We start from the raw sequence: 72,089 nt of genomic DNA, 5'->3' as shown, positions 1-72,089 counted from the left end.
AGTACATGGCCAGACCAAATGTTGACTTAATGAGAAATGGAAAACAGAAAATAGAAGGGTGGGATTGTGACTTAGCAAGACCTCCATCATGTGGTTATTCATTATGGACCCTTGAGTGCTAATGTTGCCCTATCCTGACACAGTGTTGAAACATCAAATGAGCCTGTACATCTGAGCTTTTTTTTACCTGGTTACTCCTTTACCCATCATGGACTCACTTGACCGCAACGCTTCCAGTGAACCTCTGAGAAGAGCTAATGGATTCATATGTGCTTACTTGTATGCTTGCCATGTATATGATATATAATATTATATATGTTTGCACAGCATATTTACTGTTTAGTTCAAGAAATAAAGTGAGGGTAACCTTAAATTATGAGTCATCGTCCTTGCCAATCTCTGAAGTTGGATCAATTTTTTGTGATCTGGCTGTTATGAGTTTCTCTTATTCCCTGCATTCTGAAATTACAAAGTACTTTATCTTAAAGCTTCTCTCTACCATATTCTCCCCACAAGAATTTGTTGGATTCTGTCAAAATAGAAGCTAATGTTCTTCAATTCTGGAAGACAGTTTTATAGTCTTGTATTATTTCTTTCATAATTTCTGCCCTTGCAATTTCTATGTTCTTTCATTTTAACCTCCTCCTAGTCTTTCTGGATTAACTATCTAACCTTTACTCATGTCCAGAATTTTTTATTTTAATCTAGAGTTTGGAAGAGTCTTTGACCTTATTTTCCAAATCTCCTATTGATATTTTAGTTTGGATAACATGTTTTTCATTACCCAATGAATTGCTCTTCCCAGATATTCTTAAATTCTTTTTTCATTTTCTGTATGCAAAATCATCTTCTACATTTGAAGTAATCAGTTAGAGGATTTTCTAAGACATTTTTTTCTGTTGCCTGCTCTGTTTCTGTTTCCTATGAATGACTGTGTTTATCTGTTCTTAGTTTTTCATGTTATAAACATTGCTTAATTACCTGGTTATTCTTGATTATCAACCAAATTGAAGAGTAAGGCATGAAAAAGCTGATTAGAAACTATGCATACATGGATGTGACTTGTTGGCTGGTGAGCTTTCAGCAACATGATTGTGTAGAGACAGTTCTTTAGGAATCCACAAATGTCAGTATCTGTGGGCTATTTATCTAGAGCCGATCAGTTCCTCTAGAATTGAATACTCCTATCTTCTGCCTGGTGAGTATTCTATAATATCCATTTCAGCCTGCACTCTGGGAGGTGAATAAAACAAAGAGGCATAGGGTTCTCAAAATCCCCCATGTACTTTCTTACTAACTCTTCTTATTATCAGTGCAATGCCTCATTCCTGATCTCTGCTGTGTCTGGTGTTTCTGAGTCTAGAGACTTAATTGGTTCAAGTTTTTCTAGATGATATTTTTCTGGTTTCATCTGAAAACAGAAAGAGGACATATTATCTGGTAGTTCTATGTGCATGGGGTAAAGAAGTGATATCTGGGTTGTCCAACAACTTTTTATACAGATTATCACACAATTCTGCTTTCAGCTCTTTACCTCACTCTTATTTTATGATATAATTCCTGCAACTTTCTGGATTTCTGCAGGAACAAATTAACCTAATTTCTTTGGAATTTCTATGAAAGATCTTTAAGGTAATAGTAATCCCTCCTTTGCTATAATACATTCTATACATTTGGTATACTTTCAATCTCCTACCCATTGGTTTAACTCTGGTCTACTATTGATTCATGGTCTATTCTCTTTGCTTTTTGTTCTTGGGTGTTTATATATTTTGAAGGAGAGGTTGGGGACTGGAGAAGAGGTGAATGAATATACTTTACGCCATGTTAAACAAAAAAAATCATCTTCATATTATTTAACTTTATTTGTCACCACAAATTGTATGTGCGTAGGTAAAAAAGATCACAAAGGAAAAATACTAGTGCTGATGAACAGTTTTTTTAATGGAGTGATAGCTTAGCTTATATCTGATAAATGAGTAGAAACTAAATCCATTGAAAGTAAGGCAGTGAGCATGGTAGAAAGTACACAGGCCAGCGAGTAGCATAAGCACATAATCTACAAAGCAGGAGAGAGAATGGCACATTTGAAAACCTGAATAAAGTCTGCATGGAAGACAGAGAGGAGAGTCCACCTTAAGATCAGGTTAGAGAACCAAACAGGAGTTAGATCATGAATGACACTGGACACTTGTTTAGAAATGTGGTCTTAATTCTGATGACCTTTAAAAGGTTTAAGCAAGGAAGTTACATGATACGATTCATTTTACAAAAATCATTCCAGATGCCGTATGGGGAATGAACTGGTAGGAGACAAAAATCAATGTGGGGAAATAATATAATACAATGGTCTATAGGAAAATAGTAATGAGGGCCAGTGTAGTGGGAGGCAACATGAGGACAACTGGATAAATTTAAGAGCTTTTCAACAGTAAAATTGGGTTACTAAAACTGGGAAATTTCTTATGGCATGCAATGCGAGGTAGGCAGTCAAGGTGATACCTGGTTTTCAGATTTGCATAACTAGATGGATATTGGTGCTACCTATTGAGATAAGAAATACATGGGGAAGGCCAGGTTTGGGAAAAAGATTACAAATTGTTTGAGATAGTTTTAGTTTGGCAAATAAGGTATCTAAAATATGGTCTGGAACTCTGAAAAGAGTCCTAGATTGGAGAAAAAAATTTATAGACTATGTAGATGTTAATAAAAGGTATGGGCCTGATAACCTCAGAAGAGAGGAGAGAGTGAAGACAGAAAATTATTATATTCTTTAAAAAGGAAAAAGTCATTAGTACAAAACTTGTAATTCAATAAAAGTTGACGTTATACAAGGATAATGTCTATAAACTTCTAGCCTCTACTATAGAGCCTGGCACATAGCAAAAATACATGTGACTGAATTGAACACAACAATAAAAACAACAGTAAATTGTAAAGCTCTTTAAATTCATCATTCTCAGTTGATTTGCAAAAGTTACCTTCATCAACCTTCTTTTCCTATCCAAATCTTATCCAGTATTAATGATCATCAAATAGAAGAATTTTTATAAAATCTGCTAGCCCTAACCAGGTAGCTGAGTTGACTGGAGCATCATCCTGATATACCAAGGTTGCAGGTTCAATCCCCGGTTAGGGCACATACAAGAATCAACCAATGAATGCATAAGTAAGTGAAACAACAAATAAATCTCTATCTCTCTTTCTCTTCCTCTCCTCTCTCTAAAAATCAATCAATAATTTTTTTAAAAAAAATCCTGGTATGTCATTTCTAAAAAGTGCTATTATTCATATTTGAGGTATCTACATATTCCAGACTGAATATTGAATATATATGTATATTTGCCAAAGGTTACACAAATACACACACACACACTATTTTAAAAAATATTTAGAGATAAGAGTTTCAGAACTTTCTGCAGGAGATTATATAACACTAACTGCCTTTATGATTAGTAAATTTCTTATACTAAACTAATGTTTTTAATGCAATCTTGCTTAAATCCATGGTGAATGTTTAAAATTGCTTGCCAGCACTTTCCTCAGTTCATTATTTCCACTTTTCAATGATCTGAAGACAGTTATTAATTTTTCCCTAGTGAACTTACATGGAGATTACATAGCTTCAAATGGACTTATTGTGTGCAACTTATTTTCCATCTTATTATTTAATAAGTCCACTGCTGACCATTTCAGTTTTATATATCCTTCTTAGTTTGTTTGGAAATATTTTTGACAGTTAATTAAGTAATTATCCAGTACCAATGTTATCTTATCATTTCTTTTCAAGTTTTCTAGGAATATTTAATAATTAGCATAATTAATTCATAAATTTTAAAGTTAAGATTTTCTTTGCTAAAATAAGTTTTGATTTTTTTTTTGCTTCTCTATTCCTAAACTAAAATATTAGATAGAAGAGGGCTATAGTTTTTATGTTGTAAAAAATACATTGAATAAAAACTATACCTTCAAATAGCAATCTATAATGGAGGTTAATTAAAACTGTATTATTTTTCCCTTAGCTATCAGCAACTAGTTTGGGCATAGATTATTGGATTTATAATTAGATGTAATTTGACTTAATTAGTTTGCTATAGCTCTTAATTATGGTCTACCTTTTCCCATTATGGCCACTGTAACAGGAGCTTAGGATAAACGCTGATGATCCCCCTTGCCAGTGGGACTAGCTCTATCCCTTGGGTTATTTGTATGATAATGAGAATGAGATTTCAGGAGCTTCACAGACGGTCTAGGCATAAAACACTGTTTTGGCCCAGCTTCCTTTACTGCCTTTCAAATAAGGCAGCTTATTCTACCAAAAAAAAAAGTTTCATGTGAATTATTATTGTTTAAGTGTGGTTTTCTACTGGGCAGAGTCAATGGGAGACTTAGGTAAACAATTAAAAAAAAATAAGAAATCCAAGTCTTCATTTGAAGCTTCCTGAGATCTAAATATTGGTTTGATTTACCCAAATTTGCTTTGCTAAATAAAATAAATCACATGTATAGTTTGAATCTGTTAGCTTGGGAATTTCATGGTGCTGGTGCAGCCTCATCCCCCAAATTTATTCTTAACAGGGTTATACTATGAAAGAATGTTACAGTACATACTGAAGCTAAAAGAAAACAATCTTGGATAATGTTTCCTGTGAATACAGTCAAAGCGATGCCAATTTTCTAAGAAAACGTTTTCAAATGAGTTAGAGAAGATTGGTTCTTAGCTGTTGAATAATCACTCGTGTTAAATATGAGGGCATAGATCCTCCTACATGCCACAACAATAGTATTGAAATTTAATAATACCCATACAGGAAATTTGGTAATTTGGTATGACTTCTCTTATTTTCAAACCAAGTAATTTTTAGTCTGTTTCATAATAGGCAATTACAGGTTACTCAAGGGACATGGGTCATGCAAATCACTTCATATTTCACTAAGTGACTGTTTCTTGTGTGTTTTGAGCTATTACCTTCATTACAGTAAGGAACATGAATCTAACTCATCTGTACTGTAATTGCTATAAATCAGGCATTCGTTTGCCATCATTATTGCCTAATATAAAGAGTTTTAATAATATTTAGAGGACATTGCAATAAAAGCAATCACTTATTGTATCTGCTTACAGGGTCACTGAAGGTTTTCAACAAAAGTCAATGTCATTTCCTAATCTTTTAATATTCATAAGGTAACATCACTTGCAAATGGTACATTGTGATTTATAAACATTTCCTGGCCAGGAACATAAAACTGTCATTATAGTTCCTTCCCAAGAAAAGCAGACAGACACTGTGGGGCAAATAGCAACACTGGGTATCAGAGTCCTATGTTCTTAACTGGATCTTGTTTTCATTGTCCATTGCTTTTGATCATACTACTTAAACTCATTCTTGACTATAAATTATGAAGGGTTTTTATCAGAGGCTTTCTGTAAAAGAAGAGTTGCATTATTATTATTTTTTTATTTGATGTAAAATTTATATATATATATTTAAATGAGAGGAGGGGAGGTAGAAAGACTCCCGCTTGCACCCTGACCAGGATGCACCTGGCAACCCCCATCTGGGGCCGATGCTTGAATCAACCAAGCTATCATCAGTGCCTGAGGCCAATGCTCAGACCAACAAAGCCACTGGCTGGAAGAGGGGAAAAGAGAGAGAAGGGGCAAGGGAGAGGGAGGGAAGAAAATGGTTGCTTCTCATGTGTGTCCTGACCAAGAATCAAACCAAATACTTCCTCATGGCAGGCTGACACTCTATCCACTGAGCCAACTGGCCAGGCTGGCATTAGTATTTTAAAGGAGATTATATTTTTCTTATGTCAGTAATAGCAGAACCAGCTTGGTGTGGTAGACAGCTCCAGAGAAGAAGGCACAAGACCTGGGTTCAAATTCTATTTATAACACTTACTACATATATGACTTTTGACAAGCAAGTTAATCTATATGAGCATCTATTTTAATTTATGTAAAATGGGAATAATAATACTTGGTTTACCTATTCAAAGGATCTCTGCAAGGATTATGTGAAAGCCACTTATAAGGTATAGGTCAATTCAACTATCAGTTAAAAACACAACCCCTTTTTGAGAAAGATAGAAATAATTTTCCTCCAGAAATCCCTTTGTAAAATTATAAGGGATTGAAGAAATATATTACTTCATACTTATCTAGAAATATCCTAGAATCTCAGTTCTCCAGAACTTCTATCTACCTCACATATCATTGTTAAATTTTATGTATCACATCTCCAGACTTGGCTTGGGTACCTCCAATGATGAGCAACTAATTGCTCCTGACAGAAATATAGTAAACTTGATAGCTTTCCCTCATTTGTTCTAAAATTGCTTTCACTTCAGGACAGGTAAAACAAATCCAGTTTCTCTCTTCTTCACCAGTCTTTATGATATTTGAAAATAAGTGCATGTCTTCCCCAAGCCTTGTCTTTTTTATGTGAAATATTTCCAATTCTTTCAACAATTCTTTATTAAGCATGATTTCAAGTTACTGGTACATCTGGGTCAATAAATTCTAGCCACTCCACTCTCTGAAAAGGTATTGCATATCTACTATGTTGTGAGAGAGGTGCATGGTGCCAGAAACACAAAGCTGCATAAGGTGAAACGAGTACACTCAAGAACTCCTACCCTAGCCAAGTCAAACTTTATGTTTAAAACTATCTATAGAATAACACAGTCAACTGAAATGTATTGAACACACTGCGTACAAAGCTCTTTGCCATGGCTGGAAGTTCGCAGTAAGTCAGGCAGGAATGATTTCTTTCTTCATCGAGTTTTCATTTTTATTGGGAATAAAGACAGATAAAGAGTCATTTCTAAATAGTTTATTGGGTGAAGGAGGAAAGAGTATTTAAAAAGAAGAGCATTATGTCTAAAGTCACAGACCATTTCTATCTTGTCCCCTTGTGAGTCCCTAGTACCTAGCAAAGTGCTTAGGACATAGTATGCATTTTGCAAATACTTTGAATAATAAAAGGACCAGCAAGCAGGTGAGATTATCTAGAAGAGCATGTGACATAAGGAGGAAGTGAGACTAGAAAAGTAAAATGGGTCTTGCAGTAGATACTATTAAAGATGCCCATATCCCTTTATTAGCTCCTTCAGATTTTTCTCAAATACTACTGAGGCCACATTGCCTGCACCTGAAGCAAACCAGAGGTGCTGGGAAATTACCCCTCCCTTACCACTCCATGAAGCCCTCAACCAGACCTGTAAGAATGGGTATATAAATATCCCCACTCCCAGTGGTGAGATTCAAATAATTTAACAAATGTTTCTCTGCCCTAATGACCATTTTAGGTATAAAAAACCAATATCCCAGTAAGGTAGTTTATTATTTCATGCATTTTAATACTTAAATAAGAACAATAAAAGAGGTACACAAAACTAGATTATGTTATAAAAAAGTTTTAAAATATTAAATAATACCTAACAAAAAGCAATAAAACTGTTATTTAAGATATTTCCAAAATATTTCTGGATTGGCATCCTCACTTGCAATTTTTTTCATCTATGGATAGGAATTAATATTACTATGGGCACTTAGAAACACTGTTGCACAGACAAACATTAAAAAAGAGTAAGGAATGTCAATTTGTGATTTCCACATTGGGCAGCTGTCCAGGTGTGCACCATAGAGAGAACCCTGATTACAGGTGCCATTTTAACAACCGGTTTGCCGAACTCAACCAAAAATTATGCATTGGTTCTGCTGAACTGAAGTGAACTGGCTGAATGCCACCACTGCCCACTCCCTTGCTCCCCTGGCAGGACAGTTCTGTGGCACATGGTCTACAATGATCCCCATATTTTTCTCAGTGAACTAAGTTTCAGTTGCCTTCAGTGGTGACTACCTTGATAACATATCCCTTAATGGCTGATCTTTTGTGCATCTCGTGTCCCCGCTTCTCTACCAGTGCTTCCTTCTCAACCCAATGACCAGCCCAAATCCTGGTTTTTGTGTCTAGCTTTGGAGAGCTCATGCTAACACAGGGCCACATAATAGAACTTCTTATAAACCACATTTACGTGTCTAAAGTCTATCAAAATACAATGTGTGAGTGCTTATTACCTGTATAATTAAAGTATTGGGAGGACTTTCTATAGCATTTTCAGAACTTTTATTTAGCCTTGGCTGGGCTTTGGGTGGAGCCTTACTCCGTGTCCAACACTCATGACAGGAAAGGGGATAAGAGCTCGCTTCTAGTATCCTCCCTGAATAACAGTTACATCACAACTGAAGCCACCGTTTTTTTTTTGTTTTTTTGGGTTTTTTTTTTTTTCATTTTTCCGAAGCTGGAAACGGGGAGGCAGTCAGACAGACTCCCGCATGCGCCTGACCGGAATCCACCCGGCATGCCCACCAGGGGGCGATGCTCTGCCCCTCTGGGGCATCGCTCTGTTGCATCCAGAGCCATTCTAGTGCCTGTGGCAGAGGCCACAGAGCCATCCTCAGTGCCCAGGCAATCTTTGCTCCAATGAAACCTCGGCTGCGGGAGGGGAAGAGAGAGACAGAGAGGAAGGAGGGGGGGGGTGGAGAAGCAGATGGGTGCTTCTCCTGTGTGCCCTGGCCAGGAATCGAACCCGGGACTCCTGCATGCCAGGCCAACGCTCTACGGCTGAGCCAACTGGCCAGGACCACCACTGGTCTTTTTTTTAAACCTGTATAGAGGTTTGGAATAAAACAAGGATATTGCTGACATCCTGACTTCCTGCAGAGGTCTTTCAACTTGATGGCCAGAATATACTGAGCACTCTAGCAATACTTAGAGCTTATTCTGGGACTCCTGAACAGTCCCATACACATGAACTGAGACTGATACCCAGGCCATGAGCACATGCAGGTTACGCTGGACACTGATTTCAGAAGGATACGTCTGGACGCTACTATAGTAACTATTTTAGACACACTGGCAGACCTGACCTGTCTGCTCGGGAACTTCTTTCCTAACAGGCGGGTCACAATCCTAATATACTGATTCTCAGAGAGATACCATTCCGGAACTTTCACCCTAGATGGGAAACTGACCTTTGTGCACTGTGGATCACCCAGTCCCTCTGACCAGTCCCGGTACTCCAGGTATGCTAGGGAGACCATTTGTAGGGCCCAGAGTACTATCTTCTATCTTGCCATATGCTGTGCTTCTATCTTATAAAACATTGGTTCTCCAAAGATCAAGAGACTATTATTTCCAATTTATAACTCCAGGTAATGAATGTACTGGCATCTAATGATTATACCACCATCACATACTCTTAATTTGTAATTAATAGCAATGACCTGAGACTTTTTGATTGTGACTGATGATGAGAATCTTATGTTTTTCTTAGTATTTCTTTTTTATTCATTCTAAATTTAATCTCAGCATGAAAAGAAAATGTAATATAAAAAGTTCCTTTCTTTTTAACTTAATGTCACACATAAATATATAAGAATTCTAATTGCTTCTGAGATTGTCACACAGATTTTTTTCAAAAAAATCGCTTTTTACTTCCTAATATTTGCATTTAGTTATGGTCACCTATAAGTTGTTCTCTCAAGAGTATAATCATTGTATTTAAGAAGAACATATTTCATCAATTTAAAGTTAAATATTTAGGCCCTGGCCATTTGGCTCAGTGGTAAAGCGTAGGCCTGGCGTGAGGAAGTCCCGGGTTCGATTACCGGCCAGGGCACACAGGAGAGGCGCTCATCTGCTTCTCCACCCCTCCCCCTCTCCTTCCTCTCTGTCTCTCTCTTCCCCTCCCGCAACGAGGCTCCATTGGAGCAAAAGATGGCCCGGGCGCTGGGGATGGCTCCTTGGCCTCTGCCCCAGGCGCTAGAGTGGCTTTGGTCATGACAGAGCGACGCCCCGGATGGGTAGAGCATCACCCCCTGGTGGGCGTGCCGGGTGGATCCTGTCTGCCTCCCCGTTTCCAGGTTCAGAAAAAAAAAATTAATATTTAGATATATATGAATAAATATCCAAGTATGATAGGTGCTAGGAAGAACTTTACAACACTGGAGAGAGTCATGAAATAAAATTTTCACTAAAAATTTGACAAATATTTACAATTTGATAACGTATATCTCAATCTAGGGTTGATGAAACAATTTTTACAGCTATACACTAATTAACTAATCTCACACTTGTAAATTTACACTAAAAATGATAAAGGGATATGCAATGATTTGACTACAAGGAAGTTCATAGCATTCTTATTTATATTGTCAAAAAATTGGAAAAACCCTACATATTTAGTTACATAGAATGATAAAATTAATATCTAAGGTCTCTGTCAACACTCATTTTAGCTATTAAGAATGAAATTATAGATACTTATTAATATTAGAAAAAAATTTTTTACTTCTTAAAAAATAGGTTATAAGATAGTATATAAAGTGAGTTTAAATTTTTAATAAAATACACTTAGCTGTATATATAAGATATAGCTATAAGGACAGACATTGAAAGAGTAATGTGGCTAATCTTTGTGTGGTGGATATTATGAGTGGTTCTGTTTTTTAAATTTAATTTATTGTATTTACTGTATTTACATATATTCTATTATCAACCCAAATGCATTCCCCCTTCCTCGTATTCCCCTCAACATCTCCCTTGCCCTCCTCCTGACAGCACCCTCCCCCCCTTCCCTTCAGGTTTATCCCATCCTATCATCCCCTTTCTCTCTGTCCTCTTTTCCTCTGTTCCCTTTGATCCTTCCCCTGTCTCAATTCCTTTCCTCAGTTCACATTTATGAGTGGTTTTTGAAGTTTTTCTTCACTTTTATTTTTTTTTTAAATAATGAAGGCCACACTTACTAATCTACAGATTTAAAAGTGTCTTTAATACTGCATGAAGGGGTAAAATTTTATCTTGGAGGTAACAGGAAAATATCCCAGGTTTTTAAAGAAGGGAAACAAAATTATCAGCTAAATAGTTGGGAAGATAACAATTGGTACCAAAGTTTGTTTTATACAAGAAATTGTATTTTCTTTTTAATTAAAAAAAGGGGACATGGATCAACTATTTGAAACTGGCAGATGAGGTCCTGAAGACACAGACTGAAAAGGATAACTAAACAAAATAGAAGCAGAGCCATTCTGTATAGTGTTAGGAATGTAAAGGTCAGCAAGATTATAAAAGAGAGATGGATAGGAAAAATAGGAGGATGGAGGGAAGGAGAGAGGGAGGGAAGGAGGGAAAGAGAGATAGAGACATATTAGAGAATATGGCAGAAGATTAGAATTGCATATAATCATTCCCAGTGGTGGAAAAGCTGAAGTAATTTTAAGTATATATATCTAATATTTATGAAACATCTGATATTGCCTTCTTAGTTGGTTGCAGTTCCATGATGTAAACCAGCTCCATTACCTAATACCTTCAGTAAAGTCCAACAGTTCATACAGTTCAGTATAGAAGTGTTCAAAGGATAAAGTGTTGAAGCAATAAAGGGAGGTAGATCTGATTCAGGCAGATCTGAATCATTGCTCTGTTTTTCAATTTCTATGGGAGCTTGGGCAAATTTTTTAATGAGCTGCACTTTTCTAAGTTAACATTTAATAATTGCTTTTAAAAATGCTAAGCATGTCATGTGCTGGGTAGTAGCCTAGCATGTTTTACAGGAATTTATTCCTTTAATCTTCAGAATAACCACAGGAAGGTATGAACTATTTTATTTATAACCTATGTATCTCAGGTAAGAAAACTAAGGTGCACACTAAAGTTAAATAATTTATTTGAGATCACTCAGCTTGAAAGAACTAGAATTTAAAGTATTCTAATTCTAGAGCATGTACTTACATCCACCTATGTTATACTGCTCTTCAGAAGTTGGTTTCAGGGTTGGAAAAACTTAAAAAGATAACATGTGTTAACACCAAACATAGTGACTAACAGATGCTCAGCAAATTTTAGTAATATTTTATCTTTTTCCTGAATTTGCTCTATCGCTATAAAACTTGCTCATAAAGAGGTAAAAAAAATTTTTGTCAAATGTCTTCAAGCTTTAAGATAAAATTTCTTTTTAAATATTCCTGACTAAGAAATAAAAGAATTCTGTGAAACAAGGCAAAAGAGATTAGATACATCTTATTCTCTTCAAATAAACTCTACATTCTCTTCTATTCCATTCTAAGATTTTATTTAAGATGAAGGGCAAGGTCATCTCTCTGTAGCCTCTTGAGTTTTAATTTATACATTTATCAAAGTAGAGTAACATACCTTATTTCATTTTCTCCCCATAGCAAGATCAATAAGAAAGACATTCTTTGGCCATCATCAAAAAGACAATAGATAACAAATGCTGGTATAAATGTAGAGAAAAGGGAAACCCTTGTGTACTACTGGTAAGATTGTAAATTGGTATAGACACTGTGGAAAACAGTACAAAAGATCTTCAAAAAGTTCAAAATACAGCTACAGTATGATTTAGTGATTCCAATTCTGAGAATATAGCCAAAGGAAATGGAAACACTAATTCAAAAATATACCTGCACTCCTATGTTCATAGTAGAATTATTTACAACAGCCAACACATGAGAACAACTTATGTGTCCATCAATGGGTAAAAGGATAAAGAAGTATATATGTGCATATATATACACACACAGTAAAATATTAGTCATAAAAAAAAACCCAAGGAAATTCTAACATTTGTGAGGACATGGATGAACCTTGAAGGCATTATGCTAAGTGAAATAAGTCATACTGAGGAAGAGAAATACTGTGTAATTTCACTTACATGTGGAATCTAAAAAAAAGTTATAGAAAAAAAAGATTAAATTTGTGGTTTACCAGAGGTGGGATATGGAGGGAGGGAGGATTGAATTGGAAGGAAGTTATCAAAATATATAAACTTATAGTTAGAAGAAATAACTACTTGGGATGTAATGTACAATGTGATTACTATAGTTATCATTGCTGTATGACATAGTAAAGTTGTTAAAAGTATAAACTCTAAGAGTTCATTACAAGGAGAAAAAATTTTTTCCTTTATTATTTTCCTTTTTCTTTTTATTACATCTACATGAGAAGATATATGACCCTATTGTAGCAATCATTTCACAATATATGTAAATCAAACCATCATGTGCTGTATGTCTTAAACTTGCACAGGAATGTATGTTAATTATTTCTCAATAAAACTAAAAATAAAAAGACATTATTCACTTTATTTCTATGAATAAGAAAGTAGACTCAGAGAAGTAAATATCTTGATCAAGAACCTGTGCACAGGGCATGGCAATATGGCAATGGAGTAGGCAGACGTACCAACTTCCACCTCCCAGAACCAAAGTGGATTACAACCTAATTTTAAAAACCATCATCTGGAAAAACCAACTTTGGACTAAACTAAGAGGACTCTTTAACCAAGGAACACTGAAGAAGCCACACTGAGACTGGTAGAAAAAGTGGAAACATGGAGAGGGCTGCCCAGCTCCTGAGAGCGAACGGCAGCCGGGAGGGACTCATGTAGTGGGAAGTGAGTTTAGTGGAGAGGGGAGGGTCCTGGGCCCCAGGAACAAAGCCCCAGCCTGCTGCCCCAGAGACTAGAAGAGGCATATGGACAATATTTAGCTGTGAAACAAGCTGAGATATTGTTTGTGAGAAAGAGAGAGATTTCTCAGACCCAGGATTCTTCTTAAAGGGACGGTGCAAAAAACCTCTTTCACAACCACTCACCTGGAGCTCCAGGGGACGGGGAGAGACCAGAGGACCAAAGTAGCAGGAAGAGAGTGTAATCTAGGAGGCACAGGGAGAAACACTTTGAGGGACAGCCACCCTAACCCCTGGGCTGAGTCATTCCCTAATCTAAAGTGAATATTTTTCCTGTAACCAGCAACACCAGAAAAGGGAAGCAGGTAACCAACCAAACAGAAGCTCTCCTACTGCACTCAGAGTAGAGTTTCTTAGAAGCAGGAAGCCATCAGGGACACAGTATTGACTGCTAAGGTCTGAATTGCATTGCCCCACACACATACTGCTGAGTGCTCGCTGGAGGGGGGGAGGCAGCAGGATGCAGAAGTACGGTCCCAACACCGAGGGTGGAAGCTGGGGGCTGGCCACAGCTGCAGCTGGGGTGTGAGTTTAGTCCTGCCCACAGGGGCAGAAGCTGGGCCCTGCCATGACTGAGGCCCTGAGTGAGAGCAGTCCCTCCCAGAGAAGTGGAGGCTGAGGGTGGCCGCCACAGCAGAAGGGGCGCATGAAAGTGGTCTGACCTGAGGCTGTGGGGTGGGTGAGCGAGAGCAGTCTGCCTGTAGTCCCATCTGCAGGGGCAAGGAGGAAGCTGGGGAACCGGCTGAGAGCTGCCACTGAGTGCAGGAATACAGCCCCACCCCCCACTTCCGGGGCTGAGGCTACGGCCTGACACAATGGGCCAAGGCTTGTAGTGCAGGAGAGCAGTCCTGCTCATGGGGGCAAGGTAGAATCTGCAGGATCTGCTGCAGTGGGTTGGCACCAGCAACACCCATGCCGGACCACCTGAGGCAGCGGTAGAGAGGGTGGAGGGCCTAAAGACAGTCCACACCTAGGGAACACAGAGGCCACAGCCATTGGACTCCTGTGACCACACCCTTCTTATACACAGACAAAATGGGAAGGCAGAGAAATGCAGCCCAAATGAGTCAAGAGAAAACCCCAGAAAAAGACTTGAATGAGTCGAAAATAACCAAATTACCAAATGCAGAGTTTAAATTAATGATTGTTAAGATGCTCAAAGATCCTAGAGCAAAAATGGATGGATATTACAAGCAACTAAATAAAGAGATAGCAAGTATAAAAAAAGGACATTGAAATAAAAAATAATCAGTCAAAAATGACAAATACAATATTAGAAATGAAGACCACACTTGAAGGAATTAGAAGCAGGATGGATGAGCTGAGGATCAAATTAGCAAGTTAGAGGACAAGATAAATGGAAGCACAGAAGCAGAGCAGCAAAAAGAAAAGAGGTTCAAAAACTCTGAGGAAACTCTAAGGAGCTCTTTGACAATAGGAATAAAAATAATATCCACATCATAAGGGTTCCTGAAGGAGAAGAGAAAGAACAAGGGATAGAGAATATGACTGGAGAAATCATAGCTGAAAACTTCCATAAATTGATGAAAAAAAAGTCACACAAGTTCAAGAAGCACAGAGAGTTCCATTGTTCCATTAAGGATGAACCCAAAATGGCCAACACCAAGACACATCATAATTAAAATACAAAAATTAATAGATAAAAAAAAAGAATACTAAAAGCTGTAAGACAAAAGCAGTCTATTACCTACAGATGGGCCCCCATAAGGATGGCATCTGACTTCTCAACAGAAACATTAGAGGCTAGAAGGGAATGGCAAGAAATATTCAAAGTAATGCAAAACAAGAGCCTACAACCAAGACTTCTTTATCCAGCAAGGCTATCGTTTAAAATTGAAGAAGAAATAAAGACCTTCCCATACCAAAAAAAACAAAAACAAAAAAAACCTCAAGGAATTTATTACAACCAAAGCAGTGCTACAAGAAATGTTAAGGGGCCTGCTATAAACAGAACAAATGGGGAGGAAAATCTACTAAAAGAGGAATGTAGATTAAAAGAATAAAATGGCAATAAACAAGTACATATCAATAAAAACCTTAATATAAGTGGATTAAATGCTTTAATCAAAAGACATAGGGTAGGTGCATGGATAAGAAAACAGAACCTATACATATGCTGTCTGAAAGAGACATACCTCAAAAGATACACACAGACTGAAAGTAAAGGAATGGAAAAATATATTTCATGCAAATGGAAATGAAAAATAAAGCTGGGGTAGCAATACTTAGACAAAATAGACTTTAAAACAAAGGCTATAGTAAGGGATATAAAAGGTCACTACATAATGATAGAGGGAGTAATCCAATAGGAAGATATAACCATTATAAATATCTATGCACTTAATATAGGAGCACCTAAATATATAAAGCAGATTTTGATGGGCATAAAGGGTGAGATCAACAGCAATACTATAATAGTAGGGAATTTTAATACCCCACTAACATCACTAGATAGATCCTCAAGAAAGAAAATTAACAAAGAAACAGCAGACTTAAAAAGCACACTAGATCAACTGGTTTTAATAGATATCTTCAGAACCTTTCACCCTAAAACAACAGAATATATATTCTTTTTAAGTGCTCATGGTACATGCTCTGGGATAGACCACATGATCCCAGACTTGTTTGTGTCACAAGTTTCAACACAAAACAAGTTTCAACAAATTTAAAAAGATTGAAATCATATAAAGCATCTTCTCAGATCACAATGGCATGAAACTAGAAATCAACTACAATAAAAAAACTGAAAAATATTCAAACACTTGAAAACTAAATAGCATGTTATTAAATAACAAATGGTTAACAATGAGATTAGGAAAGAAATAAAAAATTTCCTTGAAACAAATGAAATTGAACATACAACAACTCAAAATTTATGGAACAGAACAAAAGCAGTACTGAGAGGGAAGTTCATAGCACTACAGGCATACATTAAGAAGTTAAAAAAAGCTCAAATAAACAATTAACCCTGCATCTAAAAGAACTAGAAAAAGAACAGCAAGTAAAACCCAGAGGGAGTAAAAGGAAGGAAATAATAAAGATCAGAGTGAAAAAAAGTGACATAGAGGCTAAAGAAACAATACAGAGGATCAATGAAACCAAGAGCTGGTTTGTTGAAAAGGTAAACAAAATTAATGAACCTTTAACCACACTCACCAAGAAAAAAAAGAGAGAAGACTCAAAAGATAAAATTAGAAATGAGAGAGGAGTTGTAACAACTGACACAGCAGAAATACAAAGGATTGTAAGAAAATAATATGAAGATCTATATGCCGTAAAAGTAGACAACCTAGGCGAAATGGACAAATTCCTCAAAACATATAATCTTTCAAAAATCAATTTGGAAGAATCACAAAACCTAAACAGACCGATTTCATCAAATGAGATTGAAATAGTTATAAAAATAACTCCCAATAAACAAAAGTCCTGGGCCAAATGGCTTCACCAGCGGATTTTACCAATATTCAAAGAAGAACTAACTCTTATCCTTCTAAAGCTATTTCAAAAAATTCAACTGCAGGGAAGACTTCCAAACTCCTTTTATGAAGCAAGCATAATACTGATCCCAAAACTAGGCAAAGATACTACAAAATAAAGAAAACTATAGACAAATATCCCTGATGAACTTAGATGCTAAATTCTCAACAAAATATTAGCAAACCAGATCCAGCAATACATGAAAAAAATCATACGTCATGATCAGGTGGATTTATTTTAGGGAGACAAGGCTGGAACAATATCCACAAATCAATCAATGTGATTCAACACATAAACAAAAGAAAGAATAAAAACCACATGATTATATAAATAGATGCAGAAAAAGCTTTTGATAAAATCAATACCCATTCATGATCAAAACTCTCAGCAAAGTGGGGATACAGAGATCATACCTCAACATGATAAAGGCCATCTATGACAAACCCACAACCAACATAATAATCAATGGGCAAAAATGAAAACAATCCCCTTAATATCAGGAACATTGGTAGTAAACTTTCTGATATCCCTCTTAGCAATATTTTTGCTGATTTATCTCCACGGGCAAGTAAAATAAAGGACAGGACGAACAAATGAGACTATATCAAACTAAAAAGCTTTTGCACAGCAAAAGACACTATTACAAAAATAAAAAGATAACTCATACAATGGGAGAATATATTCGCCAATATGTCTGATAAAGGGTTAATAACCAAAATTTATAAAGAACTTGTAAAACTCAACACCAGGAAGATAAACAAATCCAATCAAAAAATGGGCAGAAGAAATGAATAGACACTTCTCCAAAGAGGACATACAGATGGCCAACAGGCATATGAAAAATGTTAAACATCACTAATCATTAGAGAAATGCAAATTAAAACCACAAAGAGATACCACCTCACACCTGTCAGAATGGCGCTTATTAACAAAACAACGCATAAGCGCTTGAGAGGGTGAAGAGAAAAGGGAACCCTCCTGCATTGCTGGTGGGAATGCAGACTGGTGCAGCCACTGTGGAAAACAGTATGCAGATTCCTTAAAAAATTAAAAATGGAACTGCCTTTTGACCCAGCTATCCCACTTCTAGGAATATATCCTAAGAATAACAAATCACTGATTCAAAAAAAGAAATGTACCCCCATGTTTATGGCAGCATTGTTCACAATAGCTAAGATCTGGAAACAGCCCAAGTATCCGTCAGTGGTCAAGTGGATTAAAACGCAGTGATACATACACACAATGGAATACTACGTGGCCATGAGGAATAAGGAAATCTTACCTTTTGCTACAACATGGATGAAACTGGAAACTATTATGCTAAGTGAAATAAGCCAGGCAGAGAAAGACAAATACCATATGACCTCACTCATTTGAGGAATCCAATGAACAATATGATCTGAGCAAGGAAACAGAGGCAGAGGCAGGATCAAAGGGATCAGAAGAAAAGTGGTCAGAGGAAAAATAGAAGAGAAGATGGGATCAGAGAAGGGAAAAAAGATTAATGAAATTATATATACATAACACAGCATTATAAAGAACAGGACAGCAAATCCTGGAGGGAAGGGGGGAAGGCATTGTGGTGAGGGGACATGGGAGGGCTGATGTGAAATAAGGGAGTGGGTGGAGATACTTGAATCTATGTAAACACAAATTAAAATCATAAAAAAAAAGAACCTGTGCACAGCAAGGAAAGACGTTTTATTAAAAGTTGGGATACCTGGTTCTAGTTCAGAGCTTAATTCTAAAGATTAGCATGGTATTTTACAATTTTCATTATCAGCTAACTGTGTATATTGTATAAATGGAGGGAGAGAAAATACAATATGTGATCAAATATTTTTTGCTACAGCTATGCAATATATGTGTACAAAAACTTCAGGTAGATTTTCTAAATATAATGCATAATGCATTATATTTGATGTTGATATAATGCATCAACATCAAATATGTTTGGCTTATTTTGTTACACAGATGTCACAGGTTTCATTCATTATAGCCAATAATTAAAAAAGATTAAATTTAGAATTTCCCACCTATAATTTCTGTAGATAAAAGAACTGAATCTTAAAGCAGAAAGAAAACCAAAGCTGTGGAAATAAAAAAATAGAAGGCCTAGACAACCCATTAATAGAATGACAGTATTTTTTCTTCTTAACTGTAATACTTCTGTTGAGCTGAAATCTGAAAATATTTTAAAATGTTACTTAAATATAGGTAAAACCATGAACAAATCTTTGTAGCAAATAGGCTTTATTTTACATGTCTGCAGAATTAGTTAATAGCTGACCAAAAGTTTCTGTTAGGACCTATTTTATTTGGTACTTAAACTTTTTTGCCTTAAGCTGATTTGACTACTATTATCCTTCCTGTCTTATCAACTGAAATGGCCAAGCAGCTACCTTCAAGCTTACTGTACTGCGCATTTGCTTCACGTGTTTATGTCTCGGCTTTTTGGACAGTTCCCTGTTGTTCATGATAGAGTCACTGACTGTGTGATTTCTCACAAATTAATAACCATGGAAATCTCCACATATCAAGATGTTTAGTCTTTTCAGTCTTAAAGTCCACTTAATTTGATAAAACCCAGGCTACATGTTCCACAACCTGACAACCAACTACCGAGCCTACCAAGCAACCAACCAACCTAGAGTATGGTACTTACATATAAACTCATTTTACTATCACAGATGCTGGTAGTTAGAAAACAGTCTTCTCTCAGCTCTCAAAATTAAATATTCATTTTTCCCAAGTTGCAATAAAAGTATGGTGACTCTTACTCATTTACCTTCCCAAGCATCTCCAGCTGGTCAATTGCTTAGATTTATGTACTAGGATTCTATAAAGCAGCCAGCCATTAGCTACCTCCCGGACTGTTATCCACCTCCTCCGTGCTTCAGCTAGACCACCTCTGTCTTTCCTGATCAGTGCAGTCAGTCTATATTCCATTTCTTTCTTTCATGGGGCTGAATGACATTCTCTGATTTTCCTTGCTGGGAAGGCATCTATCAATGCATCCATAATCTCTCTGATACATTTATACATTGTGTGTGCTTGCCTGATGGAGAGACTCTGCCAACAGTTCCTAAAGCACTTGGCCCCCAACACACAGTTGGGTATTGTGGCAAAATATCATGTCAAGTAAATGAGAAGCACAGGCTAGAGCTAGGTACAACTGTACACACGATATAAAAGTGGATGCCAGGGACACATTGGACTCCCTCAGAGTTGGTCTATTCAGAAAATTCACCTCCATCTGGAAGGAAAGTAATGCACTATTGATTGTTGTTTTCTTTTATTCTGTATGAAAAGGATATGTTTAACTGGTTGGATGAATCTAACCAGCTAGGAACATAATCAATTTAGTGAAATAGTACTGCATTATAAGTTATTAAAAAATAATGACTGGAAAATAGATACATTTATGTATGTGTATATACATATATATACATGCATACATATGTATATATACATACACATACACACATGTAAACATATAAATATATATTTCTATATATTAGATAGTTATATATAATTTATGAGAATTCTTCAGTTTTTAAAATAGTTTATCTTTTTCTGGCTATAGGAATTCCAATGTTAAAAAAGTTACATTAAATTTATAAAAACCAGGCATTCTAACTTCAATTTCAACAATAAAAACTGAGAGTGACGTCACGGAAATGGCGCCGTGAGCAGCGCGTCCGACAGATCTCCCCAAAATCACAACAAATTTATCAACTAGAAACAGGAAAATTTATCTTCGGAGCAAACTGAAAGCAAAAGGACTGTTATCACTCGAATCTGAGAGACGAGGGTGTGGAGGAAGCTACCGCAGAGACGTTCATTCAAGCCGCGAGGAAGTGCGCCTGTGGTAAGTCATCCCGCACTCGGGAGCCGCCAGCGGCAGCCACCGCCGCCAGCCGCCGCCGCCAGCCGCCGCGAGCAGCGCCCGGGTCGGTTGCAGAGCGAGCGGCGAGCAGCTGCTGGCGCGCGCCCGGTCTGGTTGCAGACCGAGCATTGCAGACCGAGCACCGCTAACGTTCCCAGCGGCCCGCGCACGGGGAGCGGGAGAGGCCCCAGGGCGGTATTCCCTACTTGGGAGATTCTCTCCGCGGGCAGGGCACCTCACCCAGCCATTCAAGCTAACAATCAAGCGTTGGGGGAGGGGCGCGCGCAGGCAGCCTGAAATACCTTCGGGAGCACAGCTGCGACCCAATTACTAAAATTAACTTAACCCGTGAAATCTGCGCACCCTCGGTTCTAATTGATAAGATCTCTCTCAGTTCACCGACCCAAGACAAGAGGCGTGATATTTTTTTAGTGCCTCTCGCTAAAGGGGCGGGGGCAACTTCTGATTGATAGAGCCTCCATATTCAGGGATAAACGCTAACAAGAAGGACTTGGCAGATAATAAGATCTATACCACACTAGTCGCAAGCAGAGACTAGTGCCTCTTCTTCCCAGCCAAAACAGGCTACAAAGTGTGGAAAGCCTGGGTTGAGAGGTCCAACGGAATGCTAGGCGCTGAACAATCACCTTGACAACAATTGACTCCCACCCCCGCCTGATTACACTGGAGGCCCTGACTGTCAGAGCCCTTCCCAGAGCCTTGCACTGAGTGGGGATAGAGTGGGGATTTCCCAGCTCTTTGAGCCTCTTACTCCCCAGGCAGAAGCAGTGGCAGCCTTGTGGCTGGATCGCCAGGCTGCTGGCTCGGGAGGGGGGGACTGGGAGAGAGAATCCACAAAGGCGAACTCTCTCATCGTTGGACCCTGCAGACGCCGGCAGGCCTTGACTACCAGCAAGACTAAAGCCAATTGTGTGACATTGCCGTAGAACCCCATCAACTGCAAGTCCCTGCCTGGGTGTGGCGCAGGGGCAGGGCCTGGGGTGCAGAGTCGCCGACCGGGAAGAGGGAGAGAGGAGAAGGAGGAAGAGGTTGATATCTCAAAATCAGGAAAAATCCACAGACTTTGCAGCCTGTTCCACTGGTTTTTTTTTTGTTGTTGTTGTTTGTTTCTTCTATCTTATTGCCTTTATTTCATCCACCTCAGTCCTTCTATTCTCTGCCCATCTTATGCTTCCCTTTTCTTGAACTACACTACCCATAAGTGTTACATTTTATTTCTCTTCTTCATCCTCACCCTCCTTTGGGGTTACACTCCAGGACACTTAACTCTTACTCTCTCCTCTTCTATTTTTTTTTGCTTTATTTTGTTTTTTTCTCTTCCTTTTTTATTTCTTCCTTCGTTTTTCTTTTTCTTATTTTTTCCTTTCTATTCGTTTTTTCTTTTCTCGTTTTACTTTCCTCCCATTTAATCCTCAATCATGAACAAATTAGTTAATTTGGGACTCAAGGTTTTTTTTGGCTTTGTTTTTCTTTTTCGGTTTTGTTTTTGTTTTTTTCTTGTTGGTTTGTTTTTGTGGCATTTTGGGTCCTCCCAACCCAAGGTCTCCATTGTATTTGGTCTTTGCTCCACTTAATACAACGTATTTTTACTTATTATTTTTATTTTTTCTTCTTTATTATTCCTTTTTTTGTCCTTTTTTCTGGTTCCCTCTTGTCCCTCTCATTATATCTCTTGGTTGACCATCACCCGCAGGCAGATCAACTTATGCTTGTCTAAGATTTTCTTCCTTTTTTTTTTTTTTTTTTTTTGCATTAAGTAGGTCCCTACTCCTTTTTTTTTTTTTTTTTTTTTTTTTGCCCCCTTGAACTCTTCACCGCAAACCAGGCCCTCCATTATAGGCACGATATTTCCCTGAGGAGGGGAGAGGAGGGAAGGAAAACAAAGAAAAAAAAAAGGGGGAAATAATAAATTATTACTGCTTTTTTTTGTGGGGTGTTTTACCCTTTGTTTTTTTTTTTTGTTTGTTTTGTTTTTTTGTTTTTTTTTTTCTTTTTTTGTTTTTTGTTTGTTTTTTACTTTTTACTCTTTATTAATTCTAATTAGTGCTATCAACAAGACCACCCTCAGATGCCAATAAGAAAGAGGAAATCGAATATTATGGATACAAAAGAAAGAGAGGTAACACAAATAGATGTGGAAAAATCTATGGAGAAAAGACTTAACATATTGGAAGCCTTGGAGCTAAATGACAGAGAATGTAAAATAGAAATCTTAAAAATACTCAGAGATATACAAGAAAACACGGAAAGGCAATATAGGGAGATCAGAAAACAACTCAATGAACACAAAGAATATATTACCAAGGAAATTGAAACTATAAAAACAAATCAAACAGAAATGAAAAACTCAATTCACGAGCTGAAAAACGAGGTAACAAGCTTAGCTAGCAGAACAACCCAGATTGAAGATAGGATTAGTGAAATAAAAGACAAACAACTTGAGGCACAACAGAGAGAAGAAGAAAGAGACTCAAAAATAATAAAAAACGAGAAAGCCCTACAGGAATTATCTGACTCCATCAGAAAGAATAACATAAGAATAATAGGTATATCAGAGGGAGAAGAGAAAGAAAATGGAATGGAGAATATACTCAAACAAATAATAGACGAGAACTTCCCAAGCCTGTGGAAAGAACTAAAGCCTCAAATTCAAGAAGCAAACAGAACACCGAGTTTTCTTAACCCCAACAAACCCACTCCAAGGCACATCATAATAAAGGTGACACAAACCAATGACAAAGAAAAAATTCTCAAGGCAGCCAGGGAAAAGAAGAGTACAACATATAAAGGAAGGCCTATTAGATTATCATCAGATTTCTCAGCAGAAACTCTACAAGCTAGAAGAGAGTGGACCCCAATATTTAAAACCCTGAAAGAGAGGAACTTTCAGCCAAGAATACTATACCCATCAAAGCTATCCTTCAAGTATGAAGGAGATATAAAAACATTCACAAATACAGAAAAGATGAGAGAATTTATCACGAGAAAGCCCCCACTCCAGGAAATACTAAAGGGGGTTTTCCAACCAGATTCAAAGAACAAAAGAAAACAACACCACATGTAACAGCTCCACCAAGAACACAATAAAACCAAACTTAAACTGTGACAACAAAGGAAAAAAAAAAAGGGGGGGGGGAGAGAATGGAGATTAACAGTAGCAAAGGACGATGAAGTGCAGAAGTACTTATAAGATAGGGTACTACAATGAATATGGTAGGTACCCTTTTCATTACTTAATGGTAAAAACCCTCGAAAAAACCACCACAAAAACACATGACTTAAAAAAGGTAGCAACAGAGGAAAGAAGTATGGAACACAAACAAACAGAAACAAATGATAGAAAAACAAAAGAGAAGAATCAAACTAGATACAAAACTAACAGAAAGCAATTTATAAAATGGCAGTAGGGAACCCACAAGTGTCAATAATTACACTAAATGTAAATGGATTAAACTTACCAATAAAAAGACACAGAGTAGCAGAATGGATTAAAAAAGAAAATCCAACTATATGCTGCCTACAAGATACACATCTAAGCAACAAGGATAAAAACAAATTGAAAGTGAAAGGCTGGAAAACAATACTCCAAGCAAACAACACCCAAAAAAAAGCAGGTGTAGCAATACTCATATCTGATAATACTGACTACAAGACAGAAAAAGTACTCAGAGACAAAAATGGTCACTTCATAATGATTAAGGGGACACTGAATCAAGAAGACATAACAATCCTTAATATATATGCACCAAACCAAGGCGCACCAAAATATATAAGACAGCTACTTATTGACCTTAAAACAAAAACTAACAAAAATACAATCATACTTGGAGACCTCAATACTCCGCTGACGGCTCTAGATCGGTCATCCAAACAGAGAATCAATAAAGATATAGTGGCCTTGAACGAAATACTAGAACACCTGGATATGATAGACATCTACAGGACACTTCATCCCAAAGCGACAGAGTATACATTTTTCTCTAGTGTACATGGAACATTCTCAAGAATTGACCATATGTTGGGCCACAAAGACAATATCAGCAAATTTAGAAAAATTGAAATTGTACCAAGCATATTTTCTGATCATAAAGTCTTGAAACTAGAATTCAACTGCAAAAAAGAGGGGGAAAAACCCACAAAAATGTGGAAACTAAACAATATACTTCTAAAAAATGAATGGGTCAAAGAAGAAATAAGCGCAGAGATCAAAAGATACATACAGACAAATGAAAATGAAAATACGACATATCAGAATCTCTGGGATGCAGCAAAAGCAGTAATAAGAGGAAAGTTCATATCACTTCAGGCCTATATGAACAAGCAAGAGAGAGCCGAAGTAAACCACTTAACTTCACACCTTAAGGAACTAGAAAAAGAAGAACAAAGACAACCCAAAACCAACCGAAGAAAGGAGATAATAAAAATCAGAGCAGAAATAAATGAAATAGAGAACAGAAAAACTATAGAAAAAATCAATAAAACAAGGAGCTGGTTCTTTGAAAAGATCAACAAAATTGACAAACCCTTGGCAAGACTCACCAAGGAAAAAAGGCACAGGATTCAAATAAATAAAATCCAAAATGAAAGAGGAGAGATCACCACAGACATCATAGATATACAAAGAATTATTGTAGAATACTATGAAAAATTATATGCCACCAAATACAACAATCTAGAAGAAATGGATAAATTCCTAGAACAATACAACCTTCCTAGACTGAGTCATGAAGAAGCAGAAAGCCTAAACAGACCAATCAGCAGGGAGGAAATAGAAAAAACTATTAAAAACCTCCCCAAAAATAAAAGTCCAGGCCCAGACGGTTATACTAGTGAATTCTATCAAACATTCAAAGAAGACTTGGTTCCTATTCTACTCAAAGTCTTCCAAAAAATTGAAGAAGAAGCAATACTTCCAAACACATTTTATGAGGCCAACATAACCCTCATACCAAAACCTGGCAAGGATGGCACAAAGAAAGAAAACTACAGACCAATATCTCTAATGAATACAGATGCTAAAATTCTAAACAAAATACTGGCAAACCGAATACAACAACATATTAAAAAAATAATACATCATGATCAAGTGGGATTCATCCCAGAATCTCAAGGATGGTTCAACATACGCAAAACGGTTAACGTAATACACCATATCAACAAAACAAAGAACAAAAACCACATGATCTTATCAATAGATGCAGAAAAGGCTTTTGATAAAATACAACACAATTTTATGTTTAAGACTCTCAACAAAATGGGTATAGAAGGAAAATATCTCAACATGATAAAGGCCATATATGATAAACCATCAGCCAACATCATTTTAAATGGCATAAAACTGAGGACTTTCTACCTTAAATCAGGAACAAGACAGGGTTGTCCACTCTCTCCACTCTTATTTAACGTGGTGCTAGAAGTTCTGGCCAGAGCAATCAGACAAGACAAAGAAATAAAAGGCATCCATATCGGAAAAGAAGAAGTAAAGGTATCACTTTTTGCTGATGATATGATCCTATACATCGAAAACCCGAAGGACTCCACAAAAAGATTATTAGAAACAATAAACCAATACAGTAAGGTCGCAGGATACAAAATTAACATACAGAAGTCCATAGCCTTTCTCTATGCCAACAATGAAATATTAGAAAACGAACTCAAAAAAATAATCCCCTTCACGATTGCAACAAAAAAAATAAAATACCTAGGAATAAACATAACAAAGAATGTAAAGGACCTATATAATGAAAATTACAAAGCATTGTTAAGGGAAATCGAAAAAGATACAATGAGATGGAAAAATATTCCTTGTTCTTGGATAGGAAGAATAAATATAATCAAAATGGCCATATTACCCAAAGCAATATACAAATTTAATGCAATTCCCATCAAAATCCCTATGAGATTTTTTAAAGAAATGGAACAAAAAATCATCAGATTTATATGGAACTATAAAAAACCCCGAATAGCCAAACAATCCTAAGGAACAATAAAAACTAAGTTTTAATATATCTTATATCTTAAAATTTCAAAACAATAGAACACATTTAATACTAAAATAAAATCAGGTGGCTTTACCAAAATAGATTTTTAATGCTTTATTTTATATATTTGTATATAGTTTTCAATAAGTAAATCTAAAATATTAAAAATAACTAAAAAGAGTTCCCAAGTAATTCTAATTAATCAAAAAGAAATATATTTGAATTAATTAAATAGTTCAGTGAAACCTATAGGGAATCTCTTGTGTTAACCACATTTATTTTTCTCAAGTTCATTTTATATCCTATACTCAGTGTCATTTGTAACACATGACTTTCCCATGCAACAATAATTTAATAACATTCTTTTCTTGAAAAGCAAAAAAATATTATCAGAAATTTTTACAATAAGATAAACCAATTATCTTCCTTTTTTTTTTAATTCAGTGAGAAGCGGGGAGGCAGAGAGACAGACTCCCGCATGTGCCCCAACTGGGATCTTCCTGGCCAGTCCACTAAGGGGTGATGCTCTGCCCATCTGGGGTGTTTGCTCCATTGCTCAGCAACAAAACTCTTCTTAGCATCTGAAGATGAGGCCATGGAGCCATCCTCAGTGCCCAGGGCCAGCTCGCTCCAGTTGAGCCATGGCTGCAGAAGGGAAAGAGAGAGAGAGAGAGAGAGAGAAGCAAGAGGGGGAGGGGTAGGGAAGCAGATGGTCACTTCTCCGGTGTACACTCACCTGGAACTGAACCCAAGATATCCACATGAAAGGCAGATGCACTACCACTGAACCAACTGGCCAGGGCCCAATTATCTTTTAAAAAGATTTTAATACAGGTAAAATAAGAGTCACCATTTTAGTACAGTAAGATTTATTAAGACTACAGTTCAAAGAAGTAAACTAAGCTTCTTATATGCTACATCACTTCTTTTTGAGTTTCAGCTTATAGTTTGAAGGTTTGTATTTTATACTATAAAAATTTTAACTGTCATATTGCAGCATATTTTTGTGCAAAGAAACAATATCTTCTATACTGTTGGGTTGTAATTGTCATATATACACATTCAAATTCAAAGCATACAAGACAAATGCTACTGTTAAAAGTGACAGACCCACTAAATAGATTAAAAAAATGGTTCCCATGTCCATAATTCAAAAGAGGTGATGAAAAAGTTGAAGAAAAATTAATATGAACCCCAGACCTCTTGATAAATCCTGACTCTCAAGTTATTAATATGCTATGCAAAGGCTTGCCAATGTTGCACTAGACACTCTTCTAAGGAGATAAGTAGATTTTGTAAATCAGGTACTTTCCTTCCCTTCAAGGACACACAATGATCCACTGCAATAAAATGATTATTTTTCTCTTGTCATTGCCTGGCTCATGTATTAGTATTAGGTGCATTATTTTATCTGAGGAATAAAGGAGATTAAAGTGTATATTCCTTCTTCAACCACTTTTATCTCTTTTTGTTCAGTGGAATTAGGTTTTTTTTTTTTGTTTCTTACAGCAATTTTGAGATTAAGTATCTCTTTTTCAGGGGAATCTCAAAGAACTAGAAAAGGACTGTTTTCAGAAACAAATAAACTAAAACAGTATCTCTTAAAAATGACCTTTCTTTCCTACTCATGTGCTACCTAAATATGCACTGCAAGTGCTACAGATAACATAGAACATAATAGGTGGTTGAAAAGAAAAATATGTCAATGTGCTACCATGCAGAGTAAAGAACAGTATTAACAGGTTAATAATCACGCAGTGAGAGAAACAAAGAAATGCCTACAATTTAATTTTTCAGGGAGGTTCATTATTGGTCATAAAATTGTAAGACCTTTAATTTCTGGTCCATTGCATATTCTCACTAGAGAATATGAGTGAAGAGGGACAAATATATATTCCACATAGGTAGGATATAAAACTGAGACTCATGGACATAGATAAAAATGAAGTGGTTATAGGGGAGGGGAGTAAAAAGGAACAAATATACAGTGACTGAAAATGATCTGACCTTGGGTGATGGGCACACAACACAATAAACAGTTCAAATGCTATAGAGATGATCACCTGAAACCTATATATTCTTATTGATCAATGGTACCCCATTAAATTCATTTCTGAATAAAAAAAAGAACATGAATGTTATTTTCTGTATTTTCCCCACAACTGTTATCAGATAACTTCATACTGGATAGAAGTAATTAATCTCAGAAAAAATTCATGTTGTAGCACCAAATACAGAAGACCAGATGCAAAGATATCACTCCCAGATGGAAGGAAGGTAACCTGCGATCTGGAAGGAGAAGATGTGAGTTACACAGCTTAGGAACACCCTCCCCAGCATCACAAAGGTTTGTTTATATTACATGCATTCAAAGTGTATTGTCTTATTTAATTCCCACAAAAATTTCATTGAATACTGTTATTAATCCATATTATATGAAAAACCTAAGAAATTCTTTTATGACTTACACAAAGTCATGTATCCATAATTAAAAGTTCTTGCTCTAAATTTTATTTTGCCCCTTTCTCCTTACTTTCTATGGTAAGCAAAGCAGGGCATATACTAATAGGGAGACTCACACATTACTAAATAAATGTCAATAGTGGTTTATAAATCTATTGCTAAAGGAATTTAACAAATAGGAAATATCTATTGTCTATATGAAAGGGTACTTTTGTGACTGGGGTATGTTTGACATAACTTAGAAAAATTAATAGATTTTGGAGAGGAAGAGAAAAAGTGGTGGGAAGTAATTTGTTGATCTAGGTAGATGAAATGGACAGTCTTAAAATCTCTCTCCAAAAATCTAGGCATTTTTACTCTTTTAGAGTAGGTGAACTGACTAGTCTTTGCACAAACACACAGAGTGTCTTTCTAGTCACAAAAATAAACCTTTCTTTACGTAAAAAAGAAATTGAGGTTAGGCATTTTAAATGTCCTAATCTTTCACAAATAGCAGTTTGTACATTTAATTTTTTATGATGTGTCTGGGAGGTGGGACTTCCCCAATGGTGGGATTCAGCCGGTTCGTACTGGTTCAGCAGAACCAATACCTAATTTTTGAGTTTGGTGAACCGGTTGTTAAAATGGCACTTGTAATCAAGATTCTCTCTAAGGTGGGCACCTAGGCAGGCGCCCAATGTGGAAATCACAAATTTATATTCCTTACTCTTTTTTAACATTCATCTGCACAACAACGTATTCTAAGTTCTTGTAGTAATGTTCATTCTGTCCATAGGTGAAAAAAATTGATGGAACTATGCTTGTAATATTTATTTATTCATTCCATAAACTCATTATACCTTTGATGAAACACTACATTTTAATTCCCTCACCTTAGTTACTTTACAAACATATAAAGAGAAAAAGTGCCAAACAACCAGGAGGTGACAAGCTGTTATTTGTCTGTTTTGTGTTATGCCCAAAATTCTCCCAAGATATTATGAGTGTGTTGGCATTCCCTAAACAGTGAAACCAATAGGAGGGTAGGACACAGTGAACCAATAGAAACATAGATTTCAAGGGTTATCTTATTGCTCATTTCAGAGGCCATGGAAGAATGCTCACAACTTTCCTGTGACAAACAGGCTTGTCATACACATTATTTGATCATATTTAATCTGCATAACCTATGCCATTTATTAATTCAGCCTAGAAATTTTTATTTAATATCAATAAAATGAAGAAAATGTATATTCTGATTGATGTTTATAAATAGTATAAGCACAGTGCTTTGTTTATAAAAGTTTATGATATCACCACACATGGACAAAAAGTTCTCTTGAAAATTTGAAGACAGAAATCTTAGAGCAAACAACATAATAATTTTTAATTTTGGGGAATTGCCCCATCAAACGGAGGATACTGAAGTAAAATTTTTGCTCTCTAATATTGATCCATCAATATAGCTGATGACAATATGGCTAAGATCATAGACTAGATAAACCAGCTGCAAACAACGCATCCCGTAAAGTTTGAACTGAAATGCCCTAAAGATGCACTGCACTTTCAAGGCCTTGTTAACAAAAGCATCAAAATGTTAGGGTTTTATTGCTTCATGAAGGATTTTTTGTAACATTAATGTGCTAAGAATCCTGTACCGTACCCTGGTTTGATATATTTTGGAATTTAACACAACAGTTTGGAACCCATATTACAAAAATCATCAAAATAGCATTGAAAGATTACAACACAAGTTCTAAAAATGAGTATCCTATAAACATAGCCATGTTATTTATGATGTACCTTATGATGATGTTACAGAGTTACTTAACCTAACAATGTTACTGCATAGGAAGAGAGTCATTGACTTAAATTTCATGTACAAACTTTGTAGTAATTTTGTTGAGTGTCCTGCTCTCCTTGAGACTCTGTTTCAAAGTTCCTAACATCATAACAAGAGAAAGCAAGTTTTTTTTTTCCTAAGTGAGAAGTAGGGAGGCAGAGAGACAGACTCCCCTATGTGCTCTGACTGGGATCACTGTACTCTTTTATTGCCCATATTTAAATTTAAGTCCTATTGTGATTCTATGTATGTGTTGCCATATAATTTCCATTTTTGATACTTGCTATTTTCTATTTTTTCTTTTTTTCCCATGCTCTGTAATTACATATTTTTTGTTTCCTTATATATCTGTCCTTTATTCTTAATATACCTTATTTCTAAATATCAATATAGATATAGTTTATATATACTGTTTGAATCATGATATTTTTTCTACTTGAGTAATACTAGCTTATTTTTGTGACATTTTTTTCTTGTCCAAGCTATTGGCTTACCTTTTACTATTTTTCCTTTCTCTTTTGATTCTAATTATTGCCTACTCCTTATTTTATGATTTCCTCTAGTGATTGTAGTAATATATTATAAAAATTTGCATTCTTTATTATATGTCCTTGTTTGGTATTTTATTTTATTTTATTTTTTTGTATTTTTCTGAAGTTGGAAATGGGGAGGCAGTCAAACAGACTTCCGCATGCGTCTGACCAGGATCCACCCGGCATACCCACCAGGGAGCGATGCTCTGCCCATCTGGGGCCTTGCTCTGTTGCAACCAGAGCCATTCTAGTGCCTGAGGCAGATGCCACAGAGCCATCTTCAGCGCCCAGGCCAACTTTGCTCCAATGGAGCCTTGGCTACAGGAGGGTAAGTGAGAGACAGAGAGGAAGGAGAGGGGGAGGGGTGGAGAAGCAGATGGGCGCTTCTCCTGTGTGTCCTGGCCGGAAATCGAACCCAGGACTCCCGCACGCCAGGCTGACGCTCTACCACTGAGCCAACTGGCCAGGGCCCTTGTTTGGTTATTGACGCATATACTTTTCAATAGTTTTTTGTACAATATCTTATAATCTTCAATAAATGGTATTAATGTCTATAAATAAATATTATTATAATATATTAAAATAAATAATTTTTAATTTTTCTTTTTTTTTGTATTTTTCTTAAGTTGGAAATGAGGAGGCAGTCAGACAGACTCCCGCATGCGCCCGACTGGGATCCACCCGTCATGCCCACCAGGGGGCAATGCTCTGCCCATCTGGGGCCTTGCTCTGCCGCAATCAGAGCCATTCCAGTGCCTGAGGCAGAGGCCACAGAGCCATCCTCAGCACCCGGGCAAACTTTGCTCCAATGGAGCCTTCACTGCAGGAGGGGAAGAGAGAGACAGAGAGGAAGGAGAGGGGGAGGGGTGGAGAAGCAGATGGGCACTTCTCCTGTGTGCCCTGGCCGGGAATCGAACCCAGGACTCCTGCATGCCAGGCCGATGCTCTACCACTGAGCCAACCGGCCAGGGCCAAAATAAATCATTTTAAAATGTTTGTTCAGTAGCCCTTAAAAGGATGAAAAGGTGACAGAGTTTGACAGATTTTTTTTCAATAAGAAACCAAAATTGAAATCTGTTATATCAGAATTGGCCTTGGATGGTACAAAAATGGTCAAAAGCACAATCACTCCACTTGAAGAATGCAACATGCCAATTATTGAAATAAAAACAATAACAACTCCAAAGTTGAATATAGTCTCCCAGAATGTTGGACAGTGCAATAATATAACAATTTTAAAGAAAAATTTGATGGATTGGTAATTTCTAACAAAAAATTAGGTTGCAAATATTGTACAAAATATGACTTCACAAAAGAGAAAAGTGTTCATGTGTCAAAAGAATGGAAATGTTTTCAGATTGAGACATCAGGGGAAAATAAAGAGGTACAACAAGCTTCTCTAAGGAGAAAGAATGAAAGAGAATTTTTCGTCAAAAGCTCATATTTGTAAAGAGAACTTAAAAAATGTGAGCAGGATTCAATAACAAAAGTAATAGATACAATGAATGAAAAATATTTAAGTACTACTTGTAGAGTATTTAATACAGTTTACAGCCTGACAAAAAGTTGTAAAATGTTTTTAGACATAGAAGATGAAATAGAAGTGCAAATTAAAAATGGATTAGATATGGGAATAGGATTACATTCACGTAAAACTGCTGTGAAAGGAGTTGACTTCATTGCAAAGGAAATTTAAAAAGAAATATTTACTAAAATTATTAAAAATAGCCTGAAAACATGTTTGATTATTGATGAAGTTTCAACAATATCTTGCAAAACAGTTACTATACTTTTCTTAAAAGTTGAGAATTCAGTTACATTACTAACAATTTTTGTTGAGCTATTCGAATTGGAAAAACAAGATGCAGAGATAATATGATCTTCAGTTATGGAAAGTTTAAATAATGTTGGGCTTACCAAGAACTACCTAGAAAAAAATTTAATAGGATTTTGCTTTGATGGTACCAGCATTATCCTTGGGAGAAATCTGGTGTAGGCACTAGGATAGCAAAAGAGTTTGCAAACATAATAATATGGCACTGTTTAAACCATTGCCTCCATCTTGTTTTAAATGATTTGATAAGAAAAACAGAGCAAGTAAATCACTTAAAAATATTTATTGATAAGATATATACTATTTTTCATCAATCCAATAAGAACAAGATTGAACTTACTGAAATATTCAGACAACTTGAAATTGAAATTATAAAGATTGGTACAGTTTGTGGACCAAGATGGGCCACCTGTAGTTTAAGGTCAACCCTTGCTGTGTGGTGTGCTTATCCAGCACTGTATCACTATTTTTATTCAAATAAAAAGTACTTAGGTATGGTGGCCCATCTTAAAAATATATATTTTATAACTGATTTGGCATTGATGATTAATATTTTAAATGAAATTTCTCTTCTTTCAAATGCACTGCAAGCAAGAAATATAGACATAATAAAGGCTGAAAAACTCGTGTTAAGATACATCTATTAAAGCATTTCAAATTCTTGGAAAGAAAAAAGGTCCATATGAAAAAAAAGATGAATTAATTACCTCAGAAACCTTCAAAAATATAAAATTTGTAAAAAACCATTGATTTGTCAGGCTTCTTTAGGACTTTTAGAAAACATTGTAATGAATTTGAAAAAAGACTAATGAATTGTGAACATTTAAAAGCAAGTTGTAGCCAATTTCAAGATAGGAATAAATTACAATTTCTCAATTTTTTGAAGCTAGATTACTGGAATATTGAAGAACTACTAGTTCAATGGAAAGCAAGTGAAGAATAATTGCTTGTGTTTAATGACACTTTTAATTACCAAATTGATATTAATGATTATCCAGATTTCATAGAAAACATTTCAAAAAATTCCCATAATCAACAGTTCAAATGCTGTAGAAATGTTTACCTGACACCTATGTACTCTTATCAATCAATGTCACCCTGTTAAAGTTAATTTTCTAAACAAATTTAAAAATTAAAAAAAAAATTCCCAGAACTATGCAATTCTTGAAAGTGTTCAAAGAGCTAAAAATATTGTCCAAACAATTGCTGTAAGTTCAGCAGAAGTGGAAAGGGGTTTTTCAATGATGAAAATAAGATTTTTAGACAAGAAGAGTCGCCTGTTTCTAATATATCAAACACAATGATTTTTAGTCTAATCGGCCTACCTCTAAAGGAATGAGATCCTACTCCTACAGTGAAACAATGTTTAAGGATAAATCACACAGTCGGTGATCCTCAGATAAAAGCAAAGAAAATTTCAAGTGAGGATGCCAATCAAGAAGCAATATAGAAATAGCTTAACAGTTTTATTGTTTTTTTGTCAAGAATTATTTAATATTTTTTAATTAATATTTTAAAACTCATACCATAATCTAATTTTGTGTACCTCTTTTATTCTTATTTAAGTTTTAAGTGCATAAAATAATAAACTACCTTTTGGTGTGTTTTTTTTATACATAAAGTGGCCATTAGGGCAGAGAACCGGTTATTAAATTATTTCAATCGCACCACTAGACTTCCTACCGCCCAGCAATTTTCAGACATCAGCAGCATGTCCAAGAATTCAACTTAATTCTGACACCATCTATTTGGAGATAGCATCAGATTCCACAGGTTAAGGGTCCAGTCCTACAAGACCGTCCCTGTCCCATGCCACACTTCAGATACCAGTTCCTACCAAGTATAGATTGTGGGCTTCAATGAACCCCTCTTTGGACTTCAGTCATCAGCTGCAAGTCCAGGTTGTTACCTGTATTCTGACCTACTGATTATAAGTGAGGGGTTCTCATGATCCCTTCACAGGATTTGGTTAATTTGCTGAATGGCTTACAGAACTCAGTTCTCATTTTACTTACTAGATTACCAGTTTATTAAAAAAGAATATAACTCAGGAACAGCCAGATAGAAGATATGCACAGGACAAGGTATGGAAAAAGGGCATGGAAATTTCATGCTCTCTCTACAGGCACAGCACTTTCCTCCATCTCAACATGTTCACCAACCCAGAAGCTTTCTAAACCCTGTTCTTCTGGGTTTTTATAAAGGCTTCATGACATAGGCACGACTGGTTAAATCACTGACCATTAGTTGTTAAACTCCATCTCTAGCCCCCCTCTACTCCTGATGATCAAGGATGGGATAGAAAGTTCCAATCTTCTAGTTACATGTATGGCTCCACTGGCAAAGAGCTCCCATATCACCTCACACCAGTCAGAATGGCGCTCATCAACAAAACAACACAGAATAAGTGCTGGTGAGGATGTGGAGAAAAGGGAACCCTCCTGCACTGCTGGTGGGAATGCAGACTGGTGCAGCCTCTGTGGAAAACAGTATGGAGATTCCTCAAAAAATTAAAAATCAAACTGCCCTTTTACCCAGCTATCCCACTTTTAGGAATATAACCCAAGAACACCATAGCATTGTTCAAAAAGGAGAAATGCACCCCAATGTTTATGGCAGCATTGTTTACAATAGCGAAGATCTGGAAACAGCCCAAGTGTCCGTCAGTGGATGAGTGGATTAAAAAGCTTTGGTACATATATACAATGGAATACTACTCAGCCATAAGAAATGATGACATCGGATCATTTACAACAACATGGATGAACCTTGATAACATTATACTGAGCAAAATAAGTAAATCAGAAAAAACTAAAAACTATATGATCCCATACATAGGTGGAACATAAAAATGAGACTCAGAGACATGGACAAGAGTGTGGTGGTTACGGGGGGGGGGGGGAGAGGGCGGGGATTGGGGGAGGGGAGGGGCACAAAGAAAACTGGTTAGAAGGTGACAGAAGACAATTGGACTTTGGGTGATGGGAATGTAGCATAATCAAATGTCAAAATAACCTGGAGATGTTTTCTCTGAACATATGTACCCTGATTTATCAATGTCACCCCATTACAATTAATTAAAAAAATGTTTTCTAAAAGTCACCTCATTAACATAACAAGAGATACCTTTAGCACTCTTAATGCATAGGGTATTTCAAGGGTTTGGGGATCTCTGTGCCAGAATGAAAATGAAATATATATTTCTTACTATAAGTCACAATATTACAGAAGAGTAGAAAACCAATGACTACAATCTGAAATTGGTCTGTAGGGAATTTTGTTAAAACAGGCCTAGTTTTTTTTGTTTTGTTTTGTTTTTTACAGAGGCAGAGTCAGAGAGAGGGATAGATAGGGACAGACAGACAGGAACGGAGAGAGATGAGAAGCATCAATCATCAGTTTTTCGTTGCGACACATTAGTTGTTCATTGATTGCTTTCTCATATGTGCCTTGACTGTGGGCTTTCAGCAGACAGAGTAACCCCTTGCTCGAGCCAGCGACCTTGGGTCCAAGCTGGTGAGCTATACTCAAACAAGATGAACTCATGCTCAAGCTGGTGACCTTGGGGTCTTGAACCTGGGTCCTCTGCATCCCAGTCCGATGCTCTATCCACTGCACCACTACCTGGTCAGGCAAAACAGGCCTAGTCTTATCTAGAGAGAAAGAATTTGAATGTCATGGATCTTTATATCTTATCTCCAGAATGTCATGTCTTTACTTTTCCTCATGGCTCCTCTTCATTTCAGCTTGGCTTTTAGTTCAGCAATCTAGAGAGGTTAATGGATAGATTACCAGATGTAATTTGTTCAAAACACATCATCTTCCCCACAAACCAGCTGTGAATTCACCCTTCTATTCCTCACAGTGTCCAGATTAGAAACTTAAGTGTCATTATCAACACTTTCCACTTGCTTGTCTCAAAGATCTGAGCATTGAGATTAAAATTCCAGATGTCACTAAGATTGGTGGCTTTAGTCCCTATTATTTTACCAGTGGACTGTTCCAATTACTTTGCAATTGGTCTCCCTATTTCCTGTCCATTCCCTTATCATTTATCCTAAATGTTTTACCAGAAAAAAAAGTCTAAAGAATTATTATTTCTATGCTGAAAAAATTTCAAAGTCTTCCTATTTTCCATAAAATAAGGTTTCTATTCAGCCTGCCACTCAAGGCTTTCTTGAACCAGACTCCAGACTGCCTTGTCTTCTATTCTTCAAGCAGATTCTTTCTCTCAGACGGTTATCCCTTCAAAGATCTTCCTATTGGAATTATATATTTTTTTGAAAACCAACTTAATAACAACATCTCTGAATCTCACCAGAGTTCCTCCTTTCTATAAATTCCCATATTACTTTGTATATATCTTTTGGGACATTTGGCACATTCTAAATTGTATTATGATCGCCACTGTAACATTTTCCATGAGGAACCACTTATTCTAAAAAAGTGCACTCCACAGCATCTAGCTTAGGGTCTTAAATAAAAAATTCAATAGATGTATTCAAATGAATGAACAAATGAATTAACCAGGAAGAGTGTAAAGATCATGAGAAACATAGAACCTTTTCAAATAGCAAAAACTTCATTTCCAAATAATTTCAGTTAACTTACTACAGACCCGAGTGCATTTTTCTGATAATTACAAAGAATTCCGGTCTCTGTAATTGGAGTAAAACAAGAAGTAGGTGAGATTCCGTGAAAGCAGGGAAATGCAGAAATCAGCATTTTTAGAAAAGGGAATAGGCCTTTGGGTATTGCCCTATAATTCAACATCCTTAAATTTATTTACCAAGATAAAAATAATATATCCACATTGACATATTTCTGAATTTGTAAGGTAAAATATCTTGGTAGTAGGATGCAAAGGACATAAAGTTTTAACAAGACAGATATAAAGATTTTTTAACATTTATACAGGTTATTAAAATGCTTCTGGCCTAAATATGGAGAGGTAATTGTATCTAGCAATTGTTTAAGGGCTAGCTAGCATTGGAGTGAAAAGTTTCTATGGACTCTAACACTTCCAGGTTTTTCAGCTTATAAAATTTCAAAGTCACCCTTGAAATTCAATGTCCTGTATACATTTGGAAGAAAAATAATACAGGCAACATGCCACTCTTGTACTGACAACCACACTTTTTATGACTCAATGCCACACACTAACTGGTTTTCTAAGGTTACTGAACTGAAGAGATGAAGATTTGGAATCAGATGATTGCGTTCCATTGCATTTTAACTGTTGAACAAGCTAAAAGCATCATTTAGAATTTAAATCAAAGCCAGCTTTAATGAACTAAACCATCCCTGGCTGAAAATGCTTCATTTCACATCAAATCTCAACACTGTGTATGCATGTATGCTATCTGTAAAGGCAACATTTGATTGACTCACACTGAAAGCTATGTTGGAAGCTAGTATTACAGCCACTTATCACACAGATGACATGAAGCATTAGTTTGCTCTGATAAAGTAAACAAATCATGATGAAAAAATCACTAACATAAACAATTTTTTGCCAAAAAGATTTGAGGGTGACTTAGTTATATCATTATACGCTCATTGGATTCAGGACTCAGGCTTCGAAAAATAAAGGGAGCTGTGTTTAGCAGGTAAAGAAAATCTCTGCTATTTCCCAGGTGACCTTGCCTAGATCATGACCTACAAGGTCCTGCATGGTCTGGACTCTCCCTCCTTGACAAAGCTCATCCTGACCACTCTCCCTCTGCCTGACTCTGCTTTAACCATTTTGGAATACAGAGTCCTCCATCCATTCAGAGCCTTTGCACTGAGCTCTTCTAATGGGCTTGTTATTATCCTGTAAATTTGCTCTGTGCAGTAGAATAGCCACTGGCCACCTGTGCTACTGAGCACTTAAAATGCGGTAGTGTGAATTAAGCTGTGCTATGTTAAACACACATCAGATTTGGAAAATTTAATATATATATAAAAAATCACCTTGTTGGCCCTGGCCGGTTGGCTCAGCGGTAGAGTGTTGGCCTGGCGGATGGGGGACCCGGGTTCGATTCCTGGCCAGGGCACATAGGAGAGGCGCCCATTTGCTTCTCCACCCCCCCCCCTCCTTCCTCTCTGTTTCTCTCTCTTCCCCTCCCGCAGCCAAGGCTCCATTGGAGCAAGGATGGCTCCTTGGCCTCTGCCCCAGGCGCTAGAGTGGCTCTGGTCGTGGCAGAGCGACACCCCGGAGGGGCAGAGCATCGCCCCCTGGTGGGCAGAGCGTCGCCCCCTGGTGGGCGTGCCGGGTGGATCCCGGTCGGGCGCATGCGGGACTCTGTCTGACTGTCTCTCCCCGTTTCCAGCTTCAGAAAAATACAAAAAAAAAAAAAAAAAATAACCTTGTTAATCATTTTTATATCAGTTACATGTTGAAGTGATAATATTTTAGATATATGAATTAAATATACCACTAAATGAATTTTACCTTTTGTTTTTTTTGTAATGTGGCTACTAGAAAATTTTAAATTACACATGTGGTTTAATTACACAAAATTGCATTTGTGGCCAAATATTTCAAATGAATCATACTCTTCTGTATATTAACTTATATGTCACCGCAGAAAGTTAAATTTTTTAATTTTCTCTATTTTATACATTGCTGTATTCAAACCACCTAGACACATGTGAGGCATGAAATAAATATTTGTGGGTGAGCAGATGCATTATACATACAGTGATTTAGAACTTGAGCTCTGGAATCAGGCTTCCCAGATTTTAATCCCAGCTCAGCTATTTCTTAATTGTCTAAACTGGGACAAAGTACTTACTCTCACAGGCTGGTTGTTAAGATGGAGTGAATTCTTATATCTCAAGTGCTTAAAAGTCAGTGCCTGATATATAGTAAGAGCTCAACAAATATTAGTAACAGGTAAGTATTATTATTCCATTCTGTAGATAGGAATGTAAGACACAATAATGCAAACCCTTTGGTTACTGAGGTGGTAAATTACAGAACCAGAATTTAACTCGTTTTTCTATTATATGAATGTAAATCAACAGTTGATGTAAATAAAAATCTGAAGTTAATTTTAAAAGTTATTTTAATAATGTTAAAGGTAGCTATATGATTCACATTTGGCCATCCTGAATGATCCAGAGTTTGGGATAGTATCTGCTAAAAATGTGACATGTGGCCCTGGCCAGTTGGCTCAGTGGTAGAGCATCGGCCTGGCGTGCAGAGATCCCGGGTTCAATTTCCTGCCAGGGCACACAGGAGAAGCACCCATCTGCTTCTCCACCCCTCCCCCTCTCCTTCCTCTCTGTCTCTCTCTTCCCCTCCCGCAGCGAGGCTCCATTGGAGCAAGGATGGCCCAGGCACTGGGAATGGCTCCTTGGCCTCTGCCCCAGGCGCTAGAGTGGCTCTGGTCGCAGCAAAGTGACACCCCGGAGGGGCAGAGCATCGCCCCCTGGTGGGCAGAGCGTTGCCCCCTGGTGGGCATGCCGGGTGGATCCCGGTCGGGCGCATGCAGGAGTCTGTCTGACTGTCTCTCCCCGTTTCCAGCTTCAGAAAAATACAAAAAAAAAAAAAAATGTGACATGTGACAACTATATTAGTTAATGTTTATTCAGTTTTGTCAGCAGTAGGCACTCTTCTTACATGTTACAGGTGGTAAAATAGTCAATGTTTATACTGACTCTCAAAGTGGGCACTATCCCTCATCATCCCTATTTTCCAAATGAGAAGATTGAGACAGAGAGAGACCATGCACCTTGCCTGAGTCGCACAGCTAAGAGGTGGAGGAGGTGACGTGCCACCTCAGCTGGAGTGGCCCTACAGCCTGTGCTCCCCCTCGCTGCTACACTGCATTTCCTCCCACGCTTCATGCCCGTGGAACAGTAAAAGATGGGTGAGCACTCAGCCTTGCAGTTTCTGTGACAGGAACTGACTGCTGGTAGTTATCAGTACATTTTCTAAGAAAAATTGTTTTGCTGACACAAACTGTGGAATGGACCATCCAAAAGGAAATTTTCCTTCCAGGAGACTTCTTTGTAATTCGTGTAAACCTAGGTCATCAAACCTCTACATTCTGGGAACTAAGTCCCCTTAATCAAAATTAAAGCAAGAATAAATTATTCTGCATGTCATACCACTTCAGTCCCAGGCAGGCTACTCTCTTCAGAAGCTCAACACAATAGATCCTGTGCTGATGACACTTACAATATTTAAATAAAACTAGACTAAGTTCATGAGTAAAGAAGTCATCATCTTTCATTAGCATGAGAAAATAAATTTTTAGTATTAGACTACGGACATGTTTGAATGGCTCAATTCATTTTCTAGCAGGTCATGGCCAATATCCACTAGAGAGCAGCCTTGTTGAAAACAACCCTCTTAAAGAATCTACTTTGTCTTTTTGATTAAGAGGTGCGGTCTTCCTCTGACAAGAAATGAAATAAATCAAACAAACAAACAAAAACAAAAAAACCTTTCTAAATCCTCTTCAGGCGTCCCCAAACTATGGCCCCGCGGGCCACATGCGGCCCCCTGAGGCCATTTATCCCCCCCCCCCCCCCCGTCGCACTTCCGGAAGGGGGCAGCTCTTTCATTGGTGGTCAGTGAGAGGAGCACTGTATGTGGCGGCCCTCCAATGGTATGAGGGACAGTGAACTAATCCTCTGTGTAAAAAATTTGGGGAGCCCTGCTAAATGTTCTTACATTTCAGTGATTTGGTCCTGTGACATACTACGCTGTGTGAGGGGGGAGAAAGCAATGGAGAGGAAGAGGACAGATCACCACCTGTGAGCACTGGCAGGCATATGGCAGAACTAACTGAAACCTGTAAACCCAGCAGCTAGCAGCATCCTTGGAATAGAGGGGAGCAGCAAACGAGAGTCAGAGAGGAGAGGTCCTGTTTCCACTGTGTGACTACCTCTGTGCATGAGTGTTTCAGACCTTTCCAAATAATACCGCTAAAGTGAGAGGGTTCAATTACATCACAACATCGTTTTCAGTCTGTACAAGATCTTTTTAAATTAGTACATGACAGAGAATCCCAATGCCTAGAATCTTGTTAGAACGTAGGAGTCACAGGAAAGTGCCCCCTTCATTGACCTTGGATGGGAGGGACATGAGGCTGTCTGATACTCAAAGTGGGAAAAATTCATGCAGCATGAGTGGTTATGACTAGATATTGGGAGAGTTAACTGGAAGAACGAATGTGACTCTAGGATAGAAGGATTTGGGAACATTCACATTTCTGGAGCACAGGAATGGAACATGAAGATGCCTATGTGTGTTGAAATCTAAACATGGGTGTTGCCATTTATTTATTTATTTATTTATTTATTTATTTATTTATTTATTTATTTGAAAAGGTAATGTGAATGAAGGATGCATAATCACCCTGGAAAAACAGAAAAGGGAAGACCCAATAGATTTGTGTGTGTCTGCTTACCTATTCGGTTTTGAGTCTAAGAGGGTGGTCAGAGGAATTTCACTCTGCTGTAATGAACAGATCAGACCTATAGAGCTTAATGTCCTTGAATGTTCCAATCAATAATATGCATTCTTCTTTCCTGATTCTGCACTTAGCAGGCATCCTTTGGACTTCTGTGGAGGCACAGGAGGAACTACATTGGAAACACAGACATCAATGCCCAATTTGCATAAGGTTATATATTCTTTTATTGGAAATAAGTAAGTCTGCATTCTGATGTGCTTTCTATGACAAAGAGGCCTCAGGGAATATATGTACCTCTTGGCCAACTCGTGTATTATAGTCTACTTAATAACTGTATTTCTTACTTTAAATTAATTAATTGACATAGTAGTTGAAATATACTTATCTCAGTGTGCTTAATCATTGTGAGTCTGTCCCTGGGGGAAGGATCTTTTCTACGGTTCCGGCAAGATAAGGTTTAAATCACACAACCTCACGTATTCTGGATTTTGAGTTCATTCTTTCTTTCAAAATGCAAATAAGAATAGTCTCAGTCTCTCTGTTCTGCTTAATTAGTAGGGAATCCTGTCTTTCCCCCCAGAGTATTTCTTGGTTTCTTAGAAATATTCACAAGGCCTAAAGCCTGTCCTGGCTTTCACCCATCATCTCTGTCAGCCTTCTTCCTCCCTGCCGGCAGAATTCTCAGTCAGTTGCTTTTTGCACGACCTCACCGGTGTCACCGCCCTCCTTGTGGAGCTTTCTCTAGACAGCATCACTACAGGCCTGGTGCTGGCTTGAGAACAAACCCAGTTTACTTCACTAAAGATGCGGGGTTGTAAAAAAGAGTAACAATCAAAGACCAAAAATGAAAAAGTTCTACACTTGGACAAACGTATTGTTATAAGTTTTTGAAAACCTAGCTCCCCAGTATTCTCAGAATTATTTGGCAATTAGTTAGTAAGATAAGACAAAGTCCTACTGAAGTAGGATGGGGCCCTAATCCAGTAAGACTGGTATCTTTATAAAAAGGGAAAGGACACAAAGCCATGCCCACAGAGGAAGTACCATGCGAAGATAAAAGTTACGCTGTCACAAGCCAAGGGACTACAGGAAGCTGGAGAAGGACCTGCAGCAGACCCCTCCGCAGTGCTTTCAGAGGGAGCATGACTCTACTGACACCTTGATCTTGAACTTCTAGCTTCCAGACTGTGGGACAATAGATTTCTCTCATTTAAACCACTTAGTCTGATGTCCTCTTATAGCATTCTAGCAAACTTATACAGTTATCATGGCTCCTTTACACTGCAGACTAGGTCCTAGCCTGTTGCCACATTGCAGGGACCAAAGAAACCTGAACGCCTATAAATAAACCTGTCACTTTCTAGCAGGGATGCTGCACTCTCCTTACCCACTGAATAGGCCCCACAATAAACTTTCTTGCATTCCAAATTACAGATTAAAGGAAAGAAAATATTCTTTCTCTATAGCCAGCACAAAGTTTCACAGTCAAGATCAAAATGAGTTCTGCTGGGATGCATTTCTGATCATAATGAGAAAAGCTGCCACAAACTTCATCACAGGATAATCTTTGGCTTTCCCTCTATATAACCAATGAGATCTGTGAAAAATTTACCCAAAATAAAAGTTTTTTTTTCCAGGAATGAATTCTACTTATTACTTCAGAAAAGATTTGTAAAACAAATCTTTTGTCTTCTCTCTAGTCAAGAGAGAGACACCTCGTACCCTGGGTTAGGATCTGTGAGGTTAATGAACAACTGTAGATACAGTGTATATTCTTTGGTAAATGTGACCTTTGGAGGTCTCCTGGTTGGCATTTTCCATGTGCAGTGAATGGTGTCCTTGCCCCATTTCTATCCCCTATCCCTTTAGCACTCACTTTTCTCACACAGGTTAATGGCATTTCACAGCAAGGCTTGCCTGAGGGTTTTCTCTGGCCTTCCTCTGCTTGGCACACGCATGGGGCAGGCTGGATGGTTAGAGCATTAACAGTTCTATGAGCAGCCCTTAATCAATGCAAAACAGGAGATGAAATGTAAATGCCTGGGATGGTCAGTGTGATGGTTGAATTGTGTCTGTCAAAGAGATATGCTGATGTCCTAACCCCTGGTACCTGTGAATGTGACCAGTTTTTGGAAATGGGGTCTTTGTGGATGTAATCAGGTTAAAATGAAGTTCTACTGGATTAGGGTATGCTGTAATCTGACAGGATGGGTATCCTTACAAAAGGAAGACAATCTGGACATAGATGCAGAGGAAAAATGGTCATGTGAAGACAGAGACAGGATTGGAGTTATGCTACCAGAAGTCAAAGAATTCCTGGGGCTACCAGAAACTGGAAGGGACAGAGAAGATTTCTTCCTTCTAAAAGCATTGGAGGGACAATGGCCAAGGGCTTGATTTTAGCCTGAAAGCCTCCGGTACTGTGAGAAAATAAACCTCCCTTGTTTTGAGCCATCTAGTTTGTTGCATTTTATTATAACAGTCCTAGGACACTTACATAGTCAATTTGCATAGGCTCTAGCAGCAGTTATTTAATCAAACAACTAATCTAGGCATTACTGTGAGCGTATTTTACAAATGCAGTTAACTCAAAGTAAAGGGGACTTCCTCTGATGATAAGGGTCAGTCTCATCCAATCAGCTGAAAGCAGAAAAGAACAAATTCTGCCTCAAAACTGCAACTCAACCCTTGCCTGCTGCCAGCATGCCAGCCTGCCAGTCTATCCTGCCCTACAGATTTCTGACTTGCCAGCTACAACACGCATGAGCCAATTTCTTAAAATAAATATCTGTTGGTGTTTTGCCATATATATTTTTTTACATTCAAAAATAAATCTTTCTATATGTATAAATATATATAGTATTAATGCCCTTGAGTGATCCTGTCCCCCACACTGAAGGGGACAGTATCTGACACTTGCTTGTAACTAACAAGAGGTGATGGGATATGCATCAGTACATGTACATAATTACATTACATAAGAGTGCGGTACCAGTCTTGCTGAGTCTCTCTCTTGCTGGCTTTGAGGAAGCAAATGGGTGTGATGACAAGGAACTAACTGCAACCTCTGACTGACAGCCAGTAAGAAACTGAGGCCTTCAGCCTGCTAATCTGCAAGGGTGAGTGCTGCCCAAAACCATGTCAGCATGGAAGTGGAGACTTCCCTAATCAAGCCTCACATGAGACTGCAGCCCCAGACAACACTTAGATTGCAGCCTTTGAGACCCAGAAGCATACTGGTTAATTAGAAAAACAACAACACTAGAACTTGAGTCATTAGAGTCCTTACAAATATCAAACACTCGGTTCATCAGAAACATCAAGAACCTTTTTGTTCTACCCCAGTGTATCCTTCTGGTGTTTACAAGAACATAAATGCTGCATAAATGCCAAGGAAAGGCTCTGTCTATCCTTTGCACAAGAGTGAACAGGTAAGTGTTGGTGTGGGTATGTGCATATCTGTATTCTGTGCTTTGTAAGAATTTGAATTATACATCAATATGTCCCTTCATCAGCACAAATCCCTATTTCCAATTCAGAGCAACTTGGCAGTAATGAGCATCAAAACTAATCATTTTATGAGGAAACAAAGGGTTATTCAGCTATTAGCACTCAGGAAAATTGACTCTCTTGGCCTTCTGCTTCCGGACTGACATTGATTCAATTGGAAAACTGCAGAGATGTGGCTGTTTCACCTCCATTTAAAGTAATTAGAATTAGTGAGAGAATGTCTTATTGTCACACCTACTGCTAGTTTTCACAATTACCATGCATTTCTGGGAAGGGATAAAGAAGAAACCCATATTTACCTCCGGCAGGCCAGATTATGTTAACAGTCAACTACTGGGCTCACAGGATGCCACTTCCAGTAAGTTTTTCTCCTTTTTTTCCATAAAATTATATCTGTTTCATTATCTTAGGGTTGATTTATAACTATGGTGTTGAAAAAAATGTGTAAGAGCTGAAGATGGAAAAGTCCTCAGAAATATTCACAGTAGCCTATACGCAACCAACTTGCCCTGAATTAGAAAAGCAACATAAAGTCTTGGTCATTGCCCCTCCCAGAAGAAACATCAACATAAATATGTATTGCAAACTACAATATAACACTCAATTTTAACAAAATTCTGGGTAGGGGGTGATGGATAAATCTACCCTCTGAAATTTTCTGGCAATATGTTTCTGGGGGACTTTGAGAAGCTTAGAAAGTTCTTCATGTCCTCTACTCTATGCTATTTAACAATAAGTTTTTAATAAACTTTACTTCAAGCAGTTTGTCGACCCATGTCTATGTCTTACTGTCAATCTTAATACCATTAGTTGGTACACAGCAGTGGTCATGGAGGTGGGGTTGCATGTAGGCATATGGGAGAGAATAGACTAACCTGTTAATATTGTTTGTTTTCTGTACAGGTAATGAGATTACATTGATTTTTATCTTCTTTTTGCTTATTTTCATTTTATAAACTTTCTAAAATTAATATAGATTACTTGAATATTTTTATTTTTTATAAATTTTTTTATTTATTTATTTACTTAGAAAGAGAGGGGAGGGAGAAAAAGAGTGAGAAGCATCAACTCATAGTTGTGTTAGTTGTGCATTGATTGCTTCTTATAAATGCTGGGACTGGGGCTGAGCCAGTGTCATCTTGCTTAAGCCAGTGACCTTGGGCTTTTAATCCACTGACCTTTGGGCTCAAGCTGGTGAGCTTTGGAATCCTGTGGACAATCTCCTGATCAAGCCAGTGACCCTGTGCTTATGAGCCCACACTCATAGTCAGTGACCTCGAGGTTTCCAAATGGCAACCTTAACATTCCAGGTTGATGTTTTATCCACTGCACCACTACCATTCATTTTTAAAGTTAATTAATGCTGGGTTTAAAACAATGTGGATAGAAGGACCCCAAAATTGATTTTAGTATCCATCTATGCCATATATAAACCAAATTAGTTGTGGTTAATGTCTTAGGTTGAGATTATGATTTTTTGTATCTATATATTTTAAAATTTATAATCAGAACAATGCCAATACGAAAGCTTTAAGAGTGCCCTCATACTTGGAAATGTTAGGATTTACAGCCTAGGCTCTGGTCACACCAAAGGTCAATCACACACTAGCAACACTTATGTCACCTCACCTCAGTGTCAGAAATACAGAAACTTGGGCTCTGCCCCAGATCTACTCATCTACAGTATCTGCCTTTTAGTAAGATCTCAGGTGATTTGCATGAATATTAAAGTTTCAACAAACTTGTGTGGGTGACAATTCACTATCCAGAGATTATTTTTCATCCACATTATCAAGGCACTAAAGTCTCTCTTAAATATTCTGATGGGCAATACATGCTACTATAAATAGAAATGATTGAAGTCCAATAATGAACACTTAGTTCCTAACATGAGCTTTGTATAGAACTTATTCTCTATGATAGTTTGATAAAAATCATATATACTTGAGACAACTATAAATGGCCTATTTGGAGAATGGAGCAGACACAGGAAAGGCAGGAAAAGGTATGAGGAGAAAAAAACTTTGACTATAATTAATCCTCAATGCTGTTGGAGATGGGAGTTGCCTATGATATTAAAGTCACAATGGGCTTAAAAGTTATATACATTTTTCTTAGTTGTATGGCCAGTGGCCACTACCATTGTGGCCATGCAGTTTCTCATTGAATTCGGACAGATGAGATGGTAAAGAAACAGTGGAGCCAAAAAATGGTAGGTCATTCCTTTATTAAAGTCTCACACCAGCTGACGAGCAAACACACAGGAAACACTTCCCATTCATTCAGGGTTCCCAAACCCCTGACACATTATCTGGTTCCATAACCAGGAGAATCTTCTCTAGTTCTTTCTAGAATCAAAGACCTCATCAGTCTCAGCAGAGCTCGCAAAACCCCTCAGCTCTGGTTTCCCATCTACACTCCTCCTTCTTTCACTGCAAAACTGGCTTCTTCCTCAGAACTCTGCATTCTCTTCCCTCTCCTTGCAAAACTGGCTGGGGCCCACAAAGACCCATCCTCCAGCAAACGTTAGCAAAACAATGGCCTCTCCCAAGCAGGAATGCAATCTGCAATTTGCAATCAACTGCCCTGCTCTGATGGCAAGCACACATGTGGCTGCTCAGTGCCATTTTTTAAACAATAAAAGTGAGCAAACTCAAAAAATACAAATTTTACAAACTCATTTGCCCAACATCAGTCAAATCAGTTTTGTTTACCACTGACTATCTGATTTTTGAAAAGATTTATTAATAACTTATACTTGTATGTAGCTTTAGAGTTTATAAAAAACTTTACAAGTTTCTTTGTTACTTTTTGTTTTTAATTTTTATTTATTTATTTTAGAGAGAGAGAGACAAGAAGAGAGAGAGAGGGAGGGGGAATGAGAAGCATCAACTCATAGGTGTTTCACTTTAGTTGTTTATTGATTGCTTCTCATATTACAAGTACTTTCTAATTTTATCTTTACCACTATCCATTTTGTGAGGCCAGTTGGAAATGGAGGAAGATCACATGAGAAACCAAGCCCAGGAATTTTGGCTGGAACTGCCCACACCCATGCCCGCCAAAAGAAACTTTCCAGGAGCCCTTTGAAAAAGAACGACTGTCTATCAGCCAATGAAATTTTGCCACATTATATCAATCTGGCCACCCTACCGACCCTATAAATTACCCCCTCAGTGGAAGAATCCATGTGACCTCTCTGGCCCATCTTGCAGACCAGAGAACCTCATTCAGGATGCAGTCTACAAAATAAAGCTTTTGCTAAGTCGACACTTGGTGGCTAAGTCCTTCTTTCTTCCTCGGCAGGGAAAATATCTTACATATTTGGGATAGGCATTTTAAGTAAGAGCAGAGATTCACAGAAATTAACATCTGGTTAAAGACTGGAGAGCTAATCAGTAATGGGAATATGCGTCAAAGCTTCCATCTGCACCAATAAACAAAGTATAGCAAGGAAGAGCCACTTGATTCCTCCCTCTCCTCACAGGGTCTCTGGCTCTGGCTCCAATCCTATTTACTCAATCATGTGTCCATCTTACCTACCTATGTCTGAGATTGTGTTGGGTTCCAGACAGAAAGCAAAGAAACATGACACCTGTCTCAACTGACAAGGAACTCACAATCTTGACAGACTGTCCTTTCCATGTTTTATATTTATTTAATTCAATATGTCAAGCAATCATGTCATCACTCTTAGGAACATAATGTGTCCCATACTGGGTGAGGGCTCATTCTGGAAATCATTTTTTTCTAACCTCTAGCTCAAAAATTTATTTTGTAACAGGTTCAGTGACTTATCCTATATATAAATCAGCATGTTTACATTTTAAAAAAAAGAGAGAGAATGTTTTTTTCATCAGAACACTTTCCCCCTTTTCATTGTGCTATCAACATATCCACAGAAAGCAGAAGTAGTATTTCCCGGACTAACAACCCCAGACCGTTTCAAATGGAAATCCCTCCTGATTATGTGGCTTGTCTCTGTTCTGAAAGGCTGCACCCCAGAGAGCAGAGAATGGCATTAGTCTGTCAGTGATGCTGTTCCCAGTGAGAAATGACTGCTCAGTATTGCCACCAAAGTAGCAGGTTTTACTGCTCTGCTGGCTTGGTTGTTGGACTCATTAAGATCACTGAAAGGTTTTAGTGAAAAACAAACTAACAAACAAAAAACCTCCAGCACCTTCAATAATGAATGATTTAATGGAAATAACTTTAGTTTTCATAAATGCTAACTAGAAAATCTTACTTAAAAAAAATTGCCGTAGAACTGGGTACTGTACGGACACAGAAGTTTTTCCAACCTTATCTCCATATAGTTACTCATCTTGGCTAATGGCACTAGATATGAGCCTTAGAGGCAAGCAAAGGAGTGTGGTTAGAGCTTGGAGTCTGGAACTGTATTTCCTGAGTCTGAATTGGTATTCTGTCAAGTTCTGCTCTCAGGCAGGTTACTTAATCTCAATGTGATTCAGCTCACTCATTTGTAGAACAGAAAAAATAATAGGATCTCATGGTATTGTCATGAAGACTCAACAAGATAACATACCCATGGTGCTTAGAATAGTGCCTACCAACTAGTTAGCCCCATACATTCATTAGCTATAATTAAACTGTGCCTTTTTTGGAACTGGAGTCCAAGCATCTTCTCTCAGTAGGACATAACTTTTCCGTACAATGTGATAGATTGAGTCTCTATGGCAACAAAAAAGGATGACACAGTAGAAAAAGTACTAAACAAAAAGTTAGGAGATAACTGTTGGCAGCTGTAATTCTCTTAATTAGTTTAGAGACCCAGGGTAAATTCGTTAGCCTTCCTGAGATACAGTTCCTCATTTTGAAAAGAGGAGGTTGGACTAGATAATCTTAAATTTCCCTTTCAGTTCTAAGTATCAATGATTATAAGTTTTTATTTAGGGTTCTATTTAGTATGAGAGAGGGAGGTTTGGTATGCTTCAAATTAGCTAGTAATTGCATGCATAATATAATAATTCATACCTGGAGTTAAAATAAAAATCATTTTATTTAAAAAAAATTCGCTGTGAGCAGCGCGTCCGACAGATCTCCCCAAAATCTCAACAAATTCATCAACTAGAAACAGAAAAATTTATCCTCGGAGCATTCCAGAGTTCCACACACACACTGAAAGCAAAAGGACTGTTGCTGAGGAGAGAGCACACCTGTGGTGAGTCAACCCACACGTGCAGCTGCCCGCCCACACTCGGGGACCGCAGCCTGGGCACTGGCAGCCGCCCCAGCATACCCTGAGAAACCGCGCGCGCGCCCCGTGCCGCGGTCCCCGACCACTGGCGTGCAGAGAAACCCCGCACGCGCCCCGTGCCGCGGTCCCCGACCACTGGCGTGCGGAGAAACCCCGCACATGCCCCGTGCCGCGGTCCCCATCCACTGGCGTGTGGAGAAACCCCGCACGCGCCCCGTGCCGCGGTCCCCGACCACTGGCGTGCGGAGAAACCCCGCACGCGCCCCGTGCCACAGTCCCCGTCCACTGGCGTGCTGAGAAACCGCGCGCGCGCCCCGTGCCGCGGTCCCCGGCCACTGGCGTGCCCAGAAACCTCACGCGCGCGCACGCGCCCCGAGCCGGGGTCCGGGAGGAGCGCCAAGGCTGTCTTTCTTAGTCAGGAGATTCTCTCCGTGGGCGGGGCACCTCACCCAGCCATTCAAGCTAACAATCAAGCGCTGGGGGGAGGGGCGTGCAGCCAGCCTGAAATACTTTCTGGAGCACAGCTGCGGATCCAATCAATGAAATTAGCTTAACCCAAGAAATCTACGCACCCACGGGGCTCTAATTGATAAGATCTCTCCCAGTTCAGCGATCCAAAACAAGAGGCGTGATATTTTTCAGTGCCTTTCGCTAAAGGGGTGGGGGCAACTTCTGATTGACAGAGCCTCCATATTCAGGGATATACCTAACAAGAGGGACTTGGCAGATATTAAGATCCATAAAGCAAACAGCGACTAGTGCTTCTTCTTCCCAGCCAAAACAGGCTACCAAGTGTGGAAAGCCTGGGTTGAGTGGTCCAACTGAATGATAGGCGCTGAACAGTCACCTTGACAACAATTGACTCCCAGCCCCACCTGATTACGCTGGAGGCTCTGACTACCAGAGCCTTACCCAGAGCCTTGCGCTGAGTGAGGATAGAGTGGGGATTTCCCAGCTCTTTGAGCCTCTTACTCCCCAGTCAGAAGCAGTGGCAGCCTCATAGCTGGATCACCAGGCTGCTAATTCAGGAAGGGGAGACTAGGAAAGAGACTCCAGGAAAGCAAACTCTCTCATTGTTGGACTTTGCAAACGCCAACAAGCCTTGACTACCAGCGAGACTAAAGCCAATTATATGACATTGCCATAGAATCCCATCAACTGCAAATTCCTACCTAAGAGTGACACAGGGGCAGAACCTGGGGTACAGAGTCACCGACCAGGAAGAGGGGGAGAAAAGAAAAAAGGAAGAAGTTAACCTCTCAAAATCAAGAAAAATCCACAGACTTTATAACTTGTTCCACTAATTCTTTGTTGTTGTTGTTTCTTTCTTCTATCTTATTGCCTTTATTATTATTTCTATTTCTTCCACCTCGGTCCTTTTACTCTCTGCCCATCTTATGCTACCCTTTTCTTGAACTACACTACCCATGAGTGTTACATTTTATTTCTTTTCTTCATCCTAACTCTCCTTTAGGGTTACACTCCAAAACCCTTAACTCTCACTCTCTCCCCTTTTGTTTTTTTTTGTTCCCTTCCTTTTTTTCTTCCTTCGTTTCTCTCTTACTCTTATTTTTTCCTTTCTATTCATTTCTTCTTTTCTCCTTTTACTTTTCCTCCCATTTAAGCCTCAATCACGAACAAATTATTTAATATGGGACTCAAGTTTTTGTGGGGTTTTTTTTGTTGTTCTTTTTTTTTTCTTCTTCTGATTTTGTTCTTGGTTTTCCTCTATTTGTTTGTTTTTGTGGCATTTTGGGCACTTTTTACATTGCTTTTTAACTCACTAGCATTCCTCCCAACCCAAAGTCTCCATTGTATTTAGTCTTCACTCCACTTAATACAACAGATTTTTACTTATTATTTTTATTTTTATTTTTTTCTTTTTTAATTATTGTTTTTTCTCTCCTTTTTTCTGTTTCCCTCTCATCCCTCTCATTATATCTCTTAGTCGACCATCACTTACAAGCAAATCATTTTATGCTTGTCTAAGATTTTCTCCCCCCCCCCTTTTTTTTTTTTTTTTGTATTTAGTAGGTCCCTACTCCCTTTTTTGCCCCTTGAACTCTTCACCCCAAATTAGGCCCTCCATTATAGGCAGTTTTTGTTCCATTTAGCATAATATAATTCACAGGTCATCACGATATTTCCCTAAGGAGGTGAGAGGGGGGGAAGAGAAGAAAGAAAAAAGGGGGAAATAATAAATTATTACTTCTTTTTTGTGGAGTGTTTTCCTTTTTTCTTTTTATTTTTTATTAATTCCAATTAACACTATCATCAAGACCACCTTCAGATGCCAATAAGAAAAAGGAAATCGAACATTATGGATACAAAAGACAGAGAGGTAACACAAATAGATGTGGAAAAATCTATGGAGAAAAGATTTAACATATTGGAAGCCTTGGAGCCAAATGACAGAGAATTTAAAATAGAAATCTTAAAAATACTCAGAGATATACAAGAAAACACAGAAAGGCAATTTAGGGAAATCAGAAAACAACTCAACGATCACAAAGAATATATTACCAAGGAAATTGAAACTATAAAAACAAATCAAACAGAAATGAAAAACTCAATTCAAGAGCTGAAAAACGAGGTAACAAGCTTAGCTAATAGAACAGCCCAGATACAAGACAGGATCAGTGAAATAGAAGACAAGCAACTTGAGGCACAACAGAGAGAAGAAGAAAGAGACTCAAAAATAATGAAAAACGAGAAAGCCCTACAGGAATTGTCTGACTCCATCAGAAAGAATAACATAAGAATAATAGGTATATCAGAGGGAGAAGAGAAAGAAAATGGAATGGAGAATATACTCAAACAAATAATAGATGAGAACTTCTCAAGCCTATGGAAAGAATTAAAGCCTCAAATTCAAGAAGCAAACAGAACACCAAGTTTTCTTAACCACAACAAACCCACTCCAAGGCACATCATAATGAAGATGACACAAACAAATGAAAAAGAAAAAATTCTCAAGGCAGCCAGGGAAAAGAAGAATACAACATATAAAGGAAGGCCTATTAGATTATCATCAGATTTCTCAGCAGAAACTCTACAAGCTAGAAGAGAGTGGACCCCAATATTTAAAGCCCTGAAAGAGAGAAACTTTCAGCCAAGAATACTATACCCATCAAAGCTATCCTTCAAGTATGAAGGAGATATAAAAATATTCACAAATACAGAAAAGATGAGAGAATTTATCATCAGAAAGCCCCCACTCCAGGAAATACTAAAGGGGGTTTTCCAACCAGATTCAAAGAACAAAAGAAAACATAACCACAAGTAACAGCTCCACCAAGAAAACAATAAAACCAAACTTAAACTGTGACAACAAAAGAAAAAAAAAAAGGGAAGAAAGGATGAAGATTAATAGTAGCAAAGGACGATGAAGTGCAGAAATACTCACAAGAAAGGGTACTACAATGAATATGGTAGGTACCCTTTTCATTACTTAATGGTAACCACCCTTGAAAAAACCACCACAAAAACACTTGACTTAAAAAAGGTAGCAACAGAGGAAAGAAGTATGGAATACAAACAAACAAAAACAAACGATAGAAAAACAAAAGAGAAGAATCAAACAAGATACAAAACTAACAGAAAGCAATTTATAAAATGGCAATAGGGAACCCACAAGTGTCAATAATTACACTAAATGTAAATGGATTAAACTTACCAATAAAAAGACACAGAGTAGCAGAATGGATTAAAAAAGAAAATCCAACTATATGCTGCCTACAAGAAACTCATCTAAGCAACAAGGATAAAAACAAATTCAAAGTGAAAGGCTGGAAAACAATACTCCAAGCAAACAACACCCAAAAAAAAGCAGGTGTAGCAATACTCATATCTAATAATGCTGACTACAAGACAGAAAAAGTACTCAGAGACAAAAATGGTCATTTCATAATGATTAAGGGGACACTGAATCAAGAAGACATAACAATCCTTAATATATATGCACCAAACCAAGGAGCACCAAAATATATAAGACAGCTACTTATTGACCTTAAAACAAAAACTGACAAAAATACAATCATACTTGGAGACCTCAATACACCGCTGACGGCTCTAGATCGGTCATCGAAACAGAGAATCAATAAAGATATAGTGGCCTTAAATGAAATACTAGAACAACTGGATATGATAGACATCTACAGGACACTTCATCCCAAAGCGACAGAGTATACATTTTTCTCTAGTGTACATGGAACATTCTCAAGAATTAACCATATGTTGGGCCACAAAGACAATATCAGCAAATTTAAAAAAATTGAAATTGTGCCAAGCATATTTTCTGATCATAAAGCCTTGAAACTAGAATTCAACTGTAAAAAAAAGGGGGAAAACCCCACAAAATTGTGGAAACTAAACAACATACTTCTAAAAAATGAATGGGTCAAAGAAGAAATAAGCGCAGAGATCAAAAGATATATACAGACAAATGAAAATGAAAATACGACATATCAGAATCTCTGGGATGCAGCAAAAGCAGTAATAAGAGGAAAGTTCATATCACTTCAGGCCTATATTAACAAGCAAGAGAGAGCAGAAGTAAACCACTTAACTTCACACCTTAAGGAACTAGAAAAAGAAGAACAAAGACAACCCAAAACCAGCCGAAGAAAGGAGATAATAAAAATCAGAGCAGAAATAAACGAAATAGAGAACAGAAAAACTATAGAAAAAATCAATAAAACAAGGAGCTGGTTCTTTGAAAAGATCAACAAAATCGACAAACCCTTGGCAAGACTCACCAAGGAAAAAAGACACAGGACTCAAATAAATAAAATCCAAAATGAAAAAGGAGAGATCACCACAGACATAGATATACAAAGAATTATTGTAGAATACTATGAAAAACTATATGCCACCAAATACAACAATCTAGAAGAAATGGATAAATTCCTAGAACAATACAACCTTCCTAGACTGAGTCATGAAGAAGCAGAAAGCCTAAACAGACCAATCAGCAGGGAGGAAATAGAAAAAACTATTAAAAACCTCCCCAAAAATAAAAGTCCAGGCCCAGACGGTTATACTAGTGAATTCTATCAAACATTCAAAGAAGACTTGGTTCCTATTCTACTCAAAGTCTTCCAAAAAATTGAAGAAGAAGCAATACTTCCAAACACATTTTATGAGGCCAACATAACCCTCATACCAAAACCTGGCAAGGAGGGCACAAAGAAAGAAAACTACAGACCAATATCTCTAATGAATACAGATGCTAAAATACTAAACAAAATACTGGCAAATCGAATACAACAACATATGAAAAAAATAATACATCATGATCAAGTGGGATTCATCCCAGAATCTCAAGGATGGTTCAACATACGTAAAACAGTTAACGTAATATACCATATCAACAAAACAAAGAACAAAAACCACATGATCTTATCAATAGATGCAGAAAAGGCTTTCGATAAAATACAACACAATTTTATGTTTAAGACTCTCAACAAAATGGGTATAGAAGGAAAATATCTCAACATGATAAAGGCCATATATGATAAACCATCAGCCAACATCATATTAAATGGCGTAAAACTGAGGACTTTCCACCTTAAATCAGGAACACGACAGGGGTGTCCACTCTCTCCACTCTTATTTAACGTGGTGCTAGAAGTGCTGGCCAGAGCAATCAGACAAGACAAAGAAATAAAAGGCATCCATATCGGAAAAGAAGAAGTAAAGGTATCACTTTTTGCTGATGATATGATCCTATACATCGAAAACCCAAAGGACTCCACAAAAAGATTACTAGAAACAATAAACCAATACAGTAAGGTCGCAGGATACAAAATTAACATACAGAAGTCCATAGCATTTCTATATGCCAACAATGAAATATTAGAAAATGAACTCAAAAAAATAATCCCCTTCACGATTGCAACAAAAAAAATAAAATACCTAGGAATAAACATAACAAAGAATGTAAAGGACCTATATAAAGAAAACTACAAGGCATTGCTAAGAGAAATAGAAAAAGACACAATGAGATGGAAAAATATTCCTTGTTCTAGGATAGGAAGAATAAATATAATTAAAATGGCCATATTACCCAAAGTAATATATAAATTTAATGCAATTCCCATCAAAATTCCTATGACATTTTTTAAAGAAATGGAACAAAAAATCATCAGATTTATATGGAACTATAAAAAATCCCGAATAGCCAAAGCAATCCTAAGGAAAAAGAATGAAGCTGGGGGCATTACAATACCTGACTTTAAACTATATTATAGGGCCACAATAATCAAAACTGCATGGTATTGGCAGAAAAATAGACACTCAGACCAATGGAACAGAATAGAAAGCCCAGAAATAAAACCACATATATATGGTCAAATAATCTTTGATAAAGGGGCCAACAACACAAAATGGAGAAAAGAAAGCCTCTTCAACAAATGGTGTTGGGAGAACTGGAAAGCCACATGCAAAAGAATGAAACTCGACTACAGCCTGTCCCCGTGTACTAAAATTAATTCAGAATGGATCAAGGACCTAAATATAAGATCTGAAACAATAAAGTACATAGAAGAAGACATAGGTACTAAACTCATGGATCTGGGTTTTAAAGAACATTTTATGAACTTGACTCCAATGGCAAGAGAAGTGAAGGCAAAGATAAATGAATGGGACTACATCAGAATTAAAAGTTTTTGCTCAGCAAGAGAAACTGATATCAAAATAAACAGACAGCCAACTAAATGGGAACTGATATTTTCAAACAACAGCTCAGATAAGGGCCTAATATCCAAAATTTACAAAGAACTCATAAAAAAAAATTCATTGATTTCAGAGAGAGAGGAAGGGAGAGAGATGGGGTGAGAGACAAGTGAAAGGGAAGGATGGAGAGAAAGAGGGAGAGAAAAAGGGAGAGAGGCATCAACTTGCTGTTCCACTTAGGGGTTCTATTTAGTTGTGCACTCATTGGTTGCTTCTCGGATGTCCGCTGACCCAGGAATCCAACCTGTGACCTCAGAGTGCCAAGATGACACCCTGTCTACTTACTGAGCCACCCTGCCAGGGCCTAAAATAAAAACCATTTTAAATTGACTTAGCTATCAGCTAAGAGCTATTATTCTTTTTTTTTATTTTTATTTTTTATTTATTTTCTGAAGCTGGAAACGGGGAGGCAGTCAGACAGACTCCCACATGCGCCCGACTGGGATTCCCCCGGCACGCCCACCAGGGGGCATTGCTCTGCCCCTCCGGGGCGTCGCTCTGTTGCGACCAGAGCCACTCCAGCGCCCGGGGCAGAGGCCAAGGAGCCATCCCCAGTGCCCAGGCCATCTTTTGCTCCAGTGGAGCCTTGGCTGCGGGAGGGGAAGAGAGAGACAGAGAGGAAAGTGAGGGGGAGGAGTGGAGAAACAGATGGGTGCCTCTCCTGTGTGCCCTGGCTGGGAATTGAACCCGGGACCTCCGCACGCCAGGCCGACGCTCTACCACCGAGCCAACCGGCCAGGGACAGAGCCATTATTCTTTATCAAAGTCTACTTTGATTATTTGATGCTTATATCACTGGACACAGAGTCTACTGGATTAGAGCTAACTAGATCTCTTATAAAAATTACTCCAGGGAATGGATATGCTGAACCACATTTCAAGGAAAGTGTATAAAATAACCCTAGGAATCAGACCCTGAAGTGGCAGGCTAGCACTGTAACAATTTCATGGCCCTGTGTCTAGTGGAAGGCCAGAGCAGTACAGCTACAGGAGGCTGAATCTCTGCCAATAGCTCATTCTCCTGCTGGAGAAAGGGGCTAGAACTGAGATTATTTGCTTCTCAAGAGTCTTGGAACCCAGTTAGTCCAATATGGAATATTCAGCAGATGTTGTAGTTTGTGTGGCAACAGGCTATATATATGAAATCATTCCTCATTTATATCATGGCAGAGAATCTTAAAAAGCTGTCATCTACAACTTTCAATAAAATGGAGAGTGAAAAGTCATACCTTAAGAAAAGCTAAAAATGAAATGTAAGAGGCCATGTTTGTGTTGTTGATGTGGTTCCTGGCTCTCCTGAGGTATTCAATCTAAATGACTGTTCATTTAAACTTTGTTAGTCTAAAATGTTTTCATGAGAGATAACCTGTTAATACTGGAAAGAAGACTACTGTGTTTTATAATTCTCACATGGCCACCCTCCCTTCAATCCCACATTCCCCATATAAAACAAAGAGTGAGAAGGAAAATAACCAATTCCTATTGATATGTGATGCTAAGTGATCAGCACTGCAAAATCACAAATTAGACCTTTGGGCCCTCTTGAAACAGGTGAAACTGTGAATGCAAAATATCCAATATTTAGTTATCTTAACAGAAAAGATTTTTTCTAATGATGAGAAAAAATTACAAGAATAATTGGGAAAAGGTCTATACATCAGCACTGTCCTATAGAAGTTTCTAAAAAGACGGAAAGATTCTAGATCTGTGTGCTAGCCAATGTGGTAGCCCCTAGCCATATGTGGCTTTTGAACACTTGAGATGTAGCAAAGGTAATCAAGAAATTGAATTTTCAATTTTATTTAATTTTAATGAATTTAAATAACATGGCTAGTGGTTACCATTTTGGACAGTGGAGCTATAATTCCTACAAGTCAGAAAACTTGACTGGCTATTAGTTAGTAAGCCCTCTGCTATTATTTCTACTGGTTTTTCTCAAAACTGCTGGAGAAAGAAATTTGCATTCTACTTTTCAAATTTTGTGTTGAGTAGTATTGTGGCAATCTAACTCCAAGGAATATTATAAGGTAGATGACATTTGTGTTTTCCTCCTGTGGCTTTTATTACCATCAAACTTTTCCTCTGACACTTCTTACCTCTTCCTAAACATCAAGCACCATCCCAAGTCATATCCCTCCTATATTTCACTCTATTGCTCACAAACTAAGTTATTGGCTTGAAATGTTTCCTAGGGGAGTTTTCATTACAATATGTGATTTACTAAATAACAAACAATTCTTTGAATATCAAAGTCAAAAGAAGCCCTGGCATTAGAGTCATTTGGGGGCTGGGAGAAGTGTATGTTGAAAATTTGGTTTCCTGGGCTCCAACCAGACACTGATTCCAAAACCTCTAGGAAAGGGAATAAGGAGTGTTCTTAGGGACCAGCAGAGACTTTGGAACCAGGCTGCCTTAGTTTGAATTCTAGTTTCAGCCTCTACTAAGTATTAAACCTTGAGCAAATGACAAAACCTCTTTGTAGGTGAACTTTCTTTCCTGTGAAATGGAATAATCATAATTAGGGTGGTTGCATGGAAAATATCAGTTGATATAGGTGAAGTATTTAAAAGAATTCTTGGGGAATATTAAACACTATTTTAACTAGCATGTCTATTACTTTTCGTAAGCAACTTGAATGAGTCTTATACATACATACTTAAGTTTGAGAACTGCAGTCCAAAGAAAAGCATGAGAAGAACAGAAGAATAGAGAGCCCAGAGTGTGTAGTGGTTGCTCCTATCTTGTGTGTCTATGTCTGTAGCTATAAAATAAGATGGTTAATTTGCTCAGATAGTAAAGAAAACAAATATGAAAGACTTTTATATTTTATGTAAAGCTGTAATATATCATATACATGAGCATACCAGGTTGAGGTTTTGAATGGAACAAGATGCTTGAAGAGTATCAAACAGGGTATCACACTGGGGAATTGCAAGAAGAATCAAACCTATGTATACAGGAGGGAGAAGTGGTACCCCCAATTTATAAATTTGGCAGTACAATTTACAAGTAGTTAAGCTTATAACACATAAAGACTTTCAGTGGAACCATTGTGCAAGCCAGGATATAAAGCCTTCCATTTCACAAATCACATATACCTGCCAACTGGGACAGGAGCTTTTCCCTTGTCAGCAAGCTGGAGAAAAAGCTTTGCTGATCATCTTCCTGCCAGCTAGAAAATAGATCTCACCATCAATTTATTCTGGAAGTAAGAAGCTCTTTGCCTTTTGGGAGAGATTATAAAATAGAGTCATTTTACTCCTGACACCTTCAGAGTCAGTTACTACTTGTGGATAACTCAAGATCCACGTTTAGTGCCTTTGGCAGGGAAACATTTTCTACAAGCTACTGGCTAATACCTCACAGAGGACTTTTAGTTAAGGGCAGTCTGGGACCAGGAACCAAAAACCAATCAATTGACACTTTCTAGAGAACTCAAAATAACTTGACTGAAACTGGCAGACTTTTTCTTTTTGCTTTCAGTATTATACATCACTATTGTTTGGAATGAATGATTGAATTCTGAAAGTAGTATACAGTGAATTTTGAAATGTTCCACCCTCTCAATTTCTGAAATAGGCATGAAACTAGCTCATCTCTCATTCTACTTAGCATAATGTACTCTATTTCTATTAAAGAAACCATGCATGCTGCCCCCTATGATATAAAATATACTTATAAGAGTACTACATATCTATCATATATGTTTGTTTGTTTGTTTTTAGAAGCAGAAAAAGAGAGACAAGAACATCAAGCTGCACCTGTATGTGCACTGACAAGGGAATCACACCGGCAATTTCCAATTTCCATGCTCCAGGATGATGCTCCAACCAACCGAGCTATCCTCCAGGGCTTATCATATATGTATTATTTAAAAGGATTTTATCTATCGATTTTAAAAAGAGGAGAGAGAGGTGGTAGGGAAGGAGGAGTAAGCATCAGCTCATAATAATTGCTTCTCATTTGTGCCTCAACTTGACAAGCCAAGGGGTTTAGAGTTCTGGTGTTAGAGGATTCTGATATGCTCCTAGGAACAGGGTTGTGGTAAAGATAGTTATCATAATAATATCAGCATACTCTGCTAAGAAGAATAGTGCAAATGGGCCTCCTGCATATTTGACATTAAAGACAGAAACTAGTTCTGATTCTCTTTCAGTAAGGTCAAAAGGTGCATGGCTGGTTTCAGCTAGGGCTGAGATGAATCATATTATGGCTCGTGGTCATGCTGGGATAATTAGTCATAAGTACTCTTGGGTTGTGATCAAGGTTGATAGTGTGAAAGAACCATTTATTAGTAATACTAACAGGAGGATGATGGCTAGTGTTACCTTGTAAGAGATTGTGCTACTGCTTGTAGGACCCCAATTAGTGCATATTTTGAGTTGGAGGCTCATCCAGATCATAGAATTGCATATATGGCTAGGCTGGGTATAGCTAGTATAAGTAAAACCCCTAGGTTCATGTTAATTAGGGGGTAGGGTATAGGTAAGGGAATTCATATGGTTAAGGCTAGGGTCAGGGCTAGGATAAAGGTGATGATAAATATTGAGATAGATGATTTAAGAGGTCATAGGGGTTCTTTAATAAAAAGTTTTATTGCATTTGCGATTAGTTGTAGTAGTCCAGAAGGACCAATGATATTTGGACCTTTTTATAGTTGTATATAGCCTAATACCTTTCATTCTAATAAAGTTAAAAATGTTATGGCTAATAGGATTGGGACAATTATTAGTAAAAGGTTAATCAAGAACATATTTGTTAGAGAGAGGAGTTGAACCTCTGAGAATAAAGGTTTAAGTTTTATGCAATTACTGGTCTCTGCCATTCTAGCGAACCCTGTTCTTGGATTATTTGCTCATTTACTGTCAGATTGAGATTAGAGCATCTGTTTGTTTAGGGGTGCATGTTGAAGTAGGCCCCATCCCTCTTGTCCTTTCATACTGGGAGGAACATAAAATAGATAGAAACTGGCCTGGATCATATGTATTTTTAAATGAAAGATAAGTTTTAGAGCTTATTTCAAAAAAGCATAGGTCAGTCTAATTGCCCAGTGTATTTATCTGTTTCCAGAGAACAGTAGAGTTCAGACTTCCAGTGAGCATAGACTGTCTAGCTGCTCTGAAAAAGGGTTTCAGAAAATCAAACCAGAGCTTCCCCGATGCTAAGAATTCCAGAGTGCTCTGTCAGCTCTGAAGCTCTGAAGCTGAGCTTCTGACATGTTGGGGGAGATTTTATCTAAGCCTCATTATAAAGTATTCCAGTATCTGGGAAAAAATATCAGAATTTTTTTTCAACAGGCCTCATCTCCTCAGGGCCTATTAATGGAAAACCCACCAGATTTGACTAGAGTGAATAGCATCCATTGGGCATTCAAGAGGGTTAAATTGACAATTCTTGGGGCTGGTATATGACTGTACAGGCTTTAGGGCACAGAAAGCTAGCCACCGAACATATTGCCATTTATCTATTATTCTTCATACCAGATTGATGTTGTGTCTTAATTTATTTTTCTCAATTTGGAGTTCACTTCCATTGTATGGGCACTGAAAAAAATGAACACAATTGTATAAGCTTATTGAGAAGAATCCTTTATTTAACACTCTTTCTCTGCTACCAAAATATTTCCAAAGGGACTTGTTTTTTACGGCTCCAGGAAAAAAAAATACCAGCACAAAAGCAAAGAGTAATGAAATATACTGTATTAATTCTTGGCTTTTGAACTTCCAGTGGACCAATAGATAATATTATCTACTTCCAGTAGATAATATGAGGGTCATTCAAGAAAATTTCAGCGATAAATCACTCTACATCTTTTTTTTTTTCTTTGCATTACCAGCTTATTTCAGCACCAAAACCCCATGTAAGTTTTGACTATTTAAAATAACTCTTCACCTGGTGGAAACTTATAGACACCTCTGAGAATCTAATGAAAACAATAGACTCAATCACTGGTAGAAATACCTTATTTGTACACACACAGAATTTTGGATACACGTCTAGGTTTTTGGACATTATGAAGCCTACCTACCTAGAACAAACCTAATTTAAACCAAAACACTACATATAGACTAAAAGGAATAAACTTGGGAAATCTCATGGCTTAAATTTGTACTGTGGCTCTGTTACTGATCGTGTGAAGTTCTTTATCTTGACTTCAATGATCTCATCTGTAAAATTAAAATGATAAAAGCATCTATTTCTTAGAGTGTTTGTGAAGGACCAGATATAATGCATATAAAAACACTTAGCACAGGCCCAGCACTTAGAGAGCATTCATTTGAAGTTGGCAGTATTTTGATATCCACCATATGATTGGATTCAACAAGGTTGAAAATTAGCTTCAATGTTGGCATCCTTCTCCATAGCATCCCAGAAGTTGTCCCAGTGGTAAAACGCAGTGGATTTAAAGGACATAAAGTAAACAAAAATTGGCAGAAATGCTTGGAAATTGAGTACATGTGTCTAAGAATGAGGCAGCATGGTAGGGGAATAAAATGGGAAGGGTTTTTAAGCTGTATTTTCTTTTGTCATTGTCCTGGCCATGTGATATTTCAAGGGACAAAACAATAGTACTGCCTATCCAGTGCCACTAGGTCAGCAGATAACACTCAGGTTGCCCTGGAGCCGGACAAGTGTTAGGAGACATACAAGAAGGCCTGGTGATTATGGTAAACTCCATAGCATCGCCACACTCATCCCCAGCTTGAACCATCTACAACCAAGGTATAAGAATTACATTGTCAGGAGAGAGCAAAGAGGAATAGGGGAATCCAGACTACAGCACAGTGGGCTCTGTGCCTAGGATCAGCATGCTCCCACACACCTTTATATCTCAGGAACAGCATAAGCTAGAACCTGGGTCTTCATATTTACCAAACCAGACAGAGAAAAACAAGTTCAAAGGTAAAAATAACTAGACATGTGAGAAGCAAAACTGCTCCAAAATAAAGGCAACAAACCCAACTGCAAATACTAGGTGGAATCAGCTCTTGTTTATTCACTTATTTACTTTATTTACTACCTTATTACTCAAAATAAAACTAATAAAAATTCTCAAATAAATAAGAGAATAGTGGAAGTATAAAGCAGAAACAAGCATTTGTAATTAAGAACTAGGTAGGAATACTTGTGTAAAAAATGCAAGTTTAAATAAATGATTAATGTATTAGATAAATAACTAAATGGTACAGCCAAAGAATGAAATAGGGCACTGGAAAATAAGCTAGAATATTCTTCCAAAAAAGCACTAGGAAAGAATAAATAAAAGATCTTTGGAATCAGCAACAAATATCAAACTATATATTTAAAAAGTCTCATTAGGAGGGATAAGAAACTGTATGTAGCCATGGAAAACAGTACTTCAAGAAATGACATCTAAGATTTTCCCCAATTGAAAGTAGAGGGAAAACTTCAGTTTGAAGGGCTCCAGAGTATAAAAGCATAGAGAATGAGAAATCCAAACCTAAAAACCTTATCATAAAATAAGTGGCGATTGAAGACAAAGACACAAATTTGAAAGTTTCTAGATAGAAGAGCAGACCACTCACCCACAAAGGAAAACAAGTCACATTGGCATCAAACTTCATAAAGCACACTTGAGTATAGAATAGAATGGAGAAACATTTTCCAAAGGTTTAAGGAAATAGCTTCCTGATTACAAATCAAGATAAAAATCTAGTAATATGTTATCATGCAAAACATATTTAAAAGCAGTTTTATTATTTCTGAGGAACTTGGAAAACTCATTCCAAAATTTATATTTTAGAATAAATACCGAAGTCAGCTTTGAAAAAAAAAATGAAAGGAGCATGCGGGCGTGGAACGGGAAGGACTTTTCTTACCAGGTGTTAAAATATAACCAAGGCTGTAGTGATAAAAGTCACCATACGATTAACTCAGGAACAAACAAGCTTGTTAATGAACAGGAACAGAGTTTTGAGATAAAATATAGCACTACAAAAAATGGGGGAAAAGATTACTTATACATGGCATTTGGAAAATAGATTTAGTATACAAAGAAAAAAAAAGGCTAAACTTGTACATTATATTACAGATGGCAAACAAATTAAAATAATGTGTTAAAAAATAAGATTTTAAAAATGTAAAGAAATTTTTGTGACCTAGGCATGAAGAAAGACTTTTTAAATGAAACTCAAAATATAAACTCTTAAGCAAAAGAAAAAAAAAAGATGGATTTTATTACATAAAAATTAAAGATTTCTATCTAATGAAACACATTATAGACAAAATTGATGGACAGATAGCATACTAAAAAAGACACTTATAAATTAATAAAAGACAGGCAAGATAGATGAACAGTTTATAAAAAAAAAGGAAGAGGAGACACAATGGCTAACAAGAACATATTTATATATCAGATGCAGGCAAAATTACACAATAATGAGATATCTCTTCACATCAGTCAGAATGGCACAAATAAGAAATGCATTTAATCACAAATATTCGTAAAGATGAGAAGAGAAACTCACATACTGCTTTTAGGAATATAAATCAGCACAGATGTTTCTGAAAGCAAACAAGAATTTCATTTATTGGAATTAATTATCCATTTGCCTGATAACCATAGATTCCAGTCTTGGATATATACCTAGAGAAGTTTTTGCACAGCATGCTAAAGAAACATGTATAACACTGTTCACTGAGCACTGTTAGTGATGGCAGGAAGATGAAAGATACCTGGGTTATCATTTACCAATACATGTACATGGTACAATAGGAACCATGCAGATAAAAAAAAAATCTCTATGGAAAAAAGGCAAGAAAATGGATATTCATACCATAGAGCAGGGAGATTTCAAATGTGTATGAAAAGTAGGAAACTGACAAGCTTAACAGCCACACACACACACACACACACACACACACACACACACACACACACCCCCACACACACAGAGATATTTTTTGAGAATTTTAAAAAATTTATTAGAGTAACGCTAGTTAACATAATTATACAGTTTTCAGGTACCCAATTCTACAACACATCTCTGTGCACCATATTGTGTGTTCACCCCCCCAAGTCAAGTCTTCATCTGTCACCATTTATGCCCACATACCCTGCTCCACCTCCCCTCCTCTCAGCAACTTAAAAATACTTTCTCACAAAACAATACTACAGAGATAAGTGCAGTAGTGGGATTCAGCCAGTTCACATGGGTTCAGTAGAACCAATACCTAAGTTTTTGTTGAGTTAGGTAAACTGGTTGAAAAATGGCACTTGTAGTCAGGGTTCTCTCTAAGGTGGGTGCCTGGACAGCTGCCCAATATGGAAATCACACATTTACATTTTTACTCTTTTTTTTATTTAGATCATTAAATTTAACAGGGTGACATTGATCAAGTGTACATAGATTTCAGGTAAACATCAGTACATCATTTGAATAGTTGATTATGTTGTATATCCATCACCCAAAGTCAAATAACTTTCTGACACCTTATATTTGCCCCTCTTTATACCCATCCCCCAACTCCCACCTATGTGTGAAATCATACAGCTTTTAGCTTTTTCTGATTTACTTATTTTACTCACTATAATGTTCTGAAGGTTCATCCATGTTGTTGTAAATGACACTATGTTGTTATTTCTTATGGCTAATATACCATAGTATATACATACCACATCTTCTTTACCCAATCCTCTGTCGAGAGACAGTTTGATTGTTTCCATGTCTTGGCCACTGTGAATAATGCTGTAATGAACATGGAGGCGCATGTGTCTTTACATACCACTGTTTTCAAGTATTGGGGTAGATATCAAGTAGAGGTGTTGCTGGGACATATGATAGTTTTATTCTTAATTTTTTGAGGAACCACTATACTTTCTTTCATAATGGTTGTACTAATTTACATTCTCACCATTAGTAAATGACGGTATTTTTTTTCTCCACTTCCTCTCCAACATTTATTACCTTTCTTGTTGATAATAGTCAATCTAACAGTTATGAGGTGGTATCTCATTGTAGTTTTGGTTTGCATTTCTTGAATACCTAGTGAAGATGAGCATTTTTTCATATATCTATTGGACGTTTGTATGTCTTCTTGGGAGAACTGTCTGTTCAGGTCCTCTCTCCATTTGTTAATTGGATTGTTTGCTTGTTTGTTGCTGAGCTTTGTGAGTTCTTTATATATTTTGGATATTAACACCCCTTATCAGAGCTGTTGTTTACAAATATCATCTCTCATTTAGTTGGCTGCCTATTTATTTTGTTGTCAGTTTCTTTTGCTGTGCAGAAGTTTTTTAGCTTGATATGGTCCCATTCATTTATTTTTGCCTTTACTTACCTTGCCTTTGGGCTCAAATTCATAAATTGTTCTCTATGACCAAGGTCCATGAGTTTAGTGCCTATGTTTTCCTCTATGTAATTTATTATTTCAGATCTTATGTTTAGGTCTTTGATCCATTATGAATTGATTTTTGTGAAGGGGGGCAGGCTGTAGTCAAGTTTTATTCTTTTCCATGTGGCTTTCCAATTTTCTCAGCATCATTTATCAAAGAGGCTTTCTTTTCTCCATTGTGTGTTTTTGGCTCCTTTGTCAAAGATGATTTGTCCATATATATGTGGTTTTATTTCTGGGCTCTTTTTTGGTTTGTATGTCTGTATTTCTGCCATTGGTTTGTATGTCTGTATTTCTGCCAATACCATGTTGTTTTGATTATCATGGCTCTGTAGTATAATTTGAAGCTAGGTATTGTAATACCTTCAGCTTTGTTTATTTTATCAGGAGTAGGTATTGTAATACCTTCAGCTTTGTTTATTTTATCAGGAGTGCTTTGGCAATTCAAGGTTTTTTTGTAATTCCATACAAACCTGGTGATTTTTTTGTTCCATTTCTTTAAAAGATGACATTGGAATTTTGATAGGAATTGCATTAAATTTGTATATTGCTTTGGGTAATATGGCCATTTTAACTATGTTGATTCTTCCAATCCATGAACATGAAATATTTTTCCATTTCATTGTGTCTTTTTCAATTTCCTTTAATAATGCTTTGTAGTTTTCAGTATATAGATCCCTTAGGTTCTTTGTTTAGTTTATCCCCACATATCTTTTTTTTCTTTTGTTGCAACTGTAAAAGGGATTATTGTTTTGAGTTCATTTTCCAAAGTTTCATTGTTGGCATATCTGAAAGCAATAGACTTCTGTATGTTGATTTTGTATCCTGTGATCTTCCTATGTTGGTTTCTTGTTTCTATTAATCCTTTTGTGGAGTGTTTGGGGTTTTCTATATACAGGATTATGTCATCTGCAAAAAATTTAAACCTTTACTTTCTCTTTTCCGATCTGAATGTCTTTTATTTCTTTCTCTTGCCTGATCATTCTGGTTAAAACTTCCAGCACTGTGTTGCATAGAAATGAATAGAGTGGCCAGTCTTGTCTTCTTCCTGATTTTAGAGAAAAAGCTTTCAATTTTTCATTATTCAGTATAATATTAGCTGATGATTTGTCATATGTGGCCTATGTTATGTTGAGGTATTTTCTTCTATACACATTTTATTGAGTGTTTTAAACATAAAAGAATGTTTTATCTTATCATATGCCTTCTTTGCATCTATTGACAGGATCATGTAATTTTTGTTTTTTGTTTTGTTGATATCGTGTATAATGTTAATTGATTTACATATGTTGAACCATCCTTATGCTCCTGGAATGAATCCCACTTGATCATGATGTGTTATTTTTTTAAGGCACTGTTGTATTCTATTTGCTAGTCTTTCGTTTAGGATTTTTGATTCTGTATTCATTAGAAATATTGGTCTATAATGTTTCTTTGTGTTGTCCTTGCCAGGTTTTGGTATGAGGGTTATGTTGGCCTCCTAAAATGTGTTAGGAAGTATTGCTTTTCTATTTTTTGGAAGACTTTGAGAAGGATAGGAACCAACTCTTCTATGAGTGTTCTATAGAATTCACTAGTGTAGCCATCTGGTCTTGGACTTATTTTGGGGGAGCATTTTAATAGCTGTTTCTATTTCCTTCATGTTTATGGGTATATTTAGGCTTTCCACTTCTTTATGACTCAGTCTAGAAAGATTGTATAGTTCTAGGAATTTATCTATTTCTTTTAGATTGTTGAGTTTGGTGGCATATAATTTTTCATAGTATTCTACAATGATCCTTTGTATATCTATGATAGCTGTTGTAATTTCTCTTCTTTCATTTCGGATTTTGTTTGAGTCCTTTTTCTTTTTTCCTTAGTGAGTTTAACTAGGGGTTTATCAAGTTTATTAATCTTTTCAAAAAACCAGGTTGTTGTATTAACATTTTCTATAGTTTTTCTGTTCTCTATTTCAATTATTTCTGCTCTGATTTTTTATTATTTCCTTTCTTCTGCTGACTTTTGGTTGCCTTTGTTCTTCTTTTTCTAGTTCCTTAAGATGTGATGTTTATTTAGGATCTTTCTTGTTTCTTGATATAAGCCTGTAATGATAATACCCTCCCTCTTATTACTGCTTTTGCTGCATCCAAAAAAATTTTATGTTATGTTGTCATTTCATTAGTCTATACATATCTTTTGATCTCTGCTTTTATTTCTTCTTTGACCCAGTCATTTTTTAGAAGTATGTTGCTTAATTTCCCAATTTTTGTGGAATTTTTAACTTCTTTTTTGCATTTGAATTCTAATTTTAAACCCTTATGGTCAGAAAATATGCTTGCTATAATTTTAATCTTTCTGAATTTGTTGATGTTAGTTTTGTGGCCCAACATATGGTCTATACTTGAGAATGTTCCATGTACAATGGAAAAAAATGTGTAGTTTGAAGTTTTGAGATGAAATGTCCTGTAAATATCTATTATGTCTATTTGGTCTAGTGTGTCCTTTAAGGCCGATATTTCTTTATTGATTTTCTGTTTGGATGATTGATCTAAAGTCATAGATGGTGTATTGAGAACTCCAAGTATAAATGTGTTTTTGTTTGTTTATATTTTTAGATCAGTTAGTAGATGTCTTATATATTTTGTTGCTCCCTAGTTCAGGGCATATATGTTAAAAAATGTTATGTCTTCTTGATACAATGTCCCCTTTATCATTATGAAATGACTATCTTTGTCTCTAGGTACCATTGTTGTCTTGAAGTCAGCATTGTCAGATATGAGTATGGCTACACCTGCTTTTCTTTGGGTATTATCTGCTTGGAGAATTGTTTTCCAACCTTTCAATTTTATTCTACTTTTCTCCTTGTAGCTTAGATGTGTCTATTGAAGGCAGCATATGATTGGGGTTTGCTTTTTGATCCAATCTGCTATCTATCTTTTTTTTGGTGAGTTCAATCCATTTATATTTATGGTAATTATTGACACTTGATTTCCTAGAGCCATTTTATGTACTGTTTTCTGATAGCTCTGTGTTTCATTTGGTTCTTCTATTTTGTTTTTCTTTCAGTTGTTTTTGTTTGGTGGTATGCCATACATTTTTTTCTGGTTTTTTTGTTTGTTTGTTTGTTTTGTTTTTTAAGCTATGTGTTTCAGTAGTGCTGTTTTGATGGGTGGTTACCTTTAGGTTATTTAAAAAATTGTCATATTTACAAGAGCCCATTGTCATATGAGTACTTCTGCACTCTATTTTCCTCTGCTATCACTGATCTTTATCCTCTCCCC

This window comes from Saccopteryx leptura, chromosome 7 (assembly GCF_036850995.1).
Source record: "Saccopteryx leptura isolate mSacLep1 chromosome 7, mSacLep1_pri_phased_curated, whole genome shotgun sequence".
NCBI lineage: Eukaryota > Metazoa > Chordata > Mammalia > Chiroptera > Emballonuridae > Saccopteryx > Saccopteryx leptura.
Note: the sequence above shows the minus strand (reverse complement) of the source record.